Source organism: Hyaena hyaena, unplaced genomic scaffold (genome assembly GCF_003009895.1).
Source record: "Hyaena hyaena isolate Hyena2069 unplaced genomic scaffold, ASM300989v1 scaffold_1926, whole genome shotgun sequence".
In the NCBI taxonomy this organism is placed as follows: domain Eukaryota; kingdom Metazoa; phylum Chordata; class Mammalia; order Carnivora; family Hyaenidae; genus Hyaena; species Hyaena hyaena.
The window spans coordinates 73,363-145,451 of record NW_024082562.1 but is presented as its reverse complement, the minus strand read 5'-3'; the positions used below and the strand labels follow the sequence as shown (position 1 = coordinate 145,451).

Below are 72,089 nucleotides of genomic sequence, written 5' to 3'. Positions count from 1 at the left end.
AATTTTGCTGAGACTACAGTCATTTCAAAGCCTTATGAGGGTGGGGGAATCCAATTCCAAGGTGGCTCAGTCACATTTAAAGGAATCTGGAGTTGGCAACTGATTCAAATTGTAGCATCTTGCCATGTGAATCTCTCCATGTGGTTGTTTTAGTGTCCTCATATCATGACAGACAGATGGCTGTCCACAGAGCAAGTGATTTAATTGACCAAAAGAGAGATAGAAATCTCCGGAGCCGTACTCCTTCACACCTGCCATCCTCTATCAATTATAAAAGTCTTTAAAAAAAAAAAGTCAGTTTCAAGGTGAGAGGGGAATACGTGAGTAAATACTAGAAGGTAAGGATTACTGGCAGTCATCTTGGTGGCCGACCCACACAGTGATAATAGGCTTTAAATTATTAAATACAATGCTTGGGATATAGTAGATACTCAATAAATGGTAATGCTCAGTTAGCCAGGCTTGAAGTAAAGGAGACAGTCGTTCAGTCAAGTTTTCCCCCCAACTGCAAATATTAACCCCAAGTTCAAGGGCTCCCGGAGGCAGTTTCACTTTTAAACATCTGGTTACAAATGTAGGGGTTCCTATGACCATTTTTAAGTTTGAAAATTTGCTTAAAGGACTTACGGAACTTAGCAAAGTGTGACACTTAAGATTATAATTTTATTAGAGCAGAATGATACAAATCAGAGCCAGCCAAATGAAGAGATGCAAAGGGCAGAATCTGAACTGCAAGAGTTCTAAATCTGAAGCTTCTATATCTTTAGGGATGCATTATCCTCTAAACATAAACATGTGTTAATATCCCAAATATTTTCAACCCAGAAGCTCACCCAAGCTTCAGTGTGTAGTACTTATTAACACTTCATTATTTAGATATGATTCAATTATTGCCCATTGCTTGAACTCAATACCCCACTCTCATCCCTTGAGGTCAAGCTCATTTCTCATGTCCCAAAGCCTCAACCCTCTCATCACATGGTTGGTTCTTCTGCCATGGCCAGCTCTTACATTGAGTCACCTGTGTTAGCATTAAAGTAGCAGCTGTGATCCAAGGGGTCCACCATGAACAACAAAGACACTCCTATACCACAGGAAATTCCAAAGGCTTAGAGGTTAGCTCCCAGGAAAATGGATAAAAGCCGGAACTGGGTAAGTTAATTCTTCACCTTTCACGTAGATATCATTATGCTACTCCAGCTGTATACCTAAATAGAATTATCGGAGAAAATGACATAGGGTTTCATATTCCTTAAGATGATAGATACTGAGAAATGAATGAAAACCCAACACCTGCTCTTCATGGTTTCTTACAGCTAATTCCTAGTTTTATAATGTTTGATTTTATTCTATATCAATAATCAAACATTTAGACCCCCCAGCTTTTCTCAATCAGAAAGCGAAAGAAGGGGTGCCTGGGTGGCTCAGTCGCTTAAACGTCTGACGTTGGCTCAGGTCATGATCTCACAGTTTGTGGGTTTGAGACGCGCATCAGGCTCTGGGCTGACTGCGCAGAGCCTGGAGCCTGCTATGACTTCTCTCCCCCCCCCACCCCCCACCCCCGCCATTCATGCTCTGTGAAAGGATACGTAGTACCCGATTGACTTTTCCTGCAGTCCTGTGCTTTACGCAAGATGACGATCATTCTGAGGTCAAGGATTTTCACATAAATATCATCAGAGCAAACAAGCAATTAGAACCAGTGTTATACAGATGGTAAGAACTTAAGGTTACAGATTTAGCAGTAACATTTATATGTTCTCTATTTTTTTTAATTTTATTTATTTTTTTAATATATTTTATTTTAGAGAAAGCGTGCATGTGAGGCAGGGAGAAGGGCAGAAGGAGAGAAAGAGAATCCTAATTAGGTTCTATAATTAGCATGGAGCCGAATGCAGGGGTCAGTGCCATGACCCTGGGATTATGACCTGAGTTGAAATCAAGATTCAGACGTTCAACCTACTGAGCCACCCAGGCGCCCCTAGATTCTCTACTTTCTGACTCCTGTGACACTCATTGTTCATGGTTTATCACTGCCCTCTTCTTTCTTCATTCTATCCCTCCCCCTTTATGCCAGCCAACTGTTAAATTCTTTAATCTATCATGCTACATGTACTTCCATTATGATGCCATTGTCATGAAGCTGGGGTGTTATTTTCAGAAAACATTTATCTAATTTTAGATCTCAATAGAACCAGCAGGTATAGTAAATCCATTATACATGGTTCTAGAATCATAGAAAGTCACAAAATCACCCCTTAGAGCTCTTTTATGACAATTTATTGTTGAGAGTGTGGAGGAGTCAATGAAAGAGTCAGAAAGCATGTTCATGTCAATAAAAACTCAGGCAGGTCAGATCTGTTTCAGTGGCCCTGTGAAACTAACATACACATGTCACTTCTTACCCTTAATTCGTTAATATATTCTGAAGTTTCCCATCCCAGCCTCATTAATGAATGAAACTTTTACTTAGCACCAACAACATCCTTATGAAACAACCAGACACACTCCATGAAAGATCAATGTGTGTATAACACAGACAGGCTTTGGCTAAGAAAGGGCTGAGAGTCTATATTGTGCATCTGTTCTCTAGAATTTTCCTTCACCTCTTTTCTCTTTATTTCTATGTTTTCCACAATGAATCCTCATTCCTTTTTACTCAACTTTAGTAATCTCAGACATACAAGGTTACCAAGAGCTTAAAATACTTGGAACTCCCTGGATATTTGGATTTACAGGAGAATGCAAATTTCAGGCTTTTGTGAAAGACAGTTTAAAGCAGACCCTTTCCTTGATGGTTTCCAAATTAGAGTAGATAGCTCATCAAAGTGTAAGGCACACCTACCCACGACTTGCACAGGTACAGAAACAACTTTGGAAAACATATGCAGTTAAGAGTAACAATCTTCATGCTTAGCTGTTCTGAAGTAATCCTATAGTTGAAAGTTGGGGGGAGAAGTTCTAAGTTTTGAAAACACAAAGGAAGACTTAGCCCAAATATAGAAGAAGAAAGAGAAAATACAGTAAAATTCTTTGCTCTTTTGAATTTGCCTAACCTTGATTTAAGCCAAGCAGATGTTATGGTGAAACATTAGTTTCACATTTTCTTCAAAGTTAAAGCAATTCAGTGTATATAATTGTGGCTATTTTAAGAAGGCACTTTAGTATGAATAAGGCTTAACACATATGAATTTATAAACATTACTCAATAAAACACTGTAATCTCAATTCACTTTCAGAGCTAATCTAACTTTTAGCAAAATATATATCTCTTTAGTAATTTACTTTGCCTCTAGGTTATTTCCCTTTTAACTTCTACAACAAACAAATGTTAAATTATAAGAGGAAAATGGACTTCTATCATGGAAATAAGATACGCCTAAGGTGTATTTTTTTAAATTATTTCAAAGTATTTTATACTTTCAATTTACATAAACTCATCATTATCATCATGTGCCTTTATTCACTTGCTTCTCTGAAACTTACAAAATGTGGAAATGAATGCAATGTCAAAAATAAAAGTGTCTGCATTATTTATAATAACCTTGAACTTTTTTTTTTTAATTCTAAGGGAAGAAATATAAACTGAAAAAAAATATCTTGGTAATGGTAACTGTGTGGGAGGAGAATTGTTTTATTCTATTCCTACTCTCTGGTGCAGTTCTTCAGGATACGTATTTGTATAGTTTGTCATTGCTCTGCTATCTAAAATATTTTACATACTAAATATTTGTTTTCTTTGTGACTTTTTTGTAGTGACAAACAGATTCACATTTTGAATCATAGATTCACGTTTTGAATCATGATTTCATTTTTGTCTCCTTAAAAAAAAAATAAATAAATATCCTAGCTTTTCTAAGGAGGCAGTTTCCCCAAAGAGAATGAGGCAGTTTCCCCAAAAAGAATGCATCACTACTCAATTCTAACTCCATTACTGAACTTAATGCATTCCATTTTAATTTTTTTCATTTTCATTTTTTTTTTATTTTTGGTATTTGGTTTCTTAACATAGATGAATGAGCATAACGGAAATACAGGACTTTAGAGTCAGAGTAAGTGGAACACTTTTAATTCTAATATCACCTTTGTGAATGCAAACATGTTTAATATTATTGTTGTTCAGAAATTCCAAGTATAAAATTGAGAATACTAATAAGTATGCTTTTACAAAAGCATATTTATTGATGTTAAGCATAATCTCTGTAAAACATCTATATTTTTATTTTTATCCAATTAATAACAGCTTCTATTACTAATATAACACAACTTCTTCTCAATATTAATTTTGTTTAATTATCTAACACAGAAAGTGACAAATAGGAAGTACTCATTAGATATTCATGAAACTAAATAGAGCTATCAGTTTCCAAAGATCATTTCTGTGGCTACCATTCATGAATATTAGCCATTTTTTTTTTCTCCTACTGTTAACAGACCTTCAGTTCTCAATCCTTGAGCCATAGGAGTGATCATCTGACCCTATGATAGACTATTAATAGCACCCCAGGACGCTAGTCCCAGTGACTGGCATGAAAAGGGCTTATGATCTAAACTAGCTTATGGACTTTACCCGTTATTTTGTATATTGGAAGTGGGTGGGGTAGAGGAGGTGTGATCTCTCCTTGATTTATATAACCTTAATGTTCCTTCTATCAAGGAGATTTTTGTTTATGATATGTGTGGATATGGGCTAAATACAAAGATAAAATAACTAAAAGTCACTAGCATTTTTTGCTGGTATATTGTATATATGGGGGTTGGCAGTTAGGAGAAGGGAGAAAGGAAGAACTGAGGAGAGAGGGGAGAGAGAGACAGATGGTAACATAGGTACTTGAGTGTCTGGATCTAGTCATCCAGGCACACAAACACCTACCCCCTTAGTGCTTGGATGTTACTTGAAATTTAAAGATTCCTTAAGAATAACTGTAGAAAAAAATAAATTAATAAATAAACATTTTAAAATTGAGGAAAGCTGACTTTTTATTTTTAAAACCTCGAATACATTTAAGTTGTTCATGATGGTAGAGCAATATATTCCTGAGAGGTATTTATTTGTGAATAAAGTAGTTAAGATATAGTCCATGGTGTTTCATATATTTATAAGTTATTTCTCCAACCTTTATCTCACAGTGTTCATAGCATTAAAAATACATGAAGAATTTGAGGCTTATTACTTTCTAATAGGTTTCTAAATTTAAAGTAGGCAAAATTTCTTGAGGCAGGTAAATTTAAATATTATTTAAAGCAAAAAAATCTCGCATTGGCCACCATCTTTATTTAAATCATAGTAATCTATATATGGGCAGTGATAGGAAAAACTATGCTACATGACTTTTCCTATTATAGATTACAAGTTATTAAGTTACATCAATTGTTTTCCTAAAATTTTGTAAAGTATTTGACATCCGGCTTATGTTTTTAGTTATTTTAATTTTTCTATTTACTCTCTAAATCTTTCTATTCAGTCTTCTGTTTACTCTTTTCCTATTTAGCTCTTACTTTAGTGTTTAAAATAATTCTACACCTAGCAAAATAAAGTCTGACAACCATATAACCATACCCCTCTTCCCACATCTCAATATATCTATCTACTTACCTATTTATTTATGGTATCCAAATACCAAAACACTACTACACATATCAGAAGACCACTGAAGGTTCATGCCTGAGACTAGTAAGACATTTAAATATATTTGTGAATTTCCATATTCTAAATATTAAGTCTAAAATTATCAAGGGTATAAGATTTTTTTTTATTCCACTCCAAGAACAAAACTCAAGTCATTAACATATTGCCTATAATTTCAAATCTGGAACTACTAGTCTTCTATCAATAAGCACCTCACCTTCCATTTATCCTATCCCCATACCCCACCCACACACAACTTCAGTATGTTCTCAAATTACTTCTGAGGTTGGCATTTTGTTACCACCCAAATTTTATTAGCCCTCCCCTAATAACAATTGATTCTAGCTCTAGTACAATCGATCTTACATAACTGTGTGTTTTTTTTTTTTAATTTATTTCTAGGAGAGAGAGAGAGAGACAGCGTGAGCAGGGGAGGGTCAGAGAGAGAGGGAGACACAGAGTCTGAAACAGGCTCCAGCCTCTAAGTGGGTAGTCAGCAAAGAGCCCAACGCAGAGCTCAAACCAACGAAATGAACTGTGAGATCATGACCTGAGCCGAAGTCAGGCGCTTAACCGACTGAACCACCCAGGCATCCCCACAATTGTGTTTTTTAATGCAAGTCAGGTAACAACACTTTAAAATCCTTTGATGTCTTAACATTCTGTCTAGAATAAAATCTAACATGGTTTAATACAGCCTATACTGTACTACTGAATCTGGCCTCTATCCCATTAGACTCATCTCATATTACTCCATCCTCTCTCCACCTTCCCTTTTCAATTTCCTGCCCAACAACCACCTTCCTGCAACTCAAGACTGAACCAATGAATCATTCTTCTCTTTCTAGAACATTTGCACTGCTTATCCTTTCTTTACCTGAGATTCTCTTCTTTGCCTCCCTTGCACTGCTGGCTCCTTTCCACGCTTTAGATCTGAATGGCATTTTAGAGACTCCCAACCTAATGCACTGGTTTTCAATTTATAGTCCTCAGAGCATCAGCATCAGCATCACCTGAGAACTTGTTAGATATGTAGATTCTCAGCCACACCTTGAACCCATTAATTTAGAAAATCTAGGGTAGAGTCTAGGATTCTGATGTTTACAAGCCCTCCAGGTGATTCTGTTGTATGTTAAAACTTGTGAGCTACCTACTGCACCCTAAACTAATGAAATCTACTTCTTACCAGTCATGCTGTATCACAACACCACATTTTTTACAAAGCTCTTGTAACTGTCAAAATGATTTCATGCATTGTGTGTTTGTTCTTTTTTCAGTTGTCTATTGTCTAAATCCACTCTCTAGATCTAGATTGGGATTAAATTCATTAGTATATTAAAACAGGGTCTTTGCCTTTCCAGTTGGCACAATAAGCAGGCATTTTATTTTGAGAAGTGCTCCCAGGGAACGGGAGGGCAACACAGGTCCAGGGAGAGCCAGTTAAAGGGTATATGACTGAGCCGCTTCTTGCTGTGGATAATTGAGGCTCAGTCCTGCTGGGAACTCTGAAGAATCACACCAGGTGACCCTCAGAATTGTGCTTCTAAAACACAGAAGAGGGCGATATTTATGCACCAGTCTTTACCCCTATTGGGCAAGACCTATCCTAGGGGATATTAACTCCCTCATACTTCCAGGTCTATTCATGGGCTAGAACTGTGCACAATCCAATGAACACCAAAGAAGCCAGAGAAAGAAGTATGAGACATTAAAACACTAATGAGGACATGCTGTCAGGTAATACCAGCATGCAGTTGATGGTCACAGTGATGCCTGGAGCATATAAATGGGCTGTAAAAGAGATATGTGTCTGACATACTTTAAACTATGGTATCTGCATCGGCTACAAAAATGCCAAACCCGTAGCAGATACTTGACAAATATTTCCTCCATAATAAAGTCAATCAATGACTCAGTCTATTAACAGACATATACACAATAGGGTAAGGCACAGACAAGACAACACAGTTGTGATAATTTACTAAACCCATATATTGCTTATCTTATCCAGCTTCCTTTCATTTATAAGATAAATGAAATAAGTAATTTAAAATGTTTAATTTTTTTAGTTTTATATTCTTAAGTAATCTTTACATCCACTGTAGGGCTCAAACTCACAACCTCAAGATCAAGAGCTACATGCTCTTCCAACTGAGCCAACTAGGACCTCAACATTACTTTAGCTATGATGGTTTGATACTGAATAAGGAAAATACACATCTTCTACTACTCTCATGTTGTCAGGGAACTTCTAGAAGTCCCAGCTATACTGATGGTGCAGAATAAGGTCTTGTGGAAATGCAAAATGACCTGTTATCATCTAGGACAGTAGTGCTTAAACTTTAGCACATAGCAGAATAAACAGCGAGATTCATTAAGACACATTGCTGGACGCTGACCCCAAACTTTTCGAATCGGGAGTCCTGAGGCGAAGCCCAATTATTTGCATTTCTAACAAGTCTCAGGTGGTGCTGTTGCTTATGGCCTATGGACCATACTTTGGGAACTACTGGTCTAAGAAATCAAGCACATTTTCTATATTTTATGTCTCATTCCTATATTTTAGTTGAGCTTTGATTCCCACAAACCATCATTTGCTTAGAAATCTATAGGTTAGGTTTCAAATCATAGTTCATTTTTAGTAAATATATTTAGAATTGTGTTTTTATATCAGTGTTAATCTAAATATTCCCCTGAGTAGAATATGATCTTTGGCTGTTTTCCCAATCATTGTCCCATGATTTATTGAAGTCATTTAGAATTTTACATCTAGGTGGTTTTTGGTTTATTTGATTTGTTTTGTTTCACTTAATATCCCTATTACTTACCTGGAATTTTTTCTCAACAGCTGCACTGCATTTCATGGCTGTGTTATCATTGCTTCTATGATAGAATCTCTTTTAACCAACTTCCATGTAATGAGCTCACAAAATTAGCTACATTTCTTCATTCTCTCAATAAAACATAATGACTCTACAGTATTTTCTTCAGTGTCTCCACTAAGTAGAAACTATACAAAACAGGAGTTGAAGCAAACAACGAAGTGTGAGTAGCTTAAAACATGGATGGAATTTCCAGGCAGGCATTCTGATTGGCTCTGCTAGGTGGCTAAATGCCACCTGAAGTGAAAAGGCAGAACCTTTAGTCACTCCAGTGGAGCTGGCTGACATGTAGAAACTATGGCCAGAGAATGATAAAGACAGACTTTAGATGCCATTATTTTATATTTCCTAAAGATAAAAGAGATAAGTCCCTCATGGTCTTGGTAAATGTCTTTATACCAACCTTCTAATTTAAATGGTACATAACTTAGGAAATTGACTCTACAATTAACATGCTGTATGTAGTAGGAAAAATTACTTAAACCCCCTGGGTTATACTTTCTATATTTTAAGAGTGGGTTAGTTCTTACACCATAAACTTATCATAAAAGTTAAATGAAAGAAAGTCCCTATAATTTACTTGACAAACTTTCCCTATAATATGCCTGACAAACTTTCTGGAATATATTAGGTTGTCAATAAATGTTAATTCTGAATATTGCAATGGTGACAATGATGATAATTTTTTATATCTGTATCTATTTTTCCCCTACACATTGATCTATGTGTATGTATCATTCTATATTTGTATCTACTTGTAGACCGGATGTCCACCAGTCAAAGAGCACTGGAACATGCAGATAACAGCACAAAGTTGGGCTTCTTGGTATTGTTAAAACACAGGAGACCATACATTTGTGGGAACCAGAGATGACTCAGTAAGAAGGTACTAGGAAGGACCTGTTAGACTTGTTATAAGATTTGGGCTTGTGTTGGGTGATTTTAGGGAGATTTCAAGGAAGTATGGGTTTCTCTGTATTGGATACTGTCAGAAAGGAAGGCATTTCTATTACTGACTATCTTAATTGTAAAGAAGATCATTAGTAAAGAAGTAGTCACACATGTTAGTTAGGTGAAAGGAATGTTTAGAATTTGAAGGATTTTCACGATATTCTTCTTTTTTAAGTTTATTTATTTTGAGAGAGCGAGAGTGCACGCACAGGCATGAGTGGGGAACAGGCAGAGAGAGAGGGAGAGAGAGAATCCCAAGCCCTATCCAGATAGGGCAGAGCCCTACAGGAGCTCTTTCCCACGAACTGCGAAGTCATGACCTGAGCAAAATCAAGAGTTGGACACTTAACTGATTGAGGCACCCAGGCACTCCCACAATATTCTTAATTCTGAGTTTAACCATAATTACAACGTGGCTATGATTTGCATGTTTATCTTGCTCTATATAATGAGTAAACTCATATAATTTTGTCCTTGAGAACCTTTTCAGTATTCTCCCTGGGGTGCATTTTTTTTTTACCTGTTTTGTGGGATTTGCAGCGTATAATAAAATTGAAGCTAATGTTCAATGCCTCCAATTTATTTATCTAAACATACATGAATATATAATCTATAATTTGATTGAATTATAAAATCAAAGAAAATGCATAATGAACAGAGCTTTTCCAAAAGCCTAAATTTTCAATTCTATAATGATGAAGGACCTCCTACAATAACTAAGGCAGCTAAGAGCTAGTCATCTTTGGAGAAATTAGCGGAACACATTCTTTTGAACAATTTGGTATAATTTTGTTCTTTTCTCACTCACAATATTCCTTTTTGTATTTAATATTTAATTTTAGCTTTATTGGGAATTCAAAATAAGCATATTTTAAAAATCTTTTTTATTTTCCTAAGACAATCTGGTTGTTCCACCTATCCAGACATCATACAATTAGATAAACAGTGACCTTGTCGGGGGGAGAAAAAAAGCTCTTACTCAGAAAATATTTCTTCATTATATAAATGCCCTACCAAGTAGTAATAATGATATCTCTATGCTATCCAAATAGTGTTCTTATTCAGTGGTTGTTGTTTTGATAATCTCACCACATGTAGCTCCTCTGTACCCTACAGAACTCTTTCTCAAGCAAAGTCTCCTATGAGTGTGAATAAATGAATAAAATAATCTGTTCTTCAAATGCAAAGAGCCTAAGTGATTTAGCACAATTTGAGAGTTTTTATGTTCTTTTTTTTATTCTAGAGGATGAAAAAGATAGAAATGGAGATTCACACATAAGTACAGAGAGAGAGAGATTTTGTTATTGATTGTTCTTAATTTTCCTGAAACATGGTTGGCAGAGTTCTCCTGTTTCATTCCCCTCTTCCTAAACAGGACCATCTCCTAAGTCACTGCCTATATATTGTCTCTCTTCATTTTGAAATATTTCATAAACTTTCCTGTTTCTCAGAAACTTTTCTGGCTTCCAAGGTAAATGTCATTCACTACAATATAAAACTTTGTTTTCTTATTAGAAACTCCACTGAAATTGAAGGCAGCTGTTGACCTTCCTGCATGAAATAACTTTTCATATACATGGAAGCTTCTCATATCTACGTGAAACAATATAAACTGTTTTCACCTTTCTTACAGATTCTACTTCCTGCTCTGTACTTATTTTCATACTTATTTCTTACTTATTTCTCTCTGGCCCATCTTTAATTTCTGCACAATTCTCTGGAAATGAAGAGTCTCAGCCTATTCAAATGAATCTAATAAGGTCATTAATCATATTGAAAATAACTTGCTTATTATGCTCAAGGTTAATCCATTCTAGTATCATGAATGGATATTATATAAATACCCTACGTTAACTTCTTTTCCAAGAGATGCCAATTGTTTCACTTCAATGAACAAGAAAAATATCTCCCCCCACCAGTAATTCCACAGAGTTGTTAAATTTGTTCAACTTGGAGACTCAGCAAGAAGCACCTCGTTGGGCAAGACATATGATGATAAATGCCAAGGTAAGGAGAAGATGCAGCATGTGAGAACTCTTTCTTTCCTTTCTTCCCCAACACCAGTCAAATGTGAAAACTTACATAATATTCCTGCCCTATGCACACATATATACACCACTTACAACTGGAAAAAATAAATGATAACTGAAATAATGTACAATTTTATACAAATGAGAAACTCTGAAGTTCTATTTTCTATAGATTGCTATTTCAATTGTATGTTGAGATTATGTTTAAAACAAATTGAACGTGTGATTACTTCTTCTCTCCAGTGGGTGGGGTTTGGCAGAAAAAAATTACGGTAGTTACTGAAAGTATTACAATATATATTGTTTCCATATATTTAAAATGTATATGGATAGAATAGTCTGACCTCACTATACTGCTAATAATAAAGATTATAGAAAAGAAAAATCTTTGGATATAGAAGGTAGATTGGTTGTTGCCTGGGGTTGGGGATGGGTATAGAGATGAGCTATAATAGGAATCAGGAATGTTATTGTGATGTGAAAATATTCAGGAATATGATAGTTGCAGAACAATTGGGTAAAATCATAAAACTAATCATATACTAACTTAAAAAATATCTAATTTTAGGGACTCCTGGATGGTTCAGTAGGTTAAGTGTCCAACTTCAGCTCATGTCATGATCTCGCAGTCCTTGAGTTCGAGCCCTGAGTCTGGCTTTGTGCTGATAGCTCAGAGACTGAAGCCTATTTCAGATTCTGTCTCCCTCTCTCTCTGTGCCTCTTCCATTTGCACTCTGTCTCTCTATCTCAAAAAAATAAACATTAAAATATTTTAAAAACATCTAACTTTAAATGTACTGACTGACTGTAAGTAAATGTAATATATATTTTAATAATGCTTAAATTAGATAGGTATCTAAGACAGAAAAAAAAGACCCTGCTTCATTTCTACCCAACTCTCCTTCCTTCTAATGTCTATAAAAAAGGCTTGTACATAGTAGGTGTTTAATAAATCTTTTCTGAACAAATAAAAGAAAGAGGGGGAAAAAAAGGAATGTGGGGAAAAGAATGGAGGCAGGCAAGAAGGAGAAGGCTAAAAGACCAATATTTTCCATTCATTCTAATAGTCCTTTTTCTATTAGAAATGCACTAATTCTCTTGGGGCACCTGGGGTAAGCACCTGACTCCTGATTTTAGCTCAGGTCATAATCTCATAGTTTGTGCTAAAAGCACAGAGCCTACTTGGGATTCTCTCTCTCTCTCTCTCTCTCTCTCTCTGCCCCCTCCAGAGTGCACACTCTCTCTATCAAAAATAATTGTGTTAATAAATTATTCTTTCTATAAGTATTTCATAATGGTCTGCTTCCTTGACTGAGCCTAGGCTGGTCTCTGAAGATGGCTTTCCAGTGATTCATACCCTCTGGTACCAGTGACCTTGTGTGGTTTCCTCCTAAATTAAATTTAGGCTAGTCATGTGGAATTAATAGTACACAGCAGAGGTAACACTGTGTGACCTTTAAAGATAAGTCATAAGAAGTCTTAAAGTGTCCACCTTCATTTCCTGGAATATGCTGTCAGATGTTCAATGACCCTGAGACTACCATGGAATGAGAATGCCACAAGAAGGGTCTGCCTACATAGGCAGATACCTAGTCACCCATGTTTCTCCAGCTATCTCAACTGAGATACCAGATACATGGGTGAAGAAGCCATCTTGGATATCAGCCTAGTTGAGGATTCCAGCCCTATCCTCCATCTGACTGCAACTGCATAACACATTCCAAGTGAGAACTGACTAACTGAGTCTAGTCAACCCAAGTAACTATGAGAGATAAACATATGTTGTTTTGGGGGTGCCCGGGTGACTCAGTTGGTTAAGCATCCAACTCTTGGCTTTGGTTCAGGTCATGATCTCATGGCATGGGATCAAACCCCATGTCTGGCTCTGCGCTGAGAGTGCTGAGTCTGCTTGGGATTCTCTCTCTCCCTTTCTTTCTGCCCTCCCATGTGTATGTTCTTTCTGTCACTCAAAATAAATAAATAAACTTAAAAAACATATGTTGCTTTTCAGTCCACCCAGTTTTGGCATTATTTGTTATATAGTAAGATAAACCTTTAATAATATTGTTCAGAGTGTTGAAAAATACTTGTGCCTATTTTTGGACTAAATTTTTATTAAGCTATTGTCTAATCTTATAGCAGCGTTAGTCTTTAATTCCTATAGCTGTGAGGTATTTTTGATGAGTAATAAAGTCAGTTACTCTTCATTATTACATTTCCCCCCAAATTTCTTAACTATTTTCATTCACTCATTCTTTCCAGTAAGCTTTATAATTCAGTTTTTTTCAAGTTTCCTTGCATTACCCTCACCTTCCCTCCAAGAATAATAATAATCTATTGTGCCTTTAATTCTGATATTGTGTTCTCTATGTAAGTTGAATTATAAAGAAGTAATAATCTTTATAATACTGCATATTCTTAACCAGGACAATGGCATAGCTACTATATCTTTATTTAAGTTTTTCATTAAAGTCTAATCATTTCCTTCATATAGATGACATATTACTATTTCTTAGTATATGTTATATGGTATGTTTGTGCCCCCCACCCCCCGCCCAATTCACATTTTGGAAACCTAATGTCCACTGTGATAGTGTTAGGAGCTGAGGAGCCCTTTAGGAGGTAAATTGGCCCTGAGAATAAAGTAATCATAAATGGAATTAGTGTTCTTATAATAGAGACTGCATAGAGCTCCCTATCCTTTCCATCATGGGAAGACATGGTAAGAAGACATAGACTAAGAACCACAAAGGTAGCCTTCACCAGAATATGACCATGCTAGCACCTTGATTTTGGTTTTCCCAGCCTCCAGAACAATAAGAAATAAATTTCAGTTGTTTATGAGCTCCCCAGTCTGTGGTAATTCGTTATAGCAGCTGAAACCAACTAAGACTTCAAAATACAATGGTTGGTTTGCCTCTTTGAGCAAATTATACTGTGTTGGACAGTGTCCATCCAAAATTCATGTCCTTCATGGGACCTCAGACTGACCTCAGAATGCCAATATGAGTGGCATCCTTATAAGACAAAGGAACTTTGTACACAGAGAAGAGAATGTCATGTGAAGACATACAGGCAGATGCACAAAAGGAAGAATGCCAAGTGAAGATGGAGGCAGAGATAGAATTGATGCAGCTGTAAAGCCAACGAATGCCAAGTAATGTCTACAATCTTCAGAAGCAAGGAGAGAAACTACAGAACATATCCCTCTCAGACTTCTAATGGAAACTGACCCTGTTTACACTTTGATTTCAGTCTTCTACCCTCCAGACTATAAAGAATACATTTCTATTGTTGAAAGCCACCCAGTTTGTGATAATTTGGGGTAAGAGCTCTGGGAAACTAACATACTAATCTACATCATTGTGTCATTTACAATCATAAGGATTTATTTCCTTTACATTTTCTATAGATATTGGTGGATTCTAAAAGTTAGAATTCAGTGGAAACTACAGATTTTCTCCTAGCTCCTCATAATAAAATTAAACCAGGTCAAACATCCAAACACTTATTTGAAAGTATTCATCAAAATAACCACATTTTCTAATCTAAAACTTGATATCAAATTTCCTGTTCTTTATATTTAGAATTAAAAGTACGCTTAAGGGGCAGCTGGGTTGCTAGTCAGCTCAAGTCATGATCTCCCACATGGGGCTCTGTACTGACAGTGTGGAGCATACATGGGATTCTTTCTCATTCTCTCTCTCTCTGCCCTCACCACCTCTCTCTCTCTCTCAAAATAAATAAACTTTATAAATAAATAAATAAATAAATAATAGAAATATGTTTCAAACAGAGACAATAATATTCTAAACTCAGAGTTTACAGATGAATACAAATGATTCGTATGTCCCTGAACTCAGTGCTGATTAGAATCCTACTTATGAGGTGGCATGCTAATGCACAAACTATGGGGATATTGTGCAAGTACAGCAAATTCATCAACCCATGTATCTATGGTATCACCCCTTTCACATATGTGTTGTCATGTTTTTAAATCCCCTACTTTAACTGAAGCTCCAGGAATTGATAAATGAGCTTCCCTTTGAGTCTTGATAAATGTTAACGAATCACTCTGAGTGTATATTCCTCATTAGGGCATATCATATTTAACTAACTGCAGCATAAAGACAAAGCTAACAGAATATATATATTAGACTGTTGAGGTCAAAAGAATTTAAATTACATATAATAAAATCAATTGCCCCACAGCCTTGATTTTTTTTTTTTCCAAGACTACTCTTATTCAGAAGTGAGTACCAACCCTAGACCCAGAGATGGACCTGTAACCCCAGCTAACCAGTCAGAGCATTTCACTCCCCAACCACAATGATGGCTACAAGGGCATATTAGTTTTCTATTACTACTTTAATTTTTTTTTTTAATATTTTTATTTATTTCTAGGAGAGAGAGAGAGACAGCGTGAACAGGGGAGGGACAGAGAGAGAGGGAGTCACAGACTGAAACAGGCTCCAGGCTCTGAGCTGGCTGTCAGCACAGAGCCCGATGCGGGGCTCGAACCCACGAACCGCGAGATCATAACCTAAGCGAAAGTCGGCCGCTTAACCGACTAAGCCACCCAGGCGCCCCTATTACTACTTTAATAATTATCACAAACTTAGTTTTTAAAAACAGTGCCAATTTCTTATTTTAAGTTCTGGAGATCATAAATGGATTTCACTTAAACTTAAAACCAGTGTCCTCAGGGCTGTATTGCTTCCTGACAGCTCAACAGGAGAATCTGTTTTCTTGCCTTTAAGCCTCTAAAGAATGTCCACATTCCTTGACTCCTGGCCCTCTTCTATCTTCAAGGAAACTAATGGAGTCTTTTACACACTGTGTTACCCTCACATTGACTCTCCTGCATTTAAGTACCCTTGTGATTACACTGGGCACACCTAGATAATCAGGACACTCACCCTGTTTCAAGGTCAGCTGCTTAGCACTTTACAGCCAATGACTACCTTATCCTCTTCACCTTGTGATGTTACATATTCACAGGTTTAAGGAAGGAGGAGGTGGACATCTTTGGGAAGTCATTATTATGCCTACTACAATGGATAATAGGTCTAAATTAGTACAATTAGACCTTTGCTAGGGATGCTGAGAAAAAGACATTAATCTTCACTTCTGGACAGAAACGAGGAAACACATAGTCTGAGGATTTGCTACTATCCATCTTGGTGGCAAAAGAGGAATCAGTCTTAGGATCAAGATGATACAGTGGAATTCAAAGGACAGAGAAGCATGAATAATTTGTTAGGTGATATCACCAAGTTATTGGATTAAGCTTCATTTGAAGTTCATATTAACTCTAGTGTTCTCAATTATTTTAAACAATAATTTGTCCTTTACAAGTAAGGTAGCTTGAGCCAGATTTATGATATGCAGACAAAGCCATCCTATATAATATGTTTGTTATTTTTATGATTTTTATACTTATGTCTAGTGAGATCTTTGTCTCTTCACATTATCTTTTTCTGACTGCTTATTGCTATCATAGAGGAAACTAGTAATTTCTGAATGATTATCCTAATTAAATCATCTTTTAATTCTAAATGATATACAATTTTATCCCTTTGATATTTTTTGCCAGAAAACCTTAGAATCAAAGTAATAATAATACTGCCTCCTTTTCTCAATATTTAGACCTCACTTATTTTTCTTGTGTTGACTAAGATTTCCAAGTCTATATTTTAAATATGGATTTCAATTTTAGCTCTGAGTCCACAAGGTAAGATGTGCATTTTTTTTTATTTTATTTTCTGCATTGGTTATAAGCACAAATAAAAATGCCCTTTTTAAAAAAAAAATTCTCTCTTTGAAAAGTAAAGGAAAATATTCCATCAGTTAACTGTCTTTATTCTGACATACAGAATAGAAAATTGACATTTCCACTGTTACCATTTCAAAATCTAAAAACTTTGAGCCTTATAAACAAACTATCAAATTATCCATCCTAAAATCAAATTATTTCATAATTACATTGGTCAGTTATTGGTTTGGAAGACCTAACATGTCTATGTTGAATGGTGAATGAGGTACTCAGAAAATGTACTAAGACAGAGATTCTTGTGGATCAAGTGGGGCTCACTGCAGTAAATGATTACTGTGATGGAGCCCATGATCATTAACTCACCATTACTGAATGTTTCCATTATGAAGGAGAAAACCATTACTGAGAGTTTGCTACACGTGTTATAAAATTTGTAAGTAGTAGGATCTTGATGTACCAGAAGTAGAGAAGGTATTCATTTCTTTCCTTAATGTCTTTACATATTGCAACATCTTATTTTTGGCAGATTGGGTCCTTATACCATAGACCCTCAAATCCTACATTCCTCACTTGTTTGTATTTAAAAGCTTTTAATGAGCCCTTGTTTCATGACACTTTAGTACAATCTGACTTATTTTTTCACAATGACAAAAAACTGCAGATTCTAAGTGAGAGATTTTATGTTATTTATTTTCTTTTTCCTGGAGCCCAAACAAAGGAAATGACTTTTCCCTGGGATATTGTAAAAGCTCTCAGATGAGTTTCTCTTTCAATTCAGATTTCTTTCAGTTTAGCAGTTCACACATTGACTCATATGGAGAATTCTACTTAAGGTCTTGTTCCGATTCCATGGGGGAACTGAAGCAGAACACCGAAGACTAGAAGACATTTTCCCTGTGAGCAGCCAATCATGCCCTCCTGCCTTTCGTTGCTTCTTTGATTTCTCAGACAAATATTTCATTTCAGCACTGCAATGTGTTTCATAAGCCTGACCTAGCCATACTCTGATTTCCTTTCTGCTCTCTTGAAGGGCAATGCACAACATCTTTCAAAATTACTCTGTAGAATGCCAGAAGTACCATTACTTCAAAGGCAAATTTGACTTCTCTCTTTAGCTCTGAAAATCAGTTTTTTTTCTCAAACTTCCATAAGTAAGAGCTGAAGAAGTGCATTTATTATACTAGTTACCAAAATTGCTACGTTCCCAAATATTGTTATTTTCTCCATTATTTTAAATGCCTGTTTATAAAAATAAACCAATTCATTATTATCTATTGAATTTTATATTGGTATCAGATATTAGGGAGGCTGTATAGATCTGTTGAGGTCTACATGAAATGCTTATGGATCTTAAATGAATAGGATCACTGATTAATCTTTAAACTCATTGCTCAGTGAAAGTTTGTTGAGTCACTAGAAAGAGGTTAGAACAAAATATTGCTATATAGAGACTGATTTTTTTGCTACATTTTAAAAGGTTTCATCTTGATTGCTAAATATGGTCAATTGGAAGTAACTGCTAAGGGACTGGGGTGAGTATTCCAAAGCTAATGACCTACAAGCTGGAATTTGGTAAAAAAGAACACTGAATTTCTACATTGGATGTAGGAGGGAAAGTAAAAGGCATGAGTGTTATTTATTTGCCATCTCTGGTAAGAGAAAGGAAATAGACCCTAGGAGTCAGAGTAATGAAGTAACTAGATGTGCCCATGGATAAATGGATTTACTTCTGTTTCTTCATCTGTAAAATAAGGTTATTGGATGAAGCAATTGCCTAATTTTTCTTGCTGCTTAATCCTCTGACTTCCAACATTTGAAGAAAAACATTTACTAAACTCTGCTTACTATGGCGCAGTTTCGTTTATTTTTTTTTTACAGTCATTTGTGCCATTTAATGCTTAGTTCACATATTTGCTGTTATGTGATTAAAAATAACAAATTTATTTATTTAATGGAACTTAACTATTAGATATGATGAACCTTCTATGTTGACGAAACTCATCTGTACCTTCCAATTAATTATGGCCTACTTCATTTAATTTTAGGTTAGCAGTAGATAGGTACACACAATATTATCATTTCATTATTTTCAAAAAGCACAATCCATTATAATTTTTCAATGTAATGAGTGTATGTGTGTACACAGATATGTGTGCACATATGCACATGCCAATAATTAATGCTAGAAAGAATATGCTTGACGAATGGCCTTTTTATTTCTTTTCACTTTATAGCGTTATGTTACAGGGTGCATTTCCAAAGGAACAGGCATGATTAGTGTTGTCTGCTAGATTTGGTGTTAAGTTTATTCTCCTAAGTTTCTCCTGAACTCATTAATACAACATTCAACAACTAGATATGAACAATTTCAAATGTGATTAACCTAAAATTGCATTTATAATTTTCAAATTAATATGTCATCAAATAGTTCCTGGAACTCCAGTAGACCTCTCCTGTTTTCCTACAAAAGTTATAGAGGACTGCAAATTATTCTCTTATGTGCTGCCCTTTAGCACTTCTGAGTCCTTCATAATCATCCATACAGATGTCTTCTCAATTAGAGATATATTCTTATTTTCCAAAGTGATACAGAAAAACAAGTGAATATTCAGAAGATCATTTCAAGGTAGGTCTAATATAAAGAGCAAAGTTAAATCTAATACTTTTTTTCTCACTTGCAATTCATAAGTGCCAAGACACCTAATTCAAAACCACAAAACCCAAAAAAGTATAGATGTTGCTTTAACATTACTTTAGGAAACTTATAAACATTCTTAGCACACTAAATTGCTAATGCAATATGGCTTAGTTATCTTTCAATTTCGATTTTGAAACTACTATATTAAAATAACCACAATTTTATTAGAAGATCATTTTGTGGATAAAGGCAAGAAGATGCTGATTTATAGAACACATTATTTAAGTTTTTGCCTTGGCGAGATAGAACATTCTTATCATGGCAATGTTAACAATCAAGTTATAACAATAAGGAAATCAATATGGTTATTGATAATAAATTTTAAACTCTTAAATCTTTTATGTCCTACTATCTTAATAATGTATTTCAGTAGGAAAAGTGAGTTTGGGGGATTTTCTAAGATTTGCACTATAGTACCACTAAAACTTGTTATTGCCATTAAGATGTAATAATTTATTACTCACTTGATGACTTTATTGCACTGCCATGACTCCTACTCTAGCTTATGTCATCAACACTGATTGCCTGGAAGGCCAATGCTTTTCTCATTTTTCTGTTAACTTATATTATTCTGGCAATCCCATTCACTGTACACCATAACAAAGGGATTCTGATTATGTTCTCTTCTGTTGAAAAATAACAACCAAACCATCAACAGTTAGCAACAATATCTGAATTTAATAAATGAGGAAATAGACATATTTTTAAGAAATGTGAAGCTTATAATGTTTGGAGGTCCTCTTTAAGGAAAAGAACAAAACGAGCAAATGCAAAATCAGATATGAATGTGAATTATGTTTTTGAAAAGAAACATGAAATCACAATAAATTACAGATTCAAAAAAACTTGAAAGATATAAAACTTCACAAAATATAAATAAATGCATTCATTTATAAAGTGACACAATACCACAGCACTTATTTTCCTACATTCGTCAACTAGATATTCTTGGATTGTCTCTTCATTGCACAAAGATTTTATTATACTATTCTCCATAGAGAGATTAAGAAGAGGTTTCATAACTGGGGGACCTGAGTGGCTCACTCAGTTAAGCATCCGACTTGGCTCAAGTCAGCCCTACATCAGGCTCTGAGCTGATAGATCGGAACATGGAGCCATTTTTTTAAAAAAAATTTTTAAATGTTTTTATTTATTCCGGCTCTGGGCTGACTGCCAGCTCGGAGCCTGGAGCCTGTTTCAGTCTGTGACTCCCTCTCTCTCTGACCCTCTCCTGCTCACACTGTCTCTCTCTCTCTCCTAGAAATAAATTTAAAAAAAAAATTAAATGTTTTTATTTATTCCTAGGAGAGAGAGAGACAGCGTGAGCAGGGGAGGGTCAGAGAGAGAGAGAGAATCACATACTCTGAAACAGGCTCCAGGCTCTGAGCTGGCAGTCAGCACAGAGCCCGACACGGGGCTCGAACCCACGAACACGAGATCATGACCCAAGCAAAAGTCGGATGCTTAACCGACTAAGCCACCCAGGCTCCCCGCCTGGAGCCATTTTGAAATCTGTGTCTTCCTCTCTGACTCTCCCCTGCTTGTGTGCTTGCTCGCTCTCTCTCTCTCTCTCTCTCTCTCTCTCTCAAAATTAAATAAATAAATATATTTTTTTAAAGAAGATATTTCATTCTTTCTTCTGTATATTTTGATAAGAATTTTGCAGAGGGAGGGCAACATTCATTTGATAGTGCCAGAGGTCTATATAGCTATATTCATAAATCTTACCATGCCCACCAATGGAAATAGATTGGTAATGGAGATGACATGCACATGACAACATTTTAGAATATAAAAACATATGCATAGGCACACACGAGATTTAAAGTAAACACATCCCCAACTCAATTTCCCTTTATTCAGATCATCAGAGGTAGTTGAAACTGTGACTTCTCATGAAAATCCTGACTTTAGTGGGCAAACTACTAAGTCTTCAACTCTGGCCAGGCTGGAACATGTGCACCATGGAGGCCATGAGGCACCTGAAGCCATCTAGACGACACTATACCTGTCCCACCTGCCTAGAGGTTGGCTATGCTTCCCATTTCTTCATGGCCTGTTTTTGTAACATTTGAGTCAGTTATCAGCACTTTATGTGAGTGTTGTTGACCTAGTATTAATATACCTAATTGCAGAGCACCCACTCTTAATCCTTCACATCCCTATCAGATCCTAAGCACCTGTTATATGTCATATTCTGTCTCCTGCTTTAAAGCACACTTGTCTGGTGAAATTAAGCATTTGGCTAAAACTCTAACCAAAAAAAAGGGGGGGGGCACAACAACTCCACTATGACACAACATAAGGAAAAATGCAACAGAGGAAAATCAAAGTGGAAGAGTCCACAATTTTAACCAATTGTTATGAAAGATTATACCTCTGTAAATGAACAAAAAATCTCATACGGTTTTGTAAACATATCTCTCAAATCTCTTTTAGACCCTGAAAGTTTCAGCATAGTTGGGAGCCCAACATCTAAAACTTCATTTGTAGGGACGCCTGAGTGGCTTAGTTGGTTAAGTGCCAGACTTCGGCTTAGGTCATGATCTCACAGTTCATGGGTTCTAGCTTTGCATCAGGCTCTGTGCTGACAGCTCAGAACCTGGAGCCTGTTTCAATTTCTGTGTCTCCTTCTCTCTCTGCCCCTTCCCAATCTGTTCTCTCTCTCTCAAAAATAAATAAATATTAACAAAAAAATTTAATTAAAACTTCACTTGTATTATGTGAAATCAGCTTCTGTATATCTGTATATTGTCACCGACTCAATGCTTCATCCTCTTCTCTTTCTGCAACAGGGCCTGACACCAAACTTTCCAGACTTTTCTTCCAATATTCCACTTCATATATTAAATCCTTCACTCTCTCCTCATCAAAAAACACTTATTGATCTTCAAATGTGCTATTTTCAAATCTCTCTGCAACTGCCAATGCTGTTTCCTTTAATGGAAACATACTGCCCTATTCTTCAATGACCTTCTCTCTGTAAAATCTATTCCATTCATGACAGCAGGAAATAATTTCTTTATCCCTTTGACACAGAGATTAAATTCTTACCAAATGTTTTATTGTTATTTGAACCACGTCAATTAGAATGATTACCATACATACAGTATTTAGACTCTCCCGACTGGTTTGAGGCTTTTTTTCTTTAAATTCCCCTAAATGGCTTAGGAGACAGTGAATACATGTTTGAATCAATGAACAGTTCTGGTTGACCAGTGATAAAAAGAAAATGTTTTGTGTCCTGAAAATTCTAGTTTGAAAGTATTATGCCTTAAAAGGATATGTAGATTAATGAATATTACTTTGTCTATATATCAGAGAAGTAGGAAAATATATTTTATTAATATGCACCTTCTCCTAGCTGCTCCAAATTGGGAATAAAGTCTTTTTATAATCAAATAAGAAGAAACATTGGTATTCTTCTAAGGTTTCTAATATATTTTATATATCTGTGTAATAACTAGCTATTCAAATAAATAGCCATTGCAAATAAAATGCAAACAGATGAGAGGGAAATTAACTTATGTGTGTTTCTAATGCTTTACAGAGCATGACAGATCAGGGAGACCACATTTAGATTTTATTTCCATACTTTTCTGCACAATTTCCTCAGATCCCAAGAAAGTGATCTGTAGGGTGGAGAGGCAGATTGAAGAGAAAGACAGTGCTGCAGAGCGTAGAAGAGAGGTTTGGCCACACAGCAGAATCAACTTTCCCTGGGGCCTTTTCTCCTAAAATTTTCATTTCCACTTGAAGGACAGCAAATCTGAATGATGACTTCAGTCTAGGACACCTTTAACCAAGATGCAGGAGACTCTATTAGCATTTTTATAGCTGCCCACTAGAAGTCTGCATGAATATAAAGTTAAAGGATGTTGAAGTCAAATTTTCTCCCAAGAAATCAGACTTGCATTTTGAACCAGTACCTTAACTACTTGTAGGCCCATTTGAGATTGTAAAGAATACATATTTACTTCTAGCTGAGTGTCTGAATTGCACTGTAATTTTTTTTCATCCTTTGTTTGAAAGAAACCATTTTATAAGGGTACAACAAATTTTACATATGATTTTCTTTAACAAAGTACAGGCAGCATATATTTTGATAACCCCATAGAATACCAAGGCCCTGTATGTATCTGTTTGGTTTTGGTTTGTTGGTATGTTTTGAGTTTTGATTTTTTTTTTTTTTATGAGCTTGATTTACAATACAAATCCCAAACAATATATGTGTCTTCCAGCTGTACTGGCATAGCTAAAATACCTCCAGGCATTGTCTTTGCTCTTCACTACTTATCTTAGACCTTTTGCTTCACCACACAGCCAGTCATCTAGAGGAAGGGGCTCAGAATATCAGGTGTCAAGAAAATGACTGATTTTACTACTTTTCTCCCAGCTTTGGTTGGTCAGACTCCACCAGAACACAAATTTCATCAATGGTGCAAGTTAGTTTTTGTATCCCCTTCCCTAATTACCAATGATTCCTTTCTCTTTCAATGTTGTTATATTGGGCTGTCCATTATGGATTTTCACACGTCTTTTATCATAAAAAATCTTATGGTCCAACAATTTCTTGTATCCTTGTAGACATTCTTAGCAAGAATCAGCCTGGTACAGGCAGGTTAAGCAAGTACGTGGATAAGGGTTATTCAGCCTCTGCATAGAGGAGAAGAAAATGTCAGACAACTAGGTCATCCTGGGTTAGGAATCAGGAATTTTTGGGGCGCCTGGGTGGCTCAGTTGGTTAAGCTCCTGACTTCGGCTCAGGTCATGATCTCAGGGTTCTTGGGTTAGAACCCTTCATCAGGCTCTCTACTGTCAGTGTGGAGCCTGCTTCATAACCTATGTCCCACTTTCTGTCCCTCCTCCACATGTGTGCACACATGTGATCTCTCTCTCGGTCTGTCTCTCTTTCTCTTTCTCTCTCTCTCTGTCTCAAAACTACATAAATAATTTTTTAAAGGAATCAGGGCTTTTCAGAGGGTAGGTGGTGAAAGTAGTTCCGGTGCGTTAGCAAAAAAAAAAAAAAAAAGTACAGAAATAGGGTTAATTCACATATCTTGTTATTGGCAAAACTTAGTGTACATAAACCTCACCATGTATGTGAATATGTCAAAATGTTTAAAAATTGTTTTTAAATAAGTCACTGAAATATAATAGGAGGTGCACATTTTTTCCTAAAGATTTTAAGGTAAAACTTAAATTTGGAAATAATCTTGTTATAAGAGAAAGTTGTGCTTTGTGGAAAACGAATTATATAGGATTCTGCGAGTGGCTCAATGAAAACACACAAAAAAGAAGAAAAGTCTCTGCATTCTACACATGGCAGCAAGAAGATGTAAGTAAAATCCTTTTCTCCCCCAAACAAGTATAAAACAGAACAGAAGTCTCAAAAATAATTATTGCAAGGATCTGGAAAACCAAAAGAAAACAACAAATTGAGAAGCACTTATTAGAAAAGAACTGCTAGAAGTCTGACTAAAACACAATGGGAGTCTACAGTCTTCTTGCCCAGAGATGCCCTCCACCCCCACACTTCCACTCATTTGGTAAGAAAAGTAGCTTTGCCAGGATAGGTTTTGCTGTGATAATCAGAACCCCTGCTGTCGGAGGGTACAGATTAGGCTGGTGACAAATAAAGGGAAGAAAAACGAAGCCTCTCAAATTTGATGAAAACTATTAATCTAAGATTTTTTTTAAAGCTCAATAAATCCCAAGAAAAGGTAAATATAAAGAGGTACACCTAGATGCATCATAAGCCAAAGTACTGAAAGTCAAGAACAACAACAACAAATCATGAAAGCAATTAAAGAAAAACAAATTAGTACAAGAAAATAACAACATGGTTAACAACTTACTTCTGAACAGAAATAAAGGCTAGCAGGCAGTAGAATGACATGTTCAAACCACTGGAAGAGAAAAGTTGTCAATAACATATTCTATATCCATAAACACCAACCTTCACAATTAAAGACCAATGAAAACACTCCCAGAAAAATAAAAATGAAAAGAAGGCACTACTCTACATGTAATACTAATGGAAGTCCTTCAGATTGAAACAAATTGATACCAGAGTATAACTAAGCCTAGAGGAAGAAGTGTGAAAAAAAATGTAAATATACGGCCATTAAAGCCTACATTAATATATATTTTCTCTTTTCATCCCTTAATTTCCTTATAAAACATAAGGAGGTATGAAACAACAATAAAAATATACCACTGTACGTGTTTAGTTTAAAGACAGTTGTGATATATATGACAATTACAACAGAAAGAATGGGGAAAATAGATTTATTCTGGAGCAAAGTTCCTATTTATAGAATTTAAGTTAATAGTAACATGAAATACAATATGATAAATTATGATGTATCTTTTATTTACTAGAACAACCAGTAAGAAAACATTTTTAATGTTTTATTATTATTATTATTATTATTATTATTATTATTATTATTTGAGAGAGAGAAACACACATTGAGAGTACAGGAGGGACAGAAAGAGAGGGAGATACAGAATCCAAGGCAGGCTCCAGGCTCTGAGCTGTCAGCACACAGCCGGACTTTGGACTCAAACCCACAAACCCGAGATCATGACCTAAGCCAAAGTTGGGCACTTAACTGACTGAGCCACCCAGGCGCCCCAGTAAGAAAACAATGTTTAAAAATCATTTAAAATATCAAGAGAAACAGAAAAATAACAAAAAGGCAACTATACACCCAACTAAATCAGTAATTGCTTTACGGGTGACTGAACTAGATACTCTCATTACAATGTAGATATTGCCAGGCTGGATGAAAAACAAGATCCAGCTACATGCTGAAAATAAGGAGTGTACTTTAGATTCAAAGGCACAAATGGATGTAAAGTAACAGCATAGAAACTTTGCTCCAAGACAAATCTATTTTTCTCATCCTTTATGTTGTGTTTGTCATACATATCACACATCAAGGGGCGCCTGGGTGGCTCAGTCGGTTGAGCTTCTGACTTTGGCTCAGGTCATGATCTCGCGGTTCGTGGGTTCGAGCCCCACGTCGGGCTCTGTGCTGACAGCCAGCTCAGAGCCTGGAGCCTGCTTCAGATTCTGTATCTCCCTCTCTCTCTGACCCTCCCCTGCTCACACTGTCTCTCTCCCTCTCTCTCTCAGAAATAAATAAAAAACTTTTTAAAACATTTAAAAAACAAAGAAAAAAAGTACATCATGCAAACAATAACCATAAAAGAGCAAAGATGCATATACTAAGTCTGTTGTTGAACATGTCTAGTGAGGTTCTCATTTCAATACTTGCATTTTTCAACTTCAGAGTTTCCAGTTTGCTCTTTTTAAATATATATATATATATATATATATATATATATATTACATTTATTTCTACGAGAGAGAGAGAGAGAGAGAGAGAGAGAGAGAGAGTGAGCAGGGGGGGAGGGTCAGAGAGAGAGGGAGTCACAGACTGAAACAGGCTCCAGGCTCTGAGCTGGCAGTCAGCACAGAGCCCGTCGCGGGGCTTGAACCCACGAACTGCGAGATCATGACCTAAGCAAAAGTCGGACGCTCAACCGACTAAGCCACCCAGGCGCCCCCAGTTTGCTCTTTTTAAAGTGTCTGTTTCCTAGGGTGCTTGGCTGGCTCAAGTGGAAGAGCACGTGATGCTTGATCCCCTGCTCATGAGTTCAAGCCCCATGTTGGGTTTAGAGATTACTTAAATAGGGGCGCCTGGGTGGCTTAGTCGGTTAAGCATCTGACTTTCGCTTAGGTCATGATCTCGCGGTTCGTGGGTTCGAGCCCCGCGTCGGGCTCTGTGCTGACTGCCAGCTCAGAGCCTGGAGCCAATTTCAGAGTCTGTATCTCCCTCTCTCTCTGACCCTCCCCTGCTCACGCTGTCTCTCTCTCTCTCTCCTAGAAATAAATAAAAAATATTAAAAAAAAAAAGAGATTACTTAAATAAAATTTTAAAAACATTTAAAAGGTAAAGTGTCTATCTCTTTATTAATGCTTTTTACTTGTCCTACTTTTCTTCACTTTTAAACATGGTTTATTTTATTTCTTTACACATACTTATTACAGGGGCTTTGAAACATTTTTCTGCCAAATCACACTTTAATGCTAGCTCAATGTGTGAATTTAATAAACCTCAGTTTCCTTCACTGTAAAGTGGAGAGAAAACAGACATCTTCTTATAGTGTCTGTAACAATAAAATAACTTAATGAATATAAAATGTTTGGGACATAATATTCTCAATAAAATAGTAACTATTAGCAATTATTCCTTATTGCTAATACCTACGTACTAACTACAGCTCTTTTTCAATAACATCCAATGGTATTCCTATTAGTCTCAAATGTATTTAAATTGTCAACTGAAATTTTAAGATGGATGAAATAAAAAATAGTTTTGCTTCTTCTCATGTAACTTTCAGCATATATTTGCCCTGTACCACTTACTGAAAAAGGCACATTGACAAAATTACTGTTCAAAAACCTTTTATATTAAGCATTCAAGAAATAAATTACTGAGTGGGAAGCATGTTATTATCTCTACTAAGAAAGCCACTTGAAATTTCTCTAACTGAAATTTTACTTCCCAGTGTCAGCTTTAAAAATGTAGATGAAGAATTTTCATTAATTGGCAATATAACCCAATTAAGATATAACACTAATAATTAAGAAAAATTGTCATAATTTGAAAACTTTCTTGCCTAAATTACCAAGAACTTCCTAAAATGTGTCATTCCATTTGCATTATACAATATATTGAAAAGTAAATGCTTTTAAAGTTTCTGGGCTCTGAAATAATACACATTAACAAATAGAAGAGCTAGAAAACCAGTGAGCCAAAAGAAACAACACTTTGGGAATAATAGGAAATAGGAACATTCACTTTGGGAAATAATAGGAATTTTTCCCTGTTTCCATGTTTCCATGTTTCATCCAGCCTGGTATCTATTTCAAACAGACTTTAAAGAGGAGTTAGGCATGAAAGGTTGAGAAGGTCTCTCTCAAGGATCATACGATTCTTACGTGTGAAAGCACATAGCAGGACCTTTCCATTCCCAAAAGGATATCCCATTTCCAAAAGGAACATCACATTTTGATATCCCCCACTATACCAACCAAGTGTGAAATTCGGTATGATACAGGAAAGGAAAATAAAATCAAGAAGCACGTTGCTCTTCATTTCTTATATGACTATTAACAAAATTATCATAGTATCAGTTCATCTCTCTGCAAATATACAAAGGAGGCTGCTGTAGAGTAGGTTTTATGTTTATATTGTCTGTCTTGGCTGTTATTTTTTATAAATATGACATTGAAATGATACAATAATATTTTAATATAATATTTTAGAGACATTTCTTTGTCCCTGGTAGGAGGGAGGGAGGTTAAAAAGGTGGAGCACTGAGGACTTTTATGCAGCACAATTATTTAATGTAAAGAATACTTTCTATATGAAATTTTGCATAATGTTACAAATGTGGACACATGGCATTATAGATTTGTCAAAAACATGCATATCCAATATTAACAGTGAATTCTAATGTAAACTCTGGACTCTGGGTGATATCAGTGTGCCAGTGTAGACTCCCCAATTGTAACAAATGGACCATCCTGTATTCTATGCAGGATGTTGATAATGGAGAAGGCTGTGCCTGTTTAGGGACAGGAGGTACATGAGCATGCTCTGTACTTTCTGTTCAATTTTGCTGTGAATCTACCATTGCTCTAAAAAACAAAATCTATTTAAAAGGAAAAACAAAACACCTTACATTTAAATATGCAGTCAGAGATTTCAACAAACCCTAGCATAAAGGATTGTTGAGTTGCTTGAACTTTTCTAAAAATATTCCATAGGCAGGCAAATATAGCAAATGTATTAGGTATAAAGAATGGACAGAAAGATTAAAGAAGAATAAAAATGGAAACATGAAAAAACAAAAACTGTTTTAAACAGTTAAGTATTCTCCTGAGTTGTTATCTATATGAAAATGATAGTAACATAAAAACTATTTGTAAATATGGATGAGGACCAGAAAAAGAGAGATGTAGGGGTGCCTGAGTGGCTCAGTTGGTTAAGCATCTGAACTTTGGCTTAAGTCATGATCTCATGGTTCATGGGTTTGAACTCTGCATCTGTGCTGACAGCTTGCTGAGAGCCAGAAGCCTGCTTTGGCCTCTCTCTCTGCTCCCCCTCCACTAGTGTTCTGTCTCTGTCTCTCAAAAATAAATAAATGTAAAAAAAGAAAAAAGAAAAGAAAAAGAGAGGTGTTAAAACATTGGTATGTTTAGGTATATTGAACTTGAAGCCTACAGTTCTACTTTGCCACTAATATGCTGTATGCTCTTAGGCAGGTCTCTTAACTTTTTGGTGCTCAATTTCCTTATCTGCCCATGAGAGACTTGAAAGCTTGAAGTAAATTAATGCTTTTTCCAAGGTTCCAATAAAAGAGTAAATGTGAATTTCCCCAGGCTCAGAGTTGGGTAGCTTGAAGCATCCTCTGTAAATCCAAATCTTTTTGAAGTCTCAAACATTGTCTTAAAATTCCACATCATGGTATATGAATTATGTAGCAATAAAGCTGTTTAGAGAAAAATAGGCTTGGTAGAACCAGCCAGAAGCTTGTTTTTCACTCTGTGCTACCACTTAAAAACAGGTTACATAGATGCTGAATGCCTTCATTTCCTCATTAGTAAAATGATGATAGGAGTACCTCATGGGTGATTTTTTGAAAATTCATACTAAGTGTTTAAATTTAAATATAAGTGTTTAAAATGGAAGGCACTGTTTTCGATTGTTATTATTACGATAACAGACTATAATTTCTCATCTGATTATGAATTGTCTTATTTTTACTTTGGTTGTGGAGACTCCTCAACAAAAGTGTTCACTATGCCTGTTTGCTCAAAAACTAATGAAATTCTAGCAATCAATATTTGAAGATTTCTGTGTGTTTATATTACTTACATACAATACACACAAAAGATTTGCCCGCTATGATTACATATTTGCTTCCAAATAGCACTTTTGAATTGGAAGCAAGGTTAAGTTTTCCTGTCAGAAAAATAAACAATAAGCAATTAGAAAACATCAGGAGAAAGAAATCAGGTGCAATTATGGAAAGATCTAGAGGAAAATCTCTTTTAATATTAAAAACTCAGATATTCTAACATATATACCTGGTTGTCAAATGTTCTATATTATAATAATAATAACAAACATAAAATATATTATATTGATTTTTTCTAGGTTTTTGTATTATATATGTCCAGCAAATTCTATAACAATCATATATTTGTTTATACTTTGTATAAACATATATAAATATTAAATATATAAATATATATAAATGATATAAATAAAATAAAAAATATATAAAGTATAAATGTAAAAATATACTTTGTATATACTAATGGATAAAATATTTAATAATTATGAAAAATACTACATAATATTGAAATGGTTGAAATTATTATAAATTTCTTGGCTCTTTTAGAATGCTACCTTGCCTGTGGCTTTTTCTGTTCTTGTTTTGTAAAGCTCCTTCCACATCTCATGTTTCAAGTACTCTCTTCAGTAAGTGGACTCAAAGTTAGTAAAAAGATTAAGAATATTTATTTTAGAAAGCAGAATCTAGAAAAGGAAACTCTTTTTCCCTCTCTTTTGACTTTTAGCTTGTAGGTTTTTATGATTGGCTTACACTAGAATATTTGAGAAATTGATTAATTGTGGATCATTTAAAAGGGATAAAATGTATAAAACCTCTATTAGCCTGATTATTAATAAAATTTTAGGGCCTTTTAGAGAAAAATATCAAATACTTTCAGTAAAATTTACAATTTACAGTTTGTTTAAAATGGTTTCTTTTTTTTAAAGAATTGAGATGTAACTAAAAAATAAAACTGATCATTCTGGTATCATAATTCAGACAAATGGGAAAAGAGATTATAGTTGTAACCATGTTTAAATTGTTTACTTTAATTTTTAATTGAGACATTTTGGACTTACACCTTTCTATCTCTAATAAACAATTTTTATCTAAAAGCTACCACTTAAGTCCAAGTTGGAATATCAGAAAAGTACAATATCGTGAAGTCCTAGGAAGAGAAGACAAAATTTGTGAGCCTTGTAATCACCCCAGGTTATTGGCTAAGGATTTTCCAGGCCACACGATGTGATGGAAGGTCACAGACAGACTGGGGCTCTCCCTATGTCAGAAAGATGGAGATGGCAGTTTGGGTAAACAAGATGTCTTCCAGCTGCAGTTTGCAGGGTATGGTACAAAATCAGAACGGGTACTTGCTGAGAGATCTTGCTTTCTTATATGAGTACTGGTCATCACACAGGAGAGAAAAGCATCTATATAAAACTCACACAGGCCAGAAACAGTTCCTGTTTCCATTAGCCAAAGCGGATAACCTATTATTCCTGGGGCACCAAGAAGAACATCAAATAGTTATCATTTTGGTGGGGAAAAATTAGTCCTACACTAAAAGTCACTCAGATCTTGTCTAAGAAAGTATAAAAGCAATGTTTGAAAGACTCAAACTGTTTCCACATAACCATGTTTGAGGACACAGCTAAAAAGCATTTATAGGAGAATAAAAAAGCCTAGCACCTAACAAAATAAAATTATAGTCTCTTACATTCAATCAAAACTTAGCATACATGAAAAAAGGAAGGAAATAAGGAGTCAGGCAGAGGAGAAAATCCAGTCAACAGAAATGATCTCAAAATGGCACAGATGAATTAGTAGATGAAGATTCTGATAGAGGTATTATAACTATATTTTATATGCACAGGAAGATAGATGTGAAGATGTTAAATAGTGAAATGGAAAATATAAAGAAGACATCAATCAAGCTTATAGAAATAAAAAATTCCTATGACTATCATTAAAAATACAATGGATAAAAAATACAAGGGACGGTATTAACAGTATATAAGATAATGCAGTGAAAATATTAATAAAGACCTAACAATAGTAATTACCCAAAGTTAAACATAGAAGTAAAAATGACAATTTTTCAAGAGAAGTATTAACGAGCTGTGGGAAATTCCATGTAGCCTAATCTACACGTAATTGGAGTGCCCTGTGGAGGGGAAGAAATAATGGCACAAAAGCATCCAAATTTATACTAAAAACTATAAACCACAGATTCAAGTAGCATAAAAACTCTATATATAATATACCTGAGGGTTTTCTGGGTGGCTGAGATGGTTAAGCACCCAAACCCTGATAACAGCTTAGGTCATGATCTCACAGTTTGTGAGATCGAGTCCTGCATGGGGCTCTGCATTGACAATACACGGCCTGCTTGGGATTCTCTCTCTCTCTCTCTCTCTCTCTCTCTTCCCCTCCCCGGCTCATGTGCATGTGTGCTCTCTCTCTCCCTCTCAAAACAAATATGTAAAATAAACATTTTTTAAAGTTAAAAATATATATATAATATATTTGAAGCAAATAACATCAAAGTACATTATAGTCAAGTGACTAAAACTGTGATAAAGAGAACCTCTTAAGAACAGAGGACAAAACCAACACATTATGCACAGTGACGAAGGATAATTTTGACAGCAGAGGTCCCATCAGAAGCAACACAAGCAGAAGACGGTGGGACCACATTTTTCAAAAATAAAGTTGAAAAAAAAAACAGTTAAAATAATATAAAACCGAAGTAACATATTACAATCAGACCTGCACTATAAAATCAGTAACAGAGGCCTTCAGTCTGTAAGAAAATGATCAAAGATGAAAATATGAATTTCTACAAGGGAATGAAGAATGCTGGTAAATATGGGGGGGATTATATGAGCTATTTTGCTTAATTTCTTGAGCTGATATAAATGAAAATATGAATTTACACACTGGTAAATGCTGGGGAAATACTTGACTATTTGCTTAATTTCTAAATTTCTTAAAAAGATCATTTCACCTTTTAATTTGTGCTGCACATATTGATTTCCTTCCAACAGTATAGCATGTAGGGGAATGGAGAGAAACTTACAGTTGGGAAGCCTGACGAAAACTACTTTAGCCAGGTGATCAAGTTCAACATATAGTCATAAGCCATGTTGACAGCTTGCACCTTTCATATAATATGATGAAAATAGCACTTTATCATCTTCTTCCCAACAACCCATAATCCCAGTCTAATCATGAGGAAACTATCAGACAAGTTCCAAAGAAGAGGAATCTTACAATATAGCTGACCAGTACCCTTCAAAGCTGTTCAAACCATCAGAAGAAAAAAAAAAAAAGTCTAAGAGAATGTTACAGTGAAGAGAAAACATGACAAATAAATAAAATGGGGAATTCTTGACGGCATCCTGGAACAGCAAAAGTATATTAGGTAAAAACTAAGGAGTTCTATAAAAAAGTATGGATTTTAGCTAATAATAATATATCAATTTTTGTAAATTCATTGTAACAAATCTACCATGCTAATGCAAGGTAAATATATGGGGAGTTATATGCATGGAGTTGCAAGGCATATGGAAATTCTTTGTACCATCTGGTTGGTTTTTCTGTATAAAACTATTCTGAACAATAAAGTACAAATAAAACATATAATTTGTTTAAAATCAAAATAACAACAAATAATGTGGAGTTTACTTGTACAACTGAATGTAAAACAACAACAGAAAAAAAGACCAGGAATGAAGCATACACATAAGGCTTTAATATTATCTATAAAGTGGCATATTATGTGAAGATAGACTCAAAAAAGTTAAAGGTTTACGCTATCACACTTAAAGTAACCATCGTAAAATAATGTAAAGACTTATTGCTAATCATCAAAGTTGATAAAGTTATATCATAAAATATACTCAATCCAAAAGAAGGCAGAAAAACTGAATAATAAAAAAACAAACAGAAACATGGGAGATTTAAACACACAACTATAAACAGTCACGTTAAATGAAAATGCTCTTAATACCTCAATTAAAAGGCAGAAGTTATTAGATTAAAAAAGAAAAAAGATCCAATGATATGGAGTCTAAAGAGATTCATTTTAACAATAGGCACAGGGGCAAGTGGGTGGCTGAGTAGGTTGTATGTCCCACTCTTGACTTTGGCACAGGTCATGATCCCAAGGCTGTGGGACTGAGTCCCAGATCTGGCTCTATGATGATTGTGGAGTCTACTTATGATTCTTTCTCTCTCTCTCTCTCTGCCCCTCTCTCCTGCTCACATGCTTTCTGTCTCTCTCAACAATAAAAAGTAAACTAGAAAAGAAAAAAAATTGGCACAAATCATTTAAATTAAAAATGATTAAAAATATATACCTTTCTTGGGCATCTGGGTGACTCAGTCGGTTAAGCATCCAACTTCATTCAGCTCAGGTCATGATCTCACGGTTTGTGGGTTCAAGCCCCGCGTCAGGCTCTGTGCTGATAGCTAGCTCAGAGCCTGGAGCCTGCTTCAGATTCTGTGTCTCCCTCTCTCTCTGACCCTCCCCTGCCTACGCTCTCTCTCTCTCAGAAATAAATTTTTAAAAAAACGTTAAAAAAATATACCTTTTCAAACCATTCAAGGAAAGCTGGGACATCTGTAGTAACATCAAAGTCCATTTCTGAGCAAAAATATTAGCAGGGATAAGTAGAAATACTCTATAATAAAGTAGTTAATTCATCCAAAGAACACTATAATTTTAAACTGTCATGAACATAACAGCACATCAAAATAAATGTAGCAAAAATTGCTAGCAGTTTAAGGAGAAATACACAAATATACTATTTTTCATATATCCCATATCACTCTTGGAATAATTTATAAAGCAAGTAAACAGAAACTCATGGAGAATATGGAAGATTTGGACACTACCACCTATACTGATACAATTGTCATTTAGAGAATATTTCACCCAAAATAACAGAATATACATTCTTTTCAGTAGTACACAAAATATTTCCCAAGATTTACCTCACTTGTGCCATCAAACAAGGCTTAATAAATATAAAAGTATTCAAAATATGTAAAGTGTGTTCTCTGAAATTAGTGAAACTTATAAATCAATAAAAAGTGTTATCTAGAAACACTAAAAAGTATGTGGAAGCTAAATAATATACTACTACATAACACATGGATTAAAGAGGAAATCAAAATGGAAATTAGATTTTATATTGAATAGAAAGAAAATACGACATATGCAAATGTGCAGAGCTTAATTAATGAAGTACTAAAAGGAGAACTTATAACACTTAGCATCTATAATAGAAAAAATGTAAAGACTCAAGTTAGTGACCTCAGTTTTATTTTCATGTCCTATAAAAGAAAAAGAAAATTAAACCCAAAGAAAGCAGAAGAAAAGATGTACTATACTCAAAGCACAAATCTGCAAACCAACAAACAAATACAGATGAAACTTTTGAAAATGATGGATTATTGTCATTATCTGAATTGAAGATAGTCCTGGGGGGTTCATATATGTCAAAATTCATTTAGTTGTTTACTTATAATATGTACATTTTCTTTTATGTCAGTTACACATCATTAAGGTCATCTAAAATGATATGCCATTTTTTAATGTTTATTGATTTTTGAGAGAGAGAGAGAGAAATTGAAAGAGGGAGAGAGAGCACAAGCAGAGGAGGGGCAGAGAGAGAGAGAGAGAGAGAGTCCCTAGCAGGCTCTGCTTTCTTCTCAGTGCAGATCCCAAAGCAGGGCTCAATCTTAGGAACCAGAAGATCATGGCCTGAGTCAAAATCAAGAGTCAGACATCCAACTGACTGAGTCACTCAAGAACACCAGATATTGCCATTCTGAGCTCAGAAAACTTTTCCTTCAATATTTTAGTATCTATTTTAATACTTTACTATCTAATATTTTTATGGAGAAGTCTAAAAATAATTTAATTCTTGGCTATTTTTAGGTAACATCCTTACTCTGGATGTTTTGTTTGTCAGGAGATAATTCTCTACAGGTCCCACAATTCCACACACATAAATATCCTTTGTTCTCAACTATCTTTTCAAGGATGCTTATATAGTGAACAGCCTTTAAGGACAGATGCAGTACTTCCTATGGAGCAAAAGGTCAGCATTTTTACCTCCAGTTATAAAAGATCCAAGTCCCTGTATAACAGGGCCTTTCCCGTAGGATGTAATTCACTGCATTCAAACATCCACCTGGACTCTGTTAGGCTGAAAGCCAGGGAGAGGTGACACAAATACACTGCTGCCCATGACATCTTTGTTTCTGATCCAGTCTCCAGCTATTGCCAGCCTTGAAGAAAATGCTGCCATGCTAACTTGTTACTTTGTAAGAAGAGTCTCAGACTCTTCATAGTGCTTGATATAGTTTTCTACATTCTACAGATATCATGACACTGAATCTATTAATCTGTGTTACAGCTTGTGGGCCCTTTCACTCTGGGGTTATTCACCTTTATTCTGGAAAACAGATCTCTACTAACTATTTCCTCCTATCCCTATTCATTTTGTGTATGTGGTAGGACAACTCATTCAAATATTGGCAATTCTATACCACTCCTCTCTATTAAATTTTCTTCCATATTTTCTATTTTTTATCCTTCATAGATATGTTTTGGAAGAACTTCTAAAAATAATCTTCTAAACTGCTAATTCACCCTTTAGTCATACCTTTCCACTCTGTGTCCTTTATATCAACTCAAATTTTCCATACTGAATATTTCTATTTGATTACTTCCTAATGATATCTTGTCCTGATTTCACAATTCAAATATCTCCTTTTATCTCTGTATTCGGGTTATCCAAATACTCTGAGTTTTGCAAGTCTGAAATATGCAGGGCAGGCCAGAGGGCTGGAAATTCCCATGAGCATTGATGTTGCACTCCTTTTTTTTCTTTTTTTCAGTGTTTATTTATTTATTTTGAGAGAGATAGCTGAGGAGGAGCAGAGAGAGAAAGGAAAACAGAAAATTTCATGCAGGCTCCATGTTATTAGCACAGAATCCCACATGGGGCTCAAACTCACAAACTTCTAGATCATGACATGAGCCAAAACCAATAGGCGCTTAACCAACTGAACCACCCAGACACCCCTGATGGAGCACTCTTGAGTTAAAGGCAATCTAGATTCAAAATATTTTCCCTCTGAGGAACTGGGTTCATTTTTCTTAATGCCTTCAACTGCCCACTCAACTGTGGAGGGTAATCTGCTTTACTCAATGTCTACTGATTAAAATGTTAATCACATCTAAAAAATGCCTACATAAGTAGATCACTTGATCAAACAACTGGGCATGATAGCCTGGCCAAATTGATGTATTAAAGCAACCATCACAATCTTTTATGCACGCCGCATGAGCGCGCGTGTGTATCTAATTTACGCTTATCCATATTTCCTGTTAAAATTATTGACATGTAGTAATATATAATACTTTTTTTAAAAATTTTATGTCTAGCTTTTTGCTGAGTTTCATCATCTCAGCAAAATTCTTTCTTATTTTTTATTCTGATTATTTTTTTCTCTTATATTTTATCATCCTCCTAAGTGTTAAATTTATGTGTTGTTTTGAAATAAGTTTTTTTTTTAATTTGGTCATTTCTGGCATGCTTTCATTGTCTGTAGGGATATTTTCTATGTAGGGATGCTTTCTATGCTTTATTTTTCCCTTTTCTTAATTATTTTTTGTGTGATTTGAGCTTCATCTTTTTCTTTAATTCAAGTTAATGTGAATTTGTTTTTCTGAAATTTTAAAATTAGTTGCTCAGAAGCCATGGTTCAGAAGTTTGAATACCTCTTCACGAAGATTTTCAATTTTTTGGTGTTCACATAGTGTTAAAAATAAGTGTCTTGATTTCTAGAATGCTCCAGTTCTCTTTCCTTCTCTCAATTACATGAAACCCATCTCTGTCTTTTACTCTCAATTTGATTCTACCAGAAGGAATATGTGTATGGTCAATTTGAAAGTTTAATTTTCAATTTACCTGATACTGAATTGGGCAAAATCCTTCCTAAGTTCAACTGCTGTTCTTAAATTATCCTGTGATATTTTCCTATGCATCCTTCTTGGTTGGAATAGACTTTTTCTTTTACAGATAGGTCAGATACAGTATTTTCTCCTTGGCTTCTTCCCACAAAGATGCTGATAAAATGCAGGTCTTTGGGTTCTTAGTGGATTATCCCCACCTGTCCCTTTTTAAAAATTTTTTTTAATGTTTTATTTATTTCTGAGAGAGAGAGAGTGTGAGTCGGGGAGGGTTAGAGAGAGAGGGAGACACAGAATCCGAAACAGGCTCCAGGCTCTGAGCTGGCTGTCAGCACAGAGCCTGAAGCAGGGCTCAAACCCAAGAACCGTGAGATCATGACCTGAGCCTGTCGGTTAAGTGACTGAGCCACCCAGGCATCACCCCACCTGTCCTTATGTAGGGTTTTGTGATATATCCCGTCATCTAGTTCTATTATTAATGTTGTACGACTGTATATTTGTGCATTTGTGTGTATGTGTTTTCCTATCTGGTTAATCTGTATGATGCTTCAAGGAGATTAATCTGGGGGAATTTCCATATGGAATGTTTGAAGTACAAAGTCAGAAATGGGAAATGAACAAGAAAGAGAGATCACAACAGACCTTAAAATTTTAATTACATGAGTTGTGGAAGGAAAATGTTTTCCACTTGATAGGGCACCAAGAAAGTCTATATCCTTAAAAAAATAAAGTGCTATTTTCTAGGTGAAGATGAAGAAAGAAGTTCAGATTATTGATTTTGTAGAGCAATTTATTTATAGAATTCTGATAGTACCTAACAGCACAGCATTTATGAAAGCAAGAAAGATTGGGAAAGGAGTGAGAATAGACCATGTACTGAGAAATACTGAAGTAAGCATTGATGCAGTAATACTTTCTGGAATAACTGGACAGCTTGTGTTAGCTAAAATCAATGGATATATAAGTATTACAGATTTATTGCTGTATCTTGAAACACAAGGGTACTAAAAGTTCATCTTGGTTCGTCCAAGTTGAACCCTTTAGTATGGTATTATGACATTTGTAAGATTCAAAGACTTTAGGTTTACTGTTATTGTAAATAGTGTGTCTGAAGGCATTGTGAAGGCATCTTTGCTGTTCATTCAGTCTGCTGTAGTCAAAGATATTCTTAAACTCTAGACCTATGAGGTGTGTAGACATCTGCATTGTCCATATGTCATCCATGAACATGTCCAACCTCTCTGGGAATATAAACCTTTTACAATTACTCACTATACAAAATGGATTTCTGATACAAATACCCAATATTTTCAAATGCTCCAAAGTCTCCTTAGGTACTGTAATGTTAGATTACTGTCCACACATATTTTGTTTGCCTCCAGTTCATTCTGTAAAAATCTAGATAATAATTTATGAAAGCCTTTTTGGTCTGTTTCCTTGGATCTAATTCTCTTCTTCAGAAGCTTGAGTTCGAGTTCTAGGTCCCGCATCCATATTTGCTGCCATGAACGTTTTTGTCCACACTGCTAGAATGGGGGAAATTATACATCCTATTCTTTTGGCATGAAGAAAACCTTTTTGATTGGAACTAGAATTAAGTTTTACAATGACATAACCCTTCCTTAATAATGTCCTCAAATAGGATCTGCAGGATCTGCTCATGTAAATTATGCTTTTATTGTTTAGTGTGTTCTCAATAGCATCAAGCTACATTTAAACATTTAAAAGAATACAATAGTGGTTAAGTATATATGTGTATATGTATGTATGTATGTATGTATGTATGTATAGCTTGATGGTTCCTCAAAGATGAGATTTCTTTTAGACCTCAGGTTTATAAAGCACCTTCCTGAAGATTAACTTTGGACACTGTTTCTCAACAACAAAGAAATACTATTTGTCAACAACACTGATGGGTGAAGATGATGTATACACATTATGGGAAGACAGTTTGGGGTTTATCATTTCCCATATGGGTCAGAATTGTGTGTATGTGTGTGTTTCTATTTTGATGTGTTGTTGTCAAATACTGTTGTTTCTACCCTCCTCCCTTGATTATTCAAAGAACATAAAAATACACCCACATGCCAGTGCTGTTTGTCCACAACAGATTTATTGGTGTCTATTTATCACTGCATTGCATCTATGTGCTGGTAGCCTAAGACAAATGGAGCTATTTAGTCTTTTTCTTTTCTGCACTTACTTGTCAGCCCCTCTGAGTGGAAAGAGTGGTAGTAGCAAAATTAAGCAGTGGAAACTCAATACAGAAAGGCCTGCTAGGTGAAGTGCAAGTTGCAATAACTTTATCATCAGGGAATTCTTCCCATATTCTGTTCTGTTGAAACTTTAAATCCAAATCAAACAGATAACTGTAAATTTACAGAGCACAGCACAGAACAGAGTGAACTTTGCCATGTGCCTTGGATTAAATTGAAAATCATTTTTTGCTCTCCTGAAGTGACTGAAACATGCATAATTTAGAAAAATTTTCTGTATGAATTGATGGGTTTATACCCTTAATAGCTTATTTACCTAAAATTGTATTGAATGCTCATTAAAGAAAAGACTGTACTGAGATTCCTATACTTTGTATTGGAAATGCTGGATGCATTGGGACACCTGGGTGGCTTGGTCACTAAGTTTCTAACTTCAGCTCAGGTTATGATCTCACAGCTCATGAGTTTGAGCTCAGTGTCAGGCTCTGTCCTAGAAGCTCAGAGCCTGGAGCCTACTTCAGATTCTGTGTCTCTTTCTCTACCTGCCTCTCCCCAATCCATGCTCTGTCTCTCAAAAATAAATAAATATTAAAAAATTTAAAAAAAGAAGAAATGCTTGATGCCTAGGGGGGAAATGTCTTTTTGGAAAATGAGTGAATTGTGATGAGTGGCACTTGTAGCTAAAGAAATTTTAATAACTTTTGTCATTGTCTAGTTTTAAGAGAAACAGAGACTAGAAATGAATAAACATTAAGTCCTCCAGTTTTACTTGAGATGATCACATGGCTCAATTGGTTCATGTGATCATCAATTTGAATTTAAATAAGAGAAAACTATGTTCTTTATATTATTTTCTAAATTTTAATGTTATGATTGTCCTACATCTTATTTTTCTTCATATTTTCCCCCAATAAAATCACAACAAAGATTATATATACTGTATATTTGTTAAAGTTTTTTTTGTTTTTGTTTTTTTTTTTTTGAGAGAGAGGGAGCATGAGTGGGTGAGGGGCAGAGAGAGAGAGAGAGAGAGAATCCCAAGCAGACTTTGCTGTCAGTGCAGAGGCTGACATGGAGCTTGAGTTCACAAACTATGAGATCATGACCTGAGTTGAAATCAACAGTCAGACGTTTAACCCACAGACCCACCAAGGTGCCCCACACTATATTTTTAGGAAAATATTTTGAGAGTAATAGCTTCAAGTAAAATTATAAAAACTAAAACTTTGAATGGAAGCTTAAGGATAAAAAATATAAATATATTTGTTTCCCCTCTTCCTTTGCTTCACCTATTATTTTTATTTATGAAATAGGCTAAGACTACAGTATTTTTTCTGATATTAATTAAATACAGGGCACCGTGATACCATGAATAATTGAGTAATTATTGAATACTTCTATCATCTCTGACACCAGTAATCAGCCTAGGAAACACTTCCTTAGCAACCAAAGAGAAAGCTTTCTGTTTTGTTTTGTTTTTGAAAATGACATTTATGTGATAGATAATGAGAGTCATCAGCCCACGTGCACCCATCTGTGTTTAGACCACATTATACATGAGTAGAGAAAATAAAAATTCATGTTGAGAAACAAAATTAAAATATTGTAGATAAATCTCATAATTATAATTATAATCATATTGAGTGCTTATGATGTAGTAGGCATTCTTGTAAATGTTAGGTATATAAGGGTAAACGTGATAGACAATAATCTCTGGTTTCATGGAGCGGTATCCTAAAAAAATATAAAATATCGCATATATGTAAGTCTTAAATCTAGTGAATTTTGACACCAGTATATAACAGCTATTACCTTCTGCAGTTATGGTATATCCAATGCATTATATTATAAATACAAATGTTATAATTCATTGAATTATTCAATTTCTCAGCTTAGATTTATGTGTAGGGGCATGGCAAGCACAGTACTAGAGAGAGAGGATGTCGAAATGAACAAGGTTGGCACGGGGCTCACACTTGACCTACAAGAAGATATGCACCAAATACACAAATATAATATGAGAAGTCAAGTAAGTGTGAAGGGTCCCCAGGAGTCATTGAGGGGAGCTTATCTTAGATAAGGTTCAGATATCTCCTCCCATAAATTACATTTAATCAGAGATTTAGAGCTAGAGATATCTCAGTAAAGAACAGAGTTTTCTAAAGGTATTGAGGTGGGGTATGTTTGATGTGGAAGATTATGAAGAAGAAAGGAATACAACGTTCCATTCACAATAAATCAATGTGAAATCATATTTGGTTGCATAACTGTAGATCATTCTCACACTAGCATCCTAAACTAATAACATTTCAGCCTATAGTAACAGATATGAAAGATGGGCTGAAAGATATCTAAGGAAAACTTAAATCATTAAATGAAAGTGCCAAAATAAAAATATCTAATAACTCACCATAGTGTAAATAAGAAAAAAAAATTAGGAAACAGAAAAAAAATGGAAAAATTCTTAAAATTTATCCTCCTAAGATATTCAAGAGGTTATTTTATGTATAAATATGACCATATAGCAAAAAGGAAAATCAAAGACTAAGAAAAAGTTTCTGAAAAATTCAGAATACAAAATATAGTTCAATACAAAATGCACAAAAATATAATGTACAGAGGCTTAATACCAATTTAATCACCTAGAAGATAATTTTAAGATTCTTTTAAGCTCATGTTAAGATAATTTTTAAGGTTCTTTCCCATAATACAGATATTATTTAGGATAAATCCAAGTATTCATTTGCCCATTTGTATTATGTAAATAGTAAAACCAAAGAATATAAAACAATTAGGAATACATTATAAAATATGTAACAGAAGATGGATGAGAAGCAACTTTACCTAAATCGAAGACCTCATATTGAATAGGACTACCAAATTGTAAGGATTCCAGTGGAATTTAAAGACATGAATGATAGTGCAAAAAAAAAAAAATTCCATATATTTTCTAAAAAAATGGAAGGAATCCTACGTAGGAATAAATAGGCAACAGGTATATGATTTGTTATCACATCAAGTTCAACTGCTTCACCGCATGCATAAAGAAAACAAGGCACAGAGTCACAAAGGCTGCTTGTATCAGATCTGAAAGGTATGAGCAATGCCTTTGCATATCCAAAAGTTTTGTGTACCTTCGAGAACCATTAGACTATTTGATATTACCATCACCAAATACCACACTGAGTTCAACTAAAGGCACCAGCAAACATATTTAATTCACAGATGAATTTAGTAAATAAACATGAAAGACTCAAAACAAAGTTTTAAGCTTTCCAAAGACTATTACTTAACACCACCCTGTATTTAAACAAATTAGACTGCATTCAATGAATTCTGCAAAGGAAGTTACATAGTTTATTTATCATTGCATAAAAATAAATTATAACTTTTATCTTTGTTCGAAATGTTTTATTTGTGTCAAATAATGATAGGCCTCAGAGAACAGACTGTATACTAGCTTAATGTATATTATTCTTTAGTTCTAAGGTGGTACACATATTGCTAACGTAGTGTTATTATTTGTTTAGAATAAAGCCATGTATTATTTTAGAGGTGACTATCTTAGAAAACAAATTAAAAAATGATTGGGGTGAGAGTTATCTCACCTCAAGCATTTAATGATGATTGGCATATTTCAATTAAATAGCTATTCCTTAAAGGATAATTGACAAGAAACCAGGATACATATTTTTTAATCCAGGCTGTATTGTTAAATATAAACACATGTTTTTAGCCTCAGATAGCATCTACTTGCCTCTGTTTTATAACATGATAAATAGAAATATAATGAGATTCTATATTTGACAAATTATCTAGAAAATTCACAGAACTTAATTATGCTCTTTGTGTTAAAAGAAACAGGGATCTTTTCCAACCTACCTTAAGAAATGGAAGAGGAATAATTATTATAAGGGTTCACAGTGACAGGACCTGAAGAGTTACTAAAAATTGAGTAAGATGTAAATAATAGGAATTCTTTCCTTTTGTCTTATCTGTGTGGTCTTTCTCCAGTGGCATATTTATTTCTCTATCAATGTTTGGCTCCTGTCTTCCAATTAGTTTCATCATTTCGTTCTCAAAACTTTACCTTTTCATTGTCATTGTGTCCTTAGTTGCTCCTGACTTATTTTCATGAACTTTTTAGCTTCAATGGCCACTCATGATTTATTTCCCAATTCATATTCACTCCAGTTAAAATATCATTGGCTAAACAATCTCTTTTCAGAAAGACAATACACAAATAACTTGCCTGCCCTTGTGAAAGTTGTCCACTCTGGGTAGAATGCATTGTAGCTAGCAGAATGGGTTCAAGAAGTATAAAACATGCTCATGTAGGCACCATAGAACATGGAAAGTGCCATGTCCCAGAGAAGTAATGAAAGACACTAACAAATCTCTAAGATAGGTATTGTACAAATAAAAGTATTAAATTGATTAGTGCTGGCATTCTTAGGGGAATAGACGGAGGAGTTTTAATGTTTTTGAGCAATTTCAGTAAACTTCCTGAAAGTAACAAAATATGGTAAGCTCTTTCAAAAGGTTTCTTCTATGCTCTTCAGCTCTCATTTCTAGCATATTGCTTGGCACACACAGTTTACACTGAAGAAATACTTGTTTAATATTTGCTTCTCCATTAAACTTTCCAAACATAGTTCCTTTTTTTAGTTTTTAACAATGGTACCTCAAAACTCTGTTTCCCACCTAGTCAATAAAAATGATGGTAAAATTCTGAAGAAGAACCTAAGAAAAAATGTCATGTGATTATTTAGCATTTTCTCCCCCCTCTCCAATGTGCAAAACCTAAGATATAGAATCACAAATAGAATCACAAATGGAAGGGAGGGTGGGAGGGAGAGAGGGAGGGAGGGAGGGAGGGAGGGAAGGAGGGAAGGAGGGAAGGAAGGAAAAGGGAAGGGAAGGGAAGGGAAGGGAAGGGAAGGGAAGAGAGGGGATGGAAGGAGGGAGGGAGGGGAGGGAGGGAGGGAGGGAGGGAGGGAGGGAGGAAGGAAGGAAGGAAGGAAGGAAGGAAGGAAGGAAGGAAGGAAGGAAGGAAGGAAGGAAAGGAAAGCAATAGAAATTTTTTCCCCCCAAACCAACCCATCCTGATCTGCAGAGGCTAAGTTATATAAAGACTCCCCATAGAGATCATTAGAGGTTTTCTGCATCTTAGTTCTCCTAGTTTCTGTCTTCCTACATACTCTAATGACTAACACCTGAGGGTTGAAAAGAGACTTTTCTGTTAATGCAACTTTTCTTCTCTAAGATGTTTGAATATAAATTGACCACCTTCTGATTCCTTATGTGAACTTTTTTTTTTTCTTAACCAGTAGTATATCTGAAAAAAATGTCTATATTTTCTAGAGGAATTTTACAGAAGGTAGATATTTTTAAAGCTTTTCACCTGGAACTTGACAAAGAACAAAATATATGATGGCCTTTTGGAGATCTATAGTTTAAAATCACTTGGGTCATATTAGAATTCCCTTGCATGTCTACATCATCAATATTCTTTGAAAGCTTATTATCAGTTGGACCTAGGAACCTCAAAGAAAATGAATGTCATAATAAATCAAAATCAGCTCATATACATGCTATTGTTTTTTAAAGTGCTAAATGTAATTTTCTATCTTAAAAGAGAAAATTAATTTTTCAAAGATTTGTAGTTTTTAACATTAAGAATTACACAAAATTCAACAAAACATAGAATAAAATGAGGACGAGACAATGACTATAAAAATCTGTTATTTAAAAATTCCAACATTTTTTATTTTTAAAAATATGAATATTGAGCTCTAGGTCTTGCTAAAATTGACTCACTGGTATCTGCAGGGAACATAAATTGGAAGAATACTTTGAGTATAATTGGAACAATAGATAACCTGAGCTATCAAATAACAGAATTGCCAATGTTTATCATATCAGAGTAGCTGAAGTTTAAACCTGAATATAAATAGCTATAATGTTCTGAGCTCTCATCATGGGCACCAGTTAGCTTAAGTACTTTATATTGTGCCATGCTTTGAATCCTCCTAATAATCCTAAAAGCTACGTGTGTTAATCACTAGGTTGAAAAATATAGGATCTATCCTATCTACAATACCAGGAAGGCTAAGCTTACCTAGAAGATTCACAAACTCTGTGGGATCCACTTAAGTGGACTTCTGTTACCCCAGAACCAGGTTGCCTCCATCACCATATCTGCCAGCAAAATCGATCATGTTCGATCAGCAGCTCATGTCCAAGTCAATGTCTTCCACGAAATTCTTTATTTAATTTTTTAAATAAAAATTAAATTTCTCTAATTTTTTTCAATGTTTACTTCTTATTACTATTATTTTAATTTCACTATAGAACAGTAAGATTCACAAAGTCAAGAAACACTGACAGGGTTAGAGTATGGAAAAAGATTTTGATCAGCCCAGAATAAGAGATGTACACTAGAGCATATATATATATATATATATATATATCTATATATATATCTGGAAGCTAAGTAATTTAACCAAATCATACCATTTTGTTTGGGTGGGTTATTTATTTATTTATTTATTTATTTATTTATGTTTGAGAGACAGTGTAAAAGATATCTTATGCATGGGTGGAGAAGGGTAGAGGGAGAGGGAGACAGAGAATCTTAAGCAGGCTCCACAGCCATCATCTAGCCCCACAGAGGGCTTGATCTCACAACTATGAGATCATGACCTGAGCTGAAATCAAGAGCTGGATGCCTAATCGATTAAGCCACCCGGGAGTCCTTCTTTGGCTTACATTTTTAACTAGCCATACCACTGCCTGTTTAAGAAACTTGAAGGAATAAATTTATACAACACTGAAGTCAGGTTGATATAAATTTAATTTTAAATAAAATGTTTTTCTGTGCTAAGAATTTGATTAGATTTTAAAATACAAATGGATGGGTGACACTTAAAGTAAGCCAATATCTAGAAAAAGAAGGTAGTGTGGTGTCAAGATGAAACGCCTGGATCTGGGAATCAAACTCCCTGGATTCCACTCTTCTTTTGCCTTATTTATTAAGTTAACTTGGATAAAATACCTAGACGTTTTGTTCCTTAATTTCCTCATCTGTAAAATGGAGAAGAAATAGCAACTGCACAATAAAGATTTTTTAATAAAAACATCAATTATACAAGCATTTATAACAATTTTTGACATGTGGTAAGTGTTAAGGAAATCCTACTTATTATATATAGAGTGCCAAATGTGAAACAAATTGCCTTAAGTATGGATAATAACAGTGTACTTTATAAAGAGAATTTAAAAAGCATTAATAAAATCAACTATACATCAATCTGCCTTTGAATATGTTCTTTTCTTGCTCTTAAGAACCTTGTTGTCAGCTCTCTGTGTATTAAGTTTCCTGCTTTTCCAAGATTAATTTCAAGGGGTACCTTCCCATTAGCCTGCCTTGATTTCAGAGGACAGACATAAGTATTCCTTCCTGTCTGTCACCTTATAACCATGTATTTTTTAGGCATCCTTCCTTAAAGTATTTAGTGTGTTGCCTTGAAATTACCCAATTGTTTACTTATCTTGAAATCAGTGAGGCAATGGTCCATACAATCCTTGTCAAGGTATCCTTGCTCCTAGAATAGTGCCTGGGGCTATGGTAAGTGCAGAACAAATATTTGTTGGAAGGAATGAAGGAACCACTGAGTAAACCAGCCAATGAATTGATCATTTCAAGTCCTAACTTGGACTTAAGTTCCTATACCAAATAAATAACAGCAGGTTATAGTGAAAAAAAAAAAAATAGCCAAAGGTCTGATTTTAACATCCTAGCCATATGACTATGAGAAAAGTTACTTAGTCCTTTGGATTGTCTGTTTGTTCATCTGTAAACAAATAAAATTAAACAAATTCTCATCTCAGACTGTTAGGAGAAGTAAATAAGATAAAATGGATTTATGACTTGGTAGCGCATAAAGGCTTGTGCAATTGTTAGCAGTCATATTAAAACAGAGTAAATTGTGGGGCACCAGGGTGGCATAGTCAGTTAAGTGACTTCGGCTTAGGTCATGATTTCAGTTCGTGAATTCGAGTGTCTCCCTCTCTCCCTTTCCCTTCCCCATTCATACTCTCTCTTTCTCTCTCTAAAAAATAAACATTTCTTATAAAAATTTTAAATAAAAACAATATAACTGAGTAAATTGTAAGGGAATATATTATAAGTGTTAGTGATAACTATAAATGGTAAATAGAACATTCATATTGTAAGTCTCTGAGACGTAGTAAACTAAATTAAGTAAAATTATTAAAAAGATGTCTGAAATTAAGGAATCATTATTTAGGTGAGAAAACATTCTTCAGGAATTTGATTCTAACTGAAAGTTACCAAAATGACAAATAACATTTTTTTCTCACATGTAAAAACTCAAGGTCGCTGAAGTGTACCATGCACTAAAAAATGAAATTAATCAAATCCATTATCTGCCCAACTGTCACTGCTCACAACAGAATCTTGCCTATATTGAGAAGCTTATCATGGATTATGGTGTTAATTAATATTTTGTTACCATAAAAGATGCAAGAAACAATCTTTGATGTTAAACATTTTTGAATTAAAATTGGTGAGATATTTTATTTAAAAGGTATATTTATTTTAAAAAGAATAAAATACAGAAACAGAAATATTCTTCATTAAGTATGAATGAATTATATATACCTCACTGATACTTTTATCATTATGTCCTCTGTGTGTGTGTGTGTGTGTGTGTGTGTGTGTGTGTGTGTTTGCCCTACTTTCAATAACATATGTTATTTTCACCTGTTTCTAGCATATATATTTTTTTGAGTGGAGTTTTCCTTATTATTAGTGGCAGATTATTTTCAATAAACGGAGCATGAAAACTTTAAAGAGCTGCTCCAATCCAATTAGATCTATTTTCTATGGTGTTTCTAATGATGAATACATACTACTTGTGTTGTTCAAATATCTTCAACGTGTTTCAAAAAATAATACAAAATGTATTGGATTTTTCATACCTTTCCTCTTCACTTGTTCACATATATGGATATTTAGGCTTCTTTTTTTTTTCCTTTTACACATATCTAGTAGTCTTAGTAGAAAGATAAAGAAGAGGAAAGGACAGGTTTGTGGAAAGTTTTCTGAGTTCTGCCTCTTCTACTTCTTTCAGGACACAATGGGTTTTATGTTTAAGCGTAGGTGTTTAATTAATGAAACCAAATCAGTTTAGTCCTATATATATTGCTCAGTCTTTACCATTTGATGAATCTAGGGAAAAGTCCCACTTTATTTTACTTATAGTCAAGGTTTTATTTTATTTATTTCATTTTTTTCTTAAATAGTTTATTGTCAAGTTGTTTTTTTATTGTCAGAATAAAAAAAGACATAGTTGGCATCTTCTTATGAAAAGTTCTCTGGTGTTTAGCAGTAGTATGTTCAGAAGTAGACAGAAAAATGTAGGGAAGAAGACAGTTCCACCCTTCTATAACCAATCCCTCAAAGAAAATAGACCTGGCTCAATGTCTGTGGTCCTCTCTAATAAAATGTGCATTCTATAAGTTAATGAAATGGAGAAAAATATATTAAATGAATGTGACAGAGTTGCTACTTATAGAAAGGGGAATAAAAAATGTTTTCCCATGAGTTATTCAGAATTTGTAGATTAATCATACTGCTTCTCATGAAAATCCCTGAATAGGAAGAACAATTCACTGTATCCACACACTGATTAGCACAGCTTGGCTGGTTACTATACATCAAAAACAAACACTAGAGGGGCGCTTGGGTGGCTTAGTCGGTTAAGCGTCCGACTTTCGCTTAGGTCATGATCTCGCGGTTCGTGGGTTCGAGCCCCGTGTCGGGCTCTGTGCTGACTGCCAGCTCAGAGCCTGGAGCGTGTTTCAGTCTGTGACTCCCTCTCTCTCTGACCCTCCCCTGCTCACGCTGTCTCTCTCTCTCTCTCCTAGAAATAAATAAAACATTAAAAAAAATAAAAAAATAAAAAAAAAACAAAAAAACAAACAAACACTAGACAGCATCCATAGATGCATAGTTAAAACCAAGGGCTTGGGGCACCTGGGTAGCTCAGTCATTTGAGCATTTGACTCTTGATTTTGGCTCAGGTAATGATCTCAGGATTGTGGAGTCGAGCCCTGCATTGGGCTCTGTTCTGTGTGGAGTCTGTTTAAGATTCTTTCCTCGGCCTCCCTCTCCTGCTCATGTTCTCTCTCAAAAAACAAAAACAAAAACAAAATGAAACAAGGGCAATAAATGGTTTCCATACAACAGAAACTCAGGTCTATTGGGAAGTTAACAAGTATATATCTAGGGCAAGGTTTATGAGATCAACCATGATAAAAAAAATCTGCACATACTTAGCCACCAACTAGTATCAGCAGGTATTACCTATCAATGCTTCAAATAGGTTGCTCAGCAGAATGATTAATACACCACTAATTGTAAAGTGTGTATGTGTATATATACACATGTGTATATGTATACATATACATATCAATCATTGATTATATGTATACATGCGGTTGTATATACTAAATCACATAAGATAAAATATATACCAATAAACTCATTTTTTTGCTAAATTCATGTATTCATAGCAGTTACAAGAGAGATGATAGGAATTTTAGAGTTTCCTTAAAAGTTCAGGTTAGCTTTCTTCAGTGAAAGTGCTTAGCTCTCTCTCCCATAAAATGCACTTAATATCACTGTCTGAAAGGATATCCTTGAAAATTGGATTGTTGTCTTACTTAGCTGATCATATCTTCTGCCCTTATTTGTGGTCAAATATGTTACTTTTTATGTCTTTTATATAGAAAAGAGTAGAAGTGACAAATATGACAGGTGATTCAATTGTCTTATCTTCATACTGGCACGCTTACTAAGAGATCTCTGGCAATATCCATATCTTAGTTCATGTAAAACTCTTTTAACTTGAAAGACTTTGAAGTTTCATGCAAACAGACTCCTGTCTATTTTGGGAGATTGATGAAATGGTGTGAGGATGTGTAGTGCGTCTTAAAGACCTAGCTCCTTCATTATATTAATAATTTCTCTATAACCCAACATTTGAATTATCGAAATTAATTGGACAGATCTCATGAGTAAATAAAGAGACATTTTATCATACATTATCTGAGAATACAATCACCGAGTTTCTAGTCTTTTTTCTTGTATGCCCCTCTATCTTCATTAGCCCTTTATTAAAATTCAAATGCTTTTGATAGAGATTGCAGCTCAGATGAATTTCCATCTGCAATGGCTAACCAGGTAAAACAGTGAAAGGGAGAAGCTGGACAATATTAGGCAATTCATAACAAGGGTGGAGTTAACTAGTTTTTCTTATATGGCGATTTTTTGCATTGAAAAGAAATAGGGGACTTCTGGAATGAAAAGTCAAAATTCTGATTTCAAGAGATAGAAGCATATTCACATTGTTGCATTATTTAAAGTAGTCAGGATAACATCTTACTTGTTAAGAATCTCTGCTAAGATGTTAGAGAGGAGTTTGTTGTTGTTTCCCTTACCCGGAAGTGAAAACATCTGGAGTCTAGTTCTGACTCTGTCAATTATCTCTTTTATTAGAGGCAACTGTTTATCTTAACTGACCCACAGTTTTCTTATCTGTGAATGCAGAATAGCCATTTATTTATTCAGATGTCAACTGGATAAATAATTATAAAAGATAATGTGAATTGTAAACTGCTCAGGAAAAGACTATTATTTGTAAAAAATCAAATTATCAGATCTTCCTGCCGGGGCAGGGGCAGGGGTACTTGATCACATTTATCTTCTTACATACCAGGGAACTAGAAAAAGCCATTACAGAAATTTCTAATAATGCATATACATTATAGATGTCAAATATACTTTGAGTACTGTTAAGGAGAGGTGGAAAGTTCAAAAATTTTTAAATATCACCTACACTCAAGGTTCTTAGAATGATCAGTTTGAAGAAGCAAGTCCTACTTCCTATAGTCAGTCGGTAATGGTGAAGGAGCCAAGTGTTCACATCTTTTTGTAATTCCCCATTCAGAAAGCTGTACTGGTACCCTGAAAAGCCACAGGATATTTACAGCACTACAGTCTAGAAGCTTTGAAAACCAATCTCTCCCCTATACCTACCAGCCCCCAAGAAGTGGTTGTTAAAGCGTATTAATATACCTCTGCATGTAGAACAAATGAAAATATAAATTAGGTTCTACTCTATAGAGTTTCTACCATACACCTAGTAATCAAGCCTTCCTTGGGATTTTATGTGACTTGAATAAGCCTTTCCTCGGGAACAACTGATATAAATGATGAGAAATAAGCTGAGGAATTTAGGGATAGTGAATAATATGAGTAAGATGTAATAGTCGGAAATGTTCAGATCATTTGAAATGAGAGTTATTAGAATATTTGGCTGAAGAGGAGAATGCAGTTAATGCTCACACTATTTTATAGTAAAAATTGTGTGTGTGTGTGTGTGTGTGTGTTTATGAGACATAAATAGGGGTGAACATGGATCAAGCTTTGAATTCCAGGTTGAGATGTTTCAGTAAATTTGTGAGGGATGAGAACATGTAAAACCACCAAGAAATTTTAGAAGAAAATTAAATGATATCAACTGTGCAATTATTAAAAGAATAATTTCAATGGATACAATGCTGCAAGAAGAAAACCAGTTGGGAGACTATTGTGATCATTCAGTTTTGAAGCTATATCAAGTCTTTCATAAATTCCTTAAGAGGAGAAGAAATGAAGGGAAGAAGGGAGGGAGGGATGGAGGAAGGAAAAATCCAAACTTGAATGAAAAGTATCTGAATTAGTCATGTCTATAGAAATGAAAGAGAGCATAGCATTTTACCCCCTCAGGAAGATCCATTATCTTTAAAACAATCCTTTCAACGGAAGGTCTTGAAAGTTCTCTTTCAAGTAGATAATATATTGATGAAGGAAATGGTCCAAAGAGAAGGTTGTTAGCTTGAGAGAAAATATTCACCAGTGATGGAAATATGCATGCTGTTCTTTTGGTTTCCTCTTTTTAAAAGTAACAATGTTACTCATTTGGAGACCTTGGACTGAGTAGAATTTTGGTCTATTAAACCCATCCATCTCCTTCTTCCTAAATTCACTACTTTTGCCATTCACTTTTTTTCTAAAATAATAGATTCTAAATATCACATTCCATTGCCATTACTCTCAGGCCTCACTTCCCATTTATTGATTGATCACTGCTGTTCATCACTTTTTGTACAAAGCCCTGTTTTTCTAGAATCTGCAGAACTGTCTTTTCTACTTATGATATACCCGTGTTTTCTAAGGCAAACTCCATTTCTCATATAACTGTGATATTTTAGTATGCCTATTCCCTATTTAGCATAATTGCAATATCATAAAAATAAGAACTAAAATATCATTAGAGATTCTCTAATTCTATCTTGCTTTATATAAATGGGTAAAAAAAACACACAAGATGTTGGTTGACTTGCGAGGGCCAAATAATTCATTAATGGAAATTCAACATTCTTTTTTTTCCATTCACAGCTAATCACAGATCTAAGTTTATTTTTAGTTTTAAGCCCTGATTATTACTGTTTATATATGTGTGCAGTCTCTATTTATTTTAACATGGGTTTCAAATTGTAGAGTTTAGTTTTCAACCCACAAAAAGATATGCTTGTGGAAAGTCAACATGTAGTCAGAATATAAGGTAATCAAAACTGTTCATTTTAAATTGACTCCAATTTTAACTACAACCTGAAATTTCAAAACATAGTCAAGCAGTGATCTTTGCCACTCACATCTGAGATCCAAATGGCCCCACAGATGTGAAATTGTCTGTTGCTATGGAAAAACAGCTGGAATCAGTTAATGAGTCAAGTCAGCATGAGCTCAAGCACTAGAGAATAGGATGTTTCATCTCCATGGTACAGAACTCTAGGAAAGGAGGCGGAGAGCCAGATTGTTCCACGAGTGGCCTCATGAGTGACACAGCTGTGAGCATAATTAGGTTCATCACTTACTGGCAAATAGAAGTGTTGTTTACCCTTGTATGTATGGAACTTAGCCATCAGCAGACCAGTCTTTAATCCTGACCCCACTGTGATAGAGTACCAACCCATTCAGGCCAAATATAGACAGAACACCCCCACCCTGCCTCCCACCAAAATAGAGAAAAAAGTATGTCAATCATCTGAGATTTGAGAAAAACACAAGAGTTTTCTTGGTGATCTTTGCTTTTCTTTTTTCTTATATGGTCAGTAATTGTCTAGAGTTTGACAGAAGAATAATGGGAGGCATTTATCACTTTCTACTAGTTTCAAACAAAAAGCATTAGACTAAACTGGGGGCTTTGATGCCATGGTCAAATAACATGATGTAAATGAGACAGGACATCTAGTAAAACTGTAATATATGCTTAATATTAGTTTATGAATTTAGAATCCTGATCTTAAGTACAGAAGTGTTGTTCTAACTTACTATGATGTATAGGAATTAGAAAATAAAATTCATTCTTAAAATTGCTTCTAATCTCATAAATTAAGAATATAGGGAATCATTATTCAAGGATGATGAGGTTTCTATTTTCCAGAAACTTGCACTTAACTAGGTTCTCACTACCACCTCTGAGATAAGTAAAAAGTGATGATATGGTTGGTGATGAGATAGGGTAAATTTCATTTTATGCTGTTTCTCTTTCCAGGAACACAAAGCTGTGACATGAGGAATTAAATACACACACACACACACACACACACACACACACACATACACACACATACACACACACACACATACACACACAACACATACACACACACGAGTGTGTACCTACAGGGAAACATTACAGATAATAATATAACTGTCATTATAGGAATGTAATTCATGAGGAAAGAGAAAGTTACCTTTGCATTTATAATACAGGGACTTGCACAGTAACACCTGCACCTTGACCACTGTCTCTATCACCATTATGGCTACTGCTCTTGCTGTAAACAAACTCTTCCTATATGTGCCAGGCACTGTGCCCAGAACCAACTCCAAACTACAAAAATAATATAAGTACTATTAACATTGCCATTTTATAGTTGAAAACTAAGGCACAGAGAAATTAAGTCACTTATGTAAAGTCACATATCTAAAATGTGTAGGGCTGTAAATGAAACACAAACAGTCAAATTCCAGAGTTTATGTTCCTATTCACTCCACTCTACTGGTTAAGCAAACATGGCTGATATTTTTGAAAGAAAGAAAGGGAAGAAAGATGGAGAGAGAAAGAAAAAAGAAAGAAGGAAGAAAGGGAAGAAGAAAGGAAGGAAGGAAGGAAGGAAGGACGGAAGGAAGGAGAAAAAAAGAAAAGGAGTGACAGAAAAAGGGAGGGAGAAAGGTAGAATGATGTTGCAAATAAATATTTAATTTTTTAAATGTACCTTTGTGAGTTAGCAAATATTATGAAAACAGAAAATACGTTTAGACATCTTAAAATTTCTAGGTAAAATTTGTTTTTTGTTAATTTTTTTTTTTTTACTTTTATTCATTTTTGGGACAGAAAGACAGAACATGAGTTGGGGAGGGACAGAGAGAGAGTTAGACACAGAATCTGAAGCAGGCTCCAGGCTCCGAGCTGTCAGCACACAGCCCGACGTGGGGCTCGAACCCACGGACTGTGAGATCACGACTTGAGCCGAAGTTGGGCGCTCAACTGAATGAGCCACCCAGATGCCCCTAGATAAAATTCTTAATACGCAACTATTGTTTGATCAGGCTCAAGATGTATACCTCTAGAATATTCAAGGCTGTCAAACTAGATTTTAATTCTGGAATAAGACTAAGAACAAATGGAGTCAACAGTTGGTTTAAGGAAGCTGTCAGAGATATTCCTTTATTTTTAAACTTTTATTTAGTTATTTTTTAATATTTCACTTTAAAAAAATTTTTTTTCTTACAAACAGTTTATTGTCAAGTTGGTTTCCATATAACACTCAGTGCTCATCTCCACAAGTGCCCTCCTCCATGCCCAGAGATATTCCATTGAGTCTTCAACCATATGTAAGAGTGCTTTCACTGTGCTTCATTTCTTGTGGATATGCTAGCCAGTTTAATGGTGTTGGATAAATAATAAATATGGAGTAGAATTAATTGACTTTATCCCACTGAAATATCAATTTAATTCATTTTGCTCAACAGATTTGACAATCCTATCACCTTGGTCATCTTTCATGACAACAGGACCAACATTGGGTGGAAATGTGACCATCCCTCTGGGCTAATTTTCAACCAGACCCCCACTCACTGCAGAAAGGAAAAAAAAATCATTATGTTCTCAAATGGGTAAGTTGACATGACTAAACTGATCTAGGGCAGTAGGTAAAAGAAAATTTTACAAGAATCAATGGAAGCATTTCCAATTATCAAAATATTGCAAGAAAGGCTCATTAGTAATGTCTGGCTAAAGTTTGATTCTGTTTATTTGTTCTACCCAGGATGTATACCCCCTTCATATAGGCCATAATTTCCCGTTTTAGCGTTTTAGTCTTCATTTACTGACTGTGGCTCTGGCATTCCTGGTATTTCATGGGTTCTCTCTTAATACTCTTTAAAGCATAACAACTAAAGCTGGCAGCTCCTATTTATCAGAAGTTTCTATCATGAGACATGTAATCATCCCCCCCATAATTTTGAGTACCAGTTCTGAATGACAACTAGATTGGAGCTACCAGTCTCTTTTCACCTTTGCTATTTTTGTCTGCATCAAGACCTTGTAATTCTAATCCTAGCCTTGGTTTGCCTTTGAATAAGGGCCCATATGTACATGTACATATGGAGATTTTATGTCTTATGCAGTAATACTTAGTTACAGAGCATTATTCCCCAAATAATATACTTGATTGAATGGAACAAGAAAGATGACTGAAAATTATGTTGCACATCCAAGGGCTGACCAGAAAATAGCAGTGTGCTTTGATTCAAAATGATTTATAGCAAGAAAACAGCTGAATAGTATTGAGTCCATCTGAATATAGAACATCCACCTATGCATTAAGTGACCCTTTATTTTTTTCTATTGTGTTTCTAACTTGCATAAATTATTTGAGTGAAATGTAAAGTATCTCATACCTCCATAATTATCAACAGCTTTGTATCTTAACAGATATCAGCTTATTACTTATAGGAATAAAAAAAATAGCTTTATCCTGGTAAAAGTATTTTTTATTCTGGTAAATTAGCAAAAAAAATAATAATAAAGGCCATTTATAAATACGTTTGTATGTAAGGAAAAAAAAATAAACCATGCACATGAATCCAAATGTACCAAGACAGGTCACCAGTATATAAACAACAGTTCCTTCTTAAGAACTGGAAAATATTTTTAAAAAGTACTTTAAAGTTCGTGTGTGAGTGCTGCTTTCACTGGCAAATCTATATACATAGTTCAAAGCAGAGAGAATATGTGTTTTCCAAACTTAACTAGACATGGAAATTAGGATGTAAAATGTAGTATCTCCATATTTTAAAGATATAAAAGAATGTCTCCTTAAATTTGCATGATAATTCTGTACATTTACAAAATAATCCCACATGCATTAGCTTATTTGATGTTTACTTAACAGTTTATTTAATGCTGTTTTTGAAGTAGCCTCACAAACCACTATTCCCGAGTTACCAATGAGAACAATGCAGTTTGTGGAGGCTGTGACTTGCCAAAGGTGATAGAAGTAGAACCAGAGGTAAGATTTGAATTTAGATTTTCTGATCCGTGTCCAATGCACTTTCAGGTTTTGTTTCAACTGCCAAGTCTGACTGATTGGCAGTACTACCTGCGATGTCGTGTGTGATGGGTTTTGAGACCCCATATGTGCTTGGTGGGAAAGGGTACTGTGATTGATATAGATGTGACTATGGACTCAGAGGTTAAGTGGCAGCATAAGTATCATGAATTTTCTATTGCCTTTCTACATGTTTCATTTCTCCAGTTCATTTTGAAAACCAATGCAGTGAAATCGCTTTGAAACAATGTTGCCTATCAACACATGTGCATTTCTCATACCCTTTGCCTACATTTGCATTATTACTAACTAGACCCACCCTTTCAATTCACCATCAATATGCCATAGCTTTGCTTTGATTTTGGTTCTGATAATATTTTCTTCTCACCAAGGTCATTCCTCTTATTCTTTCTGGCTATAGCATACCTGGCCATTTCCCAAAAGCCAATCTGAATTTCACCTCCTATGGGAAGCACTTTCCCTTCTTCCCCTCTCTATCACACATAGTTCTTTTTCCCTCTCTGATAATCTAAGCATTGCCACACTACGTTTTTTGTTGTTCTATGTGCATGTAGCTTTTGCCTTCCCAATTAGATTTAAGCATCTTAAAGATTATTTTCATATTTTTGTATAGTATGCAAGGTAGCGAGATCATCATTTGTCACAAGTAATCAACTACTAGAAGACATTTAAGAGATACTAATTTTTTTTTTATTTCAAAGAAAAGAAAACAGTGAATTGGGAAATATACGAGAAGTATAAGATCAGGAAAATTTATCCTGTGTCACTATAGATATTCTTAGAAATATTTAAAGACCACATTTGCTCATGAATAAAAAATAAAATTGAGACTCAAGACAAAATTATTGTGACAATTAAAAAGATATGTTGGGTGCCAACCATATGTGGAGATGGACCAAACCCATATGGTGAAAATTATAAATGGCCAAATCCCACAGAAGCTCTGAGATTGGTAGTAGTAAAATAGAAGTCTCAATAAACATTTATATGGAGGAAATGTATTTATTTGTCTTTATCCAGAAGACTGATTTTGATTATTTTCATGACACAAAATACAGAAGAAAAAGAAAGGATTCTTCAGATACAAATTAGATGTTCTGTTTAAATATGAATAGAGCATATGAAGTGCCAGCTAATTATCAAGCTTATTCATTTAAATTATGGAAAAAATATTACTATCAGGTAATTAGTAGTTATTTATTGACTAACTGGATGAACATGTAAATGAATGAATTAAATTATTATATATTCTGCTAATGGAAATATTTTTATTAACATTATTTTGTGAATTAGGAATGTGATTATGCTGTTTCCCACCCAAGGGAACAAAGCTTATATGTTTATTTAAGAGATGTCAGCATTTGTTTGAGTCTGACATGCACATTTTTTCATAAAAATAAGGATATATCTTGTAATCAATGGCATATCATAGTTAAATTGCAGTATTTTCTTATTTCTTAAATGTACAATAAAGAATGGTATAATTTATAAAAGTAATGCTCAAATTTAATAAATTATGATATATAGTTATTTTACCACAGTCACTGTGTGCTTAAAATGATATATTAAATATGTATATATAAACTATATATATACTATAATACAATGTCATACATGTTTTATTATAATATATATTATATAATATGACATGTTATATTATTATACATTTATGTTATGTTATATTATGTTATGTTATGTTATGTTATGTTATGTTGTGTTATGTTGTGTTATATTGCATTACATTTAAGGCAAGCCCCAAAATGACCATATAAGAAGAACCATTAATGTCCCCACTGTGCAGTTGAGGAATTAAAACATAGGTAGTTGAAAGAAGTAACCTCTCCAAAGTTTTACACCTCTGCCTAAGTTTTCTTCTAGGGGTTTTATGGTTTTAGGTCTTATGATCCATTCTTTAATCTATTTTAATTTTTGTATATGGTATAAGATTGTGGCCCAGTCATTCTTTTGCATGCAACTGGCCAATAACCCCAATAGCATATATTGAAGAGAACTGTTATTTTCTCATTGTTTATTCTTGTCTCCTTTATTTATTCTTGTCATAAATTAATTGGCCATATATGTATGGGATTATTTCTAGGCTAAACATATTTTTTAAATTATGTAGATTTTGCCAGTTTCATAATGCCTAAGAACACTTACCATACCAATGTTTTAAAAACAATAAATAAAATACAATGAATTATATAGCAAGTCAACTGTATTCAAATATATACAATCAAAAATAAATTTAAGGGGCACCTTGTGGTTCAGTCGCTTGAGTGTCTGACTTTGGCTCAAGCCATGATCTTTCAGTTCTTCTTTCAGGCTTCTTTCAGTTATGACCGACTCTGTGCTGACAGCTCAGAGTATGAAGCCTGCTTTGGATTCTGTGTCTCCCTCTCTCTCTGCCCCTCCCCCACTCAAAGTCTAAGTAAATAAAATTCAGTATTATCAAGTGCATGTTTCTTCATTAAAACATTAAATATCAAGATTTATCTGGTTTATTAAGTGTCATGATTTCAAAGTTGGATGAGCATAAATATTTTGAGATGCTTGTAACAACTGTAATGTGAAGTGAAATTATCAGTAATTTCCACTCATGACAAAGTCTAGGATATTGCTAAGACTAATGTATTTTGTAGCCTACATTTATAATTAAAAGAAAAGATGCATTTTAATGGGAGACTAGTTAAAGTAGAAAGTTGGGAAGGGGGCAGAAGGAGAGGGAGAGTGAAAGTCTTAAGCAGGTTCCACACCCAGCCCAGAGCCCCTTGTGGGGCTGATCTCATGGCCATGAGATCATGATCTGAGCAGAAATCAAGAGTTGGATGCTTAATTGACTGAGCTATCCAGGTGCCCCAAGACTTTAATTTTCCTCCGTCCAATGAAATGATAAAGAAGAAAGTCTACAGTAAAGTAATAAGATTATTTCCACATTTTCTATTGACTAAGGATTAGGCAGAGGAGGAAGAATCAGCAAAAAAAGATGTAACTCATCATTAGTGAGTTGAGAGTAGAGCCAGGAAAGATGTGTTCTAGAAGACAGGGGAAGAAAGAGGTTTTAATGGAAAAAAAGGTCAAAATGTATTGGGTCATAATTCTGCAATCAGACAATACCGGTTTGAAATTTGACTCTGCAATATACTAGGTGTCTGAACTTGGGCAATTTATTTAAGCCTCAGTTTCTTCCTTGAAGGAATGAATTATTATTTTTTTTTTCCATTCTTCATTCTTCCTCTGACCATGCTTTTAGACATTTGATTTTGCACTTAATGGCCACTAAAAGGGTAGAGTCTACTTCCTCATATTTTGAATCCAAGCTTGGTCATCTAACTTGCTATAAAAGAAGAAATTTAAAGTTTGGGCCTGAAGAGGCATAACATAGTTCCACTTCCTGTACCACTGCAACTGCCATGAAAATAATCCTGGTCCAACCTGCTGGAGAATGAAAGAGTTATGGGCAGAACCATGTCAACATGGGTCTGGATGCTACAATAACCAGTGGAATTCTTAGACATGAAGATGTCAGCCAAGATTAGTGAAACTATACCCAGATGCTTAAACAAGGAATGTTTATAGTTGTGTGCCATTGAAGTTTTGTGATTGTTTGTTACAAAGAATTATCATGGTGATAGATAACTGACATTAACCGACACAATCTAAAAAACAACAATAGTTGTATTTTCTTCTCCTATAGAGTTTTTTGAGAACTAGAGAAGGCAATTATATATACAATATTTTTGGAGCAACTGAAAAAATCCATCTTTAAAATATAGGTAGATAGCTGGTTACAATAGATGCTATTTAGGATATAAGCAGAACACTCAAAAAAAAAACTATTATCAATCTGATTGTTAGTACTTCTCTTAAAACACTATCAATGAAGTAGTGATAAAAAACAAGGAAAATAACAAACTGTTTATAGGGGTTGACGACAAATAGGAGAACAAAAACAAAGGCAGAATGCTAATAATAATCACGGCTAACATTTACTTAGCACTTACTGTATTCTAGGCATTATACCAAGTATTTTACATATTTTCCTTACTTAACTCATAAAAAATACTTTATAAGGTTAAGAGGTTACCAACCTACCTTATTATATATATATTTTTTTAATTTTAGAGAGAACATGAGCAGGGGAGTGGGGCAGAGACATACAGAGACAGAGAGAGAATCTAAAAAGGCTCCACACAGAGGCAGGATCCTATGTGAGGCAGGATCCCACAACCTTGGGATCATGACCTGAGCCAAAATCAAGAGTTGAACACTCAACTAACCAAGCCACCCAGGTGTCCTTAGCAACCTACTGTATACACACAGTATGTGAGGAACTGAGATTATGATTATGATTTATAAGTGCCACTCTCCCTAACTTTCAAACCAAATACCTCTTTGACTAAATATGTTTCTCAAGAGGTAGTATTTATAGAGATATGACCCCATATGATGGATTTTGTTATACTGCCTGGAAAGTCTTCAAGAAGAGTTTGTACAGCATTGCATTTTTTTGCAACACTATCATGAAGCAGTATAAAATTTCTAATGTTTTTAGGAATTTGAATTCATAGCTTTAACTATTTGGCAGAGAATCTAGAGGAGTGTGAAATATGAAACAAAGCAAGTTAAAAAGCAAAGGGGAAAACTTCAGTCAAAAGAATTAGTGTTACTTAGAAAAAAAAAAATACCATCATCACACAAGGGAAAAACTCTGTACAATAAAGGAGGTGCTGTAAATGGAGGGAAAGCGATAGCTTATTCAAAAAATAAATAGGTAGTGTCCATAGCAATATATTTCTAGACATGTCTCCAGAGGCAAGGGAAACAAAAGCAAAAACAAACTACTGGGACATCAAAATAAAAAACTTCTGCACAGGGAAGGACAAACAAAGGGCAACAGAACTAAAAGACAACACACTGAATGGGAGAAGATATTTACAAATGATACACCGGATAAAGGGTTAGAATCCAATATACAGAAGGAGTTATACAACTTAACATGAAGTAAAAAGAAAACAAATAACCCAAATAAAAATGGGAAAAAGATATAAAGAGACATTCCTCCAAAGAAGACATATGGATGGCCAACAGACACATCAAAAGATGCTCATCATCACTAATCATCAGGAAGATAAATGCACACCAAAACCACAATGAGATATCACCTCACCCCCATTAGAATGGCTAAAATAAAAAACACAAGAAACAACAACTATTGGCAAGGATGTGGAGAAAAAGGAAACTTTGTGCTCTGTTGGTAGGAATGCAAACTGGTTCAGCCACTGTGGAAAACAGTGCTTCAAAAATTAAAAATAAAACTAACATATGATTCATTAATTCCATTACTGGAAATTTACCCAAAGAATACCAAAAAACCCCACTATTTTGAAATATATATACAATCTTTATGTTTATTGAACATTATTTACAAGAGTCAAACTATGAAGTACTCCCTCCCTCTCTGACTCTCCCCTGCTCATGCTGCCTCTATTTCTCTCTCAAAAATAAATAAAACATTAAAAATTTTTTAAAAAGGGGGGGTGCCTGGGTGGCTCAGTTGGTGAAGCATCCGACTTCAGCTCAGTTAAGATCCATCATGATCTCATGGTTCATGGGTTTGAGCCCCACGTCGGGCTCTGTGCTGGCAACTAGCTCAGAGCCTGGAGTCTGTCTTGGGATTCTGTGTCTCCCTCTCTCTCTGACCCTCCCCTGCTCATGCTGTCTCTATCTGTCTCTCTCAAAAATAAATAAAATACTAAAAAAATATTTTAAAAATCCAAAATATGGAAGCAGCCCAAGTGTCCACTGATGAATGAATGGAAAAAAAAGATGTGCCACACACACACACACACACACACACACACACACAATGTAATATTATTCTGCCATAAAAAATGAAATTTTGCCATTTGCAACAACATGGATGGATCGAGAAAATATGATGCTAAGTAAAATAAGTCAGAGAAAGACAAATGCCACATGATTACACTCATGTGGAATTTAAGAAATAAAACAAATGAACATAGGAAAAATAAAGAGGCAAACCTAAAAAGATACTCTTAACTACGGAGAGCAAACTGATGGTTGCCAGAGGGGAGGTGGGTGGGATAGATGAAATAAGGAGTGGGGACTAAGGGCACATTATCATGATGAGCACTGAGTGATGTACAGATTTTTGAATCACTATATTGTACACCCGAAACTATGTTAACTATACTGTAATTAAAAATAAAATAAAATAAAATAAACAACATGGTCACTAAAAAAAAAAAAAAAAAAATTGTGTTAGAATCCCTGTATCAATTCTAGACATATGCCTCCAAAGAGTTGTTTTCTAGATACAGGGCTTCAGAGACTTCATTTTGTTTGTTTGCTTTCCTCTCATAAGCCCCAGTTTCCTTATCTTTAATTCAAATATGAATACTACATATGTATAAAGTTCTTATGAGGATTAGATGAAATGATACACATGAATGCTTAACAAAGTGTCTTGTACAGTGATAATTAATATTGTTTGGAGAATAATCATGACTGATGATTAAGTGTTATTATAAATGGTAAAATAGGATTGGTATTCAATTAACTAATGGTGTGTGTTCAAGCAATATTGCCAAAATATTAATATGGAGAGTGGATCCACCTGCATTAGTTCTATGATAAAGCCTGATGCTTTCATTCTAGTGAGGTAATAATTTGGAAGCATGAATACAGTACCAGGACTCATGAATAAAGGGCTACTCCAGGTTTGCTAGTATCTTTGTGATCTTAGGAATGTCCTATCACTTTTTAGGCCAAGTCTCAATTTCCTCTTCTATTACAAGAAGAACGTAAGTAGCAGTTGAGACTCTAAAATCTCTTTAGAGCTAGCATTTTGTGAACCTGGTCAACTTTAGATTTAATATTCAGAAAGAACACCAGCCATTCTAGCTTGTGTTCAGAAGAGAGGAATAAAAAAGGATGTATGATTGAAAGGAGCTAAGGTGCCTCCCTCTGACTTTGTCAGCCCATTGGCTCTGGTTTTGTTCAGATGTTGCTTGATGTATAGCCAAGGAAGTATAAGAGCTATATGAAAGAAATGGCAGGTTTTCCAAGGATTGTTGCTGAGTGCCCCAGTTATTTCCAAATCTCTTATGAGAAGAGAAATAAAGCATAAAAATGGGCAACTTCTTCACCAACAGTTTTCAAATAGAAAAATGGAGAAGCTTTAGAAAAGCCCCAGGCTCCTCTGCTCCACAGATTAAATTTTGCAAATTAATGTAATGCCAACACACTTAGGGGGTGGTGTTGGTGGGGGGGACTGAAGGGCAGTGCCAGAAGCATCCCTGTAATCTTCTGCCAAGAGATCTGTACAGGGGCATCTTCTCACCCTGGGCAGTTTCTGAACTGAAATCCTGACTAACCGGCAGTACGGACTTCCATGGAGATGGGAAATTAAGCTCCAAGAATTCAAAAAGTAACTTTCTATGGCCTTGTCTGCTCTGGAGAGGTATATACAGTTCTCATGCATGATCCAAAGGCAACTAGCAGGTTCCTGGCATCTTCCTGGTAGGCTGAGAACAGATCCAAAAAACTGAGTGGGTCTTCCTGATGGATAGACCCTGTAATTATTATGTAATGCCCTTCTTCATCCCTTGTTACTGTCTTTACTTTAAAGTCCAGTTTGTCTATATAAGTATTGCTACACCAGCTTTCTTTTGACTTTCAGTAGCATGATATATATTTCTCCATCCCCTTACATTCAATCTGAAGGTGTCCTCCAGTATAAAATGAGTTTCTTGTAGACAGCAAATAGATGGGGGAAGAGCATCCAATGGAAAAAAGACAGCCTCTTTAACAGATGGTGCTGGGAAAACTGGACAGCAACATACAGAAGAATGAAACTAGATCATTTTCTCACACCATCCACAAAAATAAACTCAAAATGGATAAAGGACCTGAATTTGAGACAAGAAACCATCAAAACCCTAGAAGAGAAAGCAGGAAAAAACCTCCTTGACCTTAACCACAGCAATTTTTTACTTGACACATCCCCAAAGGCAAGGGAATCAAGAGCAAAAATAAACTACTGGGGCCTCATCAAGATAAAAAGCTTCTGCACGGCAAATGAATCAATCCATAAAACTAATAGGCAACTGACAGAAAAGATAGTTGCAAATGACACATCAGATAAAGGGCTAGTATCCAATATCTATAAGGAACTCACCAAACTCCACACCTGAAAAACAAATAATCCAGTGAAGAAATGGGCAGAAGACATGAAAAGACTCTTCTCCAAAGAGGACATCCAGATGGCCAACAGACACATGAAATGATGTTCAGCATCCCTCATCACCAGGGAAATACAAATCAAAACCACACTGAGATACCACCTCACGCCGGTCACAGTGGCTAAAATGAACAAATCAGGAGACTCTAGATGCTGGCGAGGATGTGGAGAAACGGGCACCCTCCTACACTGTTGGTGGGAATGTAAACTGGTGCAACCCCTCTGGAAAACAGTGTGGAGGTTCCTCAAAAAATTAACAATAGAACTCCCCTATGACCCATCAGTAGCACTTCTGGGAATTTATCCAAGGGATACAGGAGTGCTGATGCATAGGGGCACATGTACCCCAATGTTCATAGCAGCACTCTCAACAATAGCCAAAACATGGAAAGAACCTAAGTGTCCATCAACTGATGAATGAATCAAGAAGATGTGGTTTATCAATACCATGGAATACTACATGGCAATGAGAAAGAATGAAATCTGGTCATGTGTAGCAACATGGATGGAACTAAAGGGTGTTATGCTGAGGAAATAAGTAAGGCAGAGAATAGATACCATATGTTTGCATATACAGGTGGATTACGAGGAAGTTAATGGAGGATGATGCAGGAGAAGAAGGGGAAAAATAGTTGGGAAGAGGGAGGGAGGCAAACCATGAGAGACCCTTGAATGCTGAGAACAAACTGAGGGCTGATGGGGGTTGGGGTGAGGGGAAGGGGGGTGATGGGCATGGAGGAGGGCACTTGTTGGGATGAGCACTGAGTGTTACATGGAAACCAATGTGATAATAAACTATTTAAAGAATAAAAAAAAACTGAGTGGGTGTGCATGTGTGTGTGAGTATGTAAATCTTTCACGCTCCATACATTTTCATTTGTATGCATTGCTCAGGCATATTACTGATGACTTTTCTTCTGTCTTATAGCTACATTCAAAAAATGGTAAGACAAAGTTACTCAATTGTTAAAAATTCTAATACATACCATTTATGTTGTGTCATAAATTTGAAAAAAATAATGTTTATTCATTTTTTAGAGTGAGACAGAGAGACAGAGTGTGAGCAAGGAAGGGGCAGAGAGAGAAGGAGACAAAGAATCCAAAGCAGGCTTCAGGCTCTGAGGTGTCAGCATAGAGCCCAACACGGGGCTTGAGCCCTCAGATCACGAGATCATGACCTGAGCCGAAGTGGGAGGCTTAACCGACTGAGCCAGCCAGGTGCCCTTGTTCTGTCATAAATTTTAACTGCTCAGCCAACGTAAAGTAACATTTTCAAGACTCAATGGCACACACCTAAGTAGTGATCCAAGGAAATCACATGTTAGAGAGTTTTTGTTATTAGGGTATTACCAACAATATTTCATAGTAATAGATTTTAGATGCAGTCCCCCCTTCTTTAAATTGATGTATTTTTAAAAATACCCTTCCATTTGTTAGTCATTTGTTCTCTTGTAACTTGTGTGGTTACCATTTCTCATTGTTTGTTCTACTCTATGAGAAGAGAAAAATGTATTTTAAAACACTGGAACTGAAAATAAAATATCTAAATTCTAATCCCAGCTCTATTACTTTCTAGCAGGAGAGTCAGCCTGGCTTCAGTTTCCTTATTTGTAAAATAGTAATGATGGGGGAAAAAAAAAAAAAAAGCAGTGTTCATTCCACATGGTTTTGAGGTATAAATGCATCCAGCATGGTGACAATGTATCAACCACTAGACCAGATTTGGAAGCACTGATTTGGAGCCTAGATTTCCCCTAGGATGTCCTTATATTACAGGGATTAGGAAATGGGATTCTATGTGACAAGGATTAAATCCTGGTAGTTCCACCGGACAAGGAAGGTAGAGCTGTATCAGTACCCAGGGGATGATAAACCAGATGTTCAAAATACTTAGTTCTCTACTCTGCACATATTGCCCTTAAATTCTCCCATTGTACTTTATTAAGGGAGTCTTTTTGAAGACCCTCCTCTCAATTCTGCTCTCAGAAATGAAAAAGAGATTTTTCTAATGTTTGAAAAGAAAATGCCCTCCACATTTCTTCCCTTTTTCTACTATTATGTAAGGATACTGTGATAAGAAGAGAACCCCCGTGTGTGAAAACCCAAGCAGAAAGGAGCTATAAGTAAATAGATCAGCTACTACTCTGCATTTGAAGATTCTTTTCCAGCGTCAACCTTGAAAATTCTGAGTTCAATTCCTTTAAACTAGATGAAATTTCTTTCTACTTCTGTACACAGAAAACACAGCTATCAGCTGCCTGCCATCCCTATAAAAACTCTAGTTTCCATAATATAGTCTATTTTGGAGGTTCAGTTTAGATAGAAGCATAAAGTAACCTAATTAAACTAACTGAAAATACGATATTAAAATCTTAACCTTCACAGAGACATTTCAATTGTAAATGAAGTAGTTTATTATTAGCAATGAATCACTCATTGATGAAATGTCAGGACATATGATAAAAGAAATGTGAAAAAACTAACATTTTTAAGGAGTCCATGATGTACCAACACTTTGTGTATAATATACTTAAAATAAACATACAAAGTAATACTTTTTTGTTTGAAAGGCTTTTTAACTTATTTTTTAAATTTTTATTTATTTTTATTATTTTACTTGTTTTTTCATTTTAGAGAGCACGCACAATCAGGGGAAAGAGAGAGACACACACACACACACAGAGAGAGAGAGAGAGAGAGAGAGATTCTCAATCAGGATCCACACTCAGCATCCAGCCTGGCACAGGTCTGGATCCCATGACCCCAGGATCAATACCTGAGCGGAAATCAAGAGTAGGGTGCTCAATTTCCCAAGACATTCAGACACTCCTGAAAGATTTGTTTTTCTGAAGGCTCAAAGTGCATTTCTTTTTTAAATTTATTTTAATGCTTATTCATTTTTGAGACAGAGAGACAGAGACAGAGAAACAGAGCATGAGCAGGTGAGGGGTAGAGAGAGAGGGAGACACAGAATTCGAAGCAGGTTCCAGGCTCTAAGCTGTCAGCACAGAGCCCGATCCGGGGCTCAAACCCACAAACTGCGAATCATGACCGAAGCCAAAATCAGACCCTTAACAGACTGAGCCATCCACGTGCCCCAAAGGCTCAAAGCATTTAAAATGTTTACCTGGCACACAACTAATATAGAACTCATAATGGAACCCATATATACTCAAAAGATTACTCTAGGACCATGTAACAGTACTGTCAGCATCAGTTCCTGCTTCCTTATTCTAAATCTCAGATAACAGGTTGGAACAATGCCATGTAAAAAATGGGTATGTTTAAACTTACTGTATAAGAATGCATTTTAATTGATAAAGGCATATCAGTTTTCCAAATATAATCAGGATTCTTTATAATGTGGGTGTGCTAAACAGAAAACTGAACCATTTTCATTGGTTCATAGAGTAAGTTCCACTTTGTTGGTTTTATTGTCATAAATAAGTATATCATCTCTCTAGCTATCTATCTACTATCTATCTATCTATCTATCTATCTATCTATCTATCTATCTATCTATGGTAGGGGCAATTTGCCAACTTTCCTACAAAAATAGTAACAAGTAGATATATTTTCATACCTCTGAAAACCTGTTGCCATTCTCATACTCTATAATTACATCCTAGAACATGGGTGGTAATGTTCATTTTCAGGATTGTATTATTGCCTTCGTTGCTATGGAAATAATTTCTTATCAACAATTTTTTATTACATGTTTGTTTATTTTTGAGGGAGAGAGAGTGAGGGAGAGGTAGAGAGAGAGGGAGACAGAACATCTGAAGTGGGCTCTGCACTGACAGCGGAAAGCCCGATTTGGGACTCAAACTCACCAACTCTGAGATCATGACATGAGCCAAAGTTGGACGCTTACTCGACTGAGCCACACAGGTCCCTTGAGTTATCAACATTTATCTTTCTGCTACATGAAACCCAGATATATGCTACTGGTGTCCTCTTTTAGCATCAAAAAGTGATTTCTGTAACCACAATGCTTTTGTACATTCCTAATATGTAACAATCAATTACCTGGAAACACAAAAGTATATAATACTATGGAATGTTCAGCATCATGTCATCTGACAGACATTTATTTTATGATTGTCAGAAGCTTTCATTTTCATCCCAAACATTGTGGGTGTTCAATGATAGAAGCCAAATAAGAAAAATAAAGTTCTTCCCTCAAGCAAACTTTGTAATTAAGAAAGTCCTTCAGAAAAGTTCTCTAAGAGAAGCAAAGAAAGCTAAGTACATTAAAAGAATAGATTTTATCAAAAATGATACTCTCTAATAACTATAATTATTAAATTGCCAAACTAAATGTTTTCAGACATCTTTCACTCAATCAACATAATGTGAAATTTCCTTCAAAACACCCTGTTCTCTTGCTTTCAAGGTTTTTAAAGAGGAGCACAGTTCTCTGTAGACTGAAAAATTCATAGGTAACATTTTCTACTTCTGGTGTTTGGTACTTCCCTAAAAGGAAATTCATTACCATTTGTCAAATCTATGATGATATTCTACCCACATGGTTCACTTTCTGATAGAATTATTCCCTTTGTACTTACAGCTGTGAATTAAAACATTGCTTTATTGAACGTTCTCATCAATGTATTGAAATTCCACAGGATAGGGGCCCCTGGGTGGCTCAGTCAGTTAAGCATTCAACTTCGGCTCAAGTCATGATCTCACGGTTTGTGGGTTCAAGCCCCGTGTTGGGCTCTGTGCTGACAGCCAGCTCAGAGCCTGGAGCCTGTTTCCAATTCTGTGTCTCCCTCTCTCTGACCCTCCCCTGCTCACACTGTCTCTCTCTCTCTCAGAAATAAATAAAACATTCAAAAAAATATTTAAAAAAATGAAATTCCACAGGATGGAGCAGTTTTACAAAGAAAATGGCAAGTATCCAAACTCAGATGTGTTACTTCCCACCAATTTACAGAAAACATGGTAAAATGA

At 35.1% G+C, this 72,089-nt stretch overlaps 1 non-coding gene across 1 annotated transcript; it reads left to right on the top strand.

The window, feature by feature from the left end:
- Positions 1-26,919: 26,919 nt before the first annotated feature.
- TRNAQ-UUG lies at positions 26,920-27,004 on the top strand. Its single transcript has one exon. It is a non-coding gene; the product is annotated as a tRNA-Gln (tRNA).
- Positions 27,005-72,089: the final 45,085 nt, after the last annotated feature.